The sequence below is a fragment of the Trichosurus vulpecula genome, chromosome 9 (genome assembly GCF_011100635.1).
Source record: "Trichosurus vulpecula isolate mTriVul1 chromosome 9, mTriVul1.pri, whole genome shotgun sequence".
In the NCBI taxonomy this organism is placed as follows: domain Eukaryota; kingdom Metazoa; phylum Chordata; class Mammalia; order Diprotodontia; family Phalangeridae; genus Trichosurus; species Trichosurus vulpecula.
This window is the reverse complement of record NC_050581.1, coordinates 23,183,644-23,250,180: the sequence shown is the minus strand read 5'-3', so window position 1 is coordinate 23,250,180 and position 66,537 is coordinate 23,183,644. Positions and strand designations below refer to the sequence as shown.

General features: G+C 38.1%; 2 protein-coding genes and 1 pseudogene across 2 annotated transcripts; 1 reads left to right on the top strand and 2 right to left on the bottom strand.

The window, feature by feature from the left end:
• Nucleotides 1–7,293: 7,293 nt before the first annotated feature.
• On the bottom strand, nt 7,294–9,102 carry LOC118831287 (RNA-binding protein FUS-like). The gene is given in 1 exon segment (XM_036738548.1): nt 7,294–9,102. A coding segment is annotated over 1 exon segment (1,653 nt). The 5' UTR covers nt 9,047–9,102; the 3' UTR covers nt 7,294–7,393.
• A 28,834-nt stretch (nt 9,103–37,936) lies between these two features.
• LOC118831847 (cytochrome c oxidase assembly protein COX20, mitochondrial-like) lies at nt 37,937–38,340 on the bottom strand. The gene has a single exon (XM_036739308.1). It carries the CDS (start codon nt 38,338–38,340, stop codon nt 37,978–37,980), a length of 363 nt encoding a protein of 120 aa, XP_036595203.1. The 3' UTR covers nt 37,937–37,977.
• A 7,051-nt stretch (nt 38,341–45,391) lies between these two features.
• On the top strand, nt 45,392–46,529 carry LOC118831224 (annotated as a pseudogene).
• The last annotated feature ends 20,008 nt before the right edge of the window (nt 46,530–66,537 follow it).

Here is a 66,537-nt window from a genome sequence, read left to right as displayed (position 1 = left end):
TTTTATGAACTGAAGCAAGCTGAATCAAAGACATGAAATCTGCAATGAATACTAAGGGAAGAAAATAGGATGGATATTTTCAGATACAAGTGATTTATCTGGTGTTATTACTTCACTGTATTTCTTAGTTACAAGGAAGAGTTCAACAAAAAAAAGGGGTGGGGTGAGAGAGATATTTCCAGAAATGACTGTGAGAAAAATATAATGGATAAAAAGGAAATAAAATGCATTAAGAATGAATGTTGGGAGTGTGTCTGAGTGCAGAGCCCGTGGCCACAGGAGCGGTTAGCCTGGAGGCCTCCAACCCTCAGTCTAAACGTTTGAAAGTAGCTTTCTTGAATTTCCAAGAGCCATGATGTTCAGGTAAAATGGCTTTTATCCCTCCCTTGAATAAACCAAGAGAATAATACCTCAGAAGAAATAGAGCAGCCAGAAGGAGGCTTCAATAGCAAGAGAAGTGGGGGAGAGGGCTCTTCCTGTGGTGGCAGAAGGAGACAACTGCAGGAAGAGAGGTGTCTCAGTAGCCCTCACCTCAGCAGAGAGTAACTGAGCCACAGGGGGTGGAGCTAACAAACATCAATGTCAGGACACCACATGCGACTTTTCACAGCCAGGGGAAGTGGAAGACACCAGCACAGACAAGAGCTGAGACCACCCATTCTGTACAACAGTCCTGAGGAAGAGGAGCACCCCCAGTAGCCAGGTCACCCCTCACCCATGCCTCACAAAACCAGACACCATAGAACATAAAGCCAGTGAGCAGACACACGGATTACAACACAAGAAAATTGGGAAAGAAGCCCCTGAGCCTCAGTAACAGAGATCCATGGCAAAAGCCAGGAGGAAAAAACATACCATGAAAAAACACACAAAAAAGCCAAAGATGATTGATTCTTATTAGGGAGACAGGGAAGACCAAAATGACAATTCAGAAGAGGACAGCATGAACACTACACTCACATCTGAAACCTCAATAGGGAAAGTGAATTGGTCTCCAGATCAAAAAGCCTTCCTAGAAGAACTCAAGGGGGACTTAAAAACCAAATTATGGAGGTAAAAGAAAAAATGGGAATTCAATGAGGAAAACAAAACTTTAAAAGGTAAAATCGGGGAATAGGTTAAAGAAAATTGGAATATAAATGGAGAAAATGTCCCATTGAAAAGTACTATCAACCAAATGGAAAAAAGAGACAGAGAAGATAAAGGAAGAAAACAATACATTAAAAATTAGAATTGGGCAAGTAGAAGCTAATGACTCTATGAGACATCAAGACTCAGTCAAATAAAATCTAAAGAATAAAAAAAATATAGAAGAAAACATGAAGCATCTGATTGGAAAAAACAACCGATGTGGAAAATAGATACAGGAGGGACAATCTAAGAATTATTGGTCTACCTGAAAGCTATGATGAAAAAAAGAAAGCCTGGACAGTATCTTCCATGAAATCCTTAAGGAAAATTGCCTGGAGGTCCCAGCACCAGAGGTTAAAATTATCATCAAAAGAACCCATCGATCACCCCCTGAAAAAGATTCCAAATTGAAAACTCCGAGAAATATTATAGCCAAATTCCAGAGCTAACAGGTCAAGGAGAAAATATTGCAAACTGCTAGAAAGAAACAATTCAAATATCACAGAACTACAGTCAGGATCACACAGGATCTTTAAGTTTCTACCTTAAATGATAGGAGAAATTGGCATATGATATTCTGAAAGGCAAAGGAGCTTGGACTACAACCAAGGGTCAACTACCCAGCAAAACCAAGCATAATTCTCCAGGCAAGTAGATGGACATTCAATGAAATAAGGGAATTTCAGACCTTCCTGATGAAAGTGACAGAGCTCAATGGAAAATTTGATTTCCAAATACAAAACTTAAGAGAGACACAAAAAGGTAAATTGGGGAAAAACTCCTAGTTAATAAGGCTAATTAGTTAAATCCTGATACAGGATTATTTTGTTTTATATATGTTATAATACATATAGACATATGTATGTATATATGTATATATGTATACATATACACACACATATATATACATATATATATATATACATACATACATATATATATATATATGCCTATCTTGAGAATTGTATACTTACAATGATAATTGACAATTGAAAGGCATAGTCACAGATTGTGGGTATCAGTATAAAATAACCGATATGATGATAAAAAATATAATTAAGAGATATAAAGGGATGGTTCTGGGAGAAGAGGTAAGGAGGTAGTAGAAATGAAGAGGTACAAAAACATACTGTAGTAGAGGGAAAGAACAGAGGGAAGAGGGCAGTATTTCAGCTGTACTCTCATCATATTTGGTTCAAGAAGGGAATAACACCCCCTGATGAGTATAGAAATCAAAATTTGCCCTACTGGCAGTAGGCGGGGAAAGGGGAAAAATAGGAGGGGGATGGTCAGAAGGGAAAGAAGAAGTAGCAAGGGGAAAACGGTAAGATAAGGGAGAGGAATCAAGGAGGGTATACTAATGAATGCGGTGGTCAAAAGCAAAATTCTGTTGAGGAGTGGAAACGGAAAGGGAGAAACAAAAGCATAAATGGGAGGAAATAGGATGGAGAAAAAGACACAGTAATCATAACTGTGAATGTGAATGGTATGAACTCTCCCATAAAACAGAAACAAATAGCAGAATGGATTAAAAACCATAATCCTACAATATGCTATTTACAAGAAACACATTTGAAACAGGGTGATACACAGAGGGTAAAGTTAAAAGGATGGAGTAGAATATATTGTGCTTCAACTAAAGGGAAAAAAAGCAGGAGAAGCAATCCTAATCTCAAACAAAGCAAAAGTGAAGATGGATCAAATTAAAAGAGATAAGGAAGGACACTACATCCTGTTAAAAGGCACCATAAACAATGAAGCAATATCATTATTTAACATATATGCACCCATTGGTATGGCAGGCAAATTCTCAGAGGAGAAGTTAAGGGAGTTACAGGAGGAAATAGAAAGCAAAAACATACTGGTGGGTGATGTCAAACTCCCCCTCTATGAACCTGATGAATCCAACCTCAAAATAAACAAGAAAGAAGTTAAGGAGGTGAATATAATTTTAGAAAAGGCAGATATGATAGACCTCTGGAGAAAACTGAATGGGGATAAAAAGGAATATACTATTTTCTCAGCAGTACATGGCACATACTCAAAAATTGACCATGTACTAGGGCATAAAAACCTCACAATCCAATGCAGAAAGGAAGAAGTATTCAGAGCATCCTTTTCAGATCATGATGCAATAAAAATTATCTATAACAAAGAACCATAGAAAAATAAACTAAATATTAATTGGAAACTAAATAATCTGATTCTAAAGAGTGAGTGGACCAAAGAAGAAATCAGAGAAACAATTAATAACTTCATTCAAGATAATGACAATAATGAGACAACATACCAAAATTTATGGGATGCAGCAATAGCAGTCCTTAGGGGAAGTTTTATACCTCTAAATCCTTACAGGAATAAAATAGGGAAAAAAGTAGATCAACGAATTTAGCATGCAACTGAAAAAGATAGAAAAGAACAAACTGAAAATCCCCAATTAAATACCAAATTAGAAATGCTGAAAATCAAAGGACAGATTAATAAAATTGAAATCAAGAAAACTTTTAAATTAATAAATAAAACCAAGAGATGGTTTTATGAAAAAAAAGCAATTAAATTGATAAACCTTTGGCCAATTTGATTTAAAGAAAAAGAAGAAAATCAAAATCATCAGTATCAAAAATGAAAAGGATGAATTCAACTCCAATGAAAAGGAAATTAAAACAATAATTAAGAATTAAATATTATTTTCTCAATTGTATGCCCATAAATTTGACAACCTTAAGGATACGGATGAATATCTACAAAAATATAAATTGTCCAGGCTAACAGAAGAGGAAAAAATACTTTAATAACCCCATCTCAGAAAAAGAAATTGAGCAAGCCATCAATGGACTCCCTAGGAAAAAAAACTCCATGGCCAGGTGGTTTTACATGTGAATTTTATCAAACATTTAAAGAAAAATTAATTCCTATACTTTATAGACTATTTGGGAAAATAGGTGAAGAAGGACTCCTACCAAATTCTTTTTATAACACAAATATGGTACTAATACCTAAAGCAGGAACAGTCTAAAGAGAGGAAGAAACTTATAGACTGATTTCCCTAATGAATATTGATGCAAAAATTTTAAATAAAATATTAGCAAAAAGATTGCAACAACTTATCATGAGAATAATACACTATGACCACTTAGGATTTTTTCCAGGAATGCTAGGCTCATAAAATATTAGCAAAACTATCAGCATAAATCATCATATCAACAACAAAACTAGCAGAAACCATATGATCATCTCAATAGATCCAGAAAAAGCCTGTGACAAAATACAACACCCATTCCTATTAAAAACACTAGAAGGCATAGAAATAAATGCAGCCTTCCTTAAAATTATAAATAGCATCTTCCTCAAACCATCAACAAGCATTATTTGCAACAGGGATGAGCTAGATGCATTCCCAATAAGATCAGAGATGAAACAAGGATGTGCATTATCAACCTATTACTCAATTTGATGCTAGAAATGTTACCTGTAGCAATTAGAGAAGAAAAAGAAATTGAAGGAATTAGAATAGGCAAGGAAGAAACTAAATTATCACTTTTTGCAGATGATATGATGATTTACTGAGAGAATCCTAGAGAATGAAGTAAAAAACTCCTTGAAATAATAAACAACTTTAGCAAATTTGCAGGATATAAAGTAAACCCACACAAATCCTCAGCATTCCTATACATTATTAACAAAACCCTACCAGAAGAGATAGAAAGAGAAATTCCATTCAAAGTTACTGTAGACATTATAAAATATTTGGGAGTGTATCTGCCAAAACAAACCCAGTGCCTATATGAACATAATTATGAAACAGTTTTCATGTGAATGAAGGCAGATCTAAATAAATGGAAAAATATGAATTGTTCATGGTTAGGCCGAGCTAATATAATAAAAATGACAATTTTACCTAAATTAATTTATTTATTCAGTGCCATACCCATTGAACTACCAAAAATTATTTTATAGACCTGGATAAAATAATAACAAAATTCATCTGGAAGAACAAGAGGTCTAGCATGTCTAAGGAATTAATGAAAAGAAATGCTAGGGAAGGTGGCCTAGCCATACCAGATATTAAACTGTACTATAAAACAGCAGTCATCAAAACTACCTTGGACTGTCTGAAAAACAGAGTTGTGGAATAGGTTAGATACACAATACACAGAAGTCAACAACTGTAGCAATCCGTTCTTTGATAAACCCAAAAATTCCAGCTTCTGGGCTAAGAATTCACTATTTCACAAAAAAAAAAAAACTGCTGGGAAAATTGGAAAATGGTAGGGCAGAAACTGGTCATAGACCAATATCTTACAGCATATACCAAAATAAAGTCAAAATGCGTCCATGATTTAGGAATAAAGGCTGATACTATAAGCAAGTTGGTAGAGCAAGGAATAGTTTACTTGTCAGATTTATGGGAAAGGGAAGAATTCATGACACAACAAGAGATAGAGAGCATTACAAAATGCAAAATGGATAATTTTGATTATGTTAAATTGAAAAGTTTTTTATAAAAAAGCCAATGCAACAAAGATTAGGAGGGAAGCAGAAAATTGGGAAAAAAAATCTTTACAACTAGTGTCTCTGATAAAGGCCTTATCTCTAAAATATATAGGTAACTGAGCAAAACTTATATGAATACAAGTCATTCCACAATTGAGAAATGGTCCAAGGATATGAACAGGCAGTTTTCAGAGGAAGAAATTAAAGATATCTCTAGGCACATGAAAAAATGCTCAAAATCACTACTGATTAGAGAAATGCAAATCAAAACAACTCTTAGATACCATATCTCCCCTGTCAGCTTTGCTAACAAAACAGGAAAATGATAAATGCTGGAGAGGATGCAGAAAAATTGGAACATTGTTACACTGCTGGTGGAGTTGTGAACTGATCCAGCCATTCTGGAGAGCAATTTGGAGCTATGCCCAAAGGGCTATATAAATGTGCATACCCTTTGACCTAGCAATACCAGTTCTAGAGTTGTATCCCAAAGAGATCGTTCACACAAGTGAGAAAAGGATCCATATGTACAAAAATATTTATAGTGGCTCTTTTTGTAGTAGCAAAGAATTGGAAATCAATGGGATGCCTATCAATTGGGGGATGGCTGAACAAGTTGTGGTATATGAATATGATGGAATACTACTTTGCTATAAGAAATGGGGAAGATATGGACTTCATAATAACTTGGAAAAAAATACTTGATATAATGCTGAGTGAACACAGCAGAACTAGGAGAACATTATACACAATCACAGATATATGGATTCTGTGATGACTAACCTTGATAGACTTAGCTTAGACTTAGCTCTTCTTAGCAATACAAGGTTTAAAGACAACTCCAAAGGACTCATGAGGGAGAGAGACAACTACATGCAGAAAAAGAACTATGGGGACTGAATTCAGATTGCGGCAAACTGTTTGCTCTCCTTTTTTTCTCTTTTGTTTTTTTTTTTTTCCTTCTTTTGTTTTTGTTTTTGTTTGGTTTTGTTTCTTCTTTCTCATGATTCATTCCATTGGTAATAATTCTTCTTTGCAAGTTTACTATTGTGTAAATAAGCTCAATGTGAAGTTATATGTAGAAGATATATCAGATTCCATGCCATCTTGGGGAGGGAGAGGAGTTTGTGGGCAGGGAGGGGGGGTAAGAAAATCTGCAACTTAGGATCATGCAGAACTGAGTGTTGAAACTGATAATAAAAATCTTAATAAAAGTCCCAAAAAAAGAAATGGGACGATTGAAAGAGGTGAACTTTTCAACACTTAAAAAAAGAATGAATGTTACATCTCTACATCAGAAAAAGGAATCATTGTGTATCATCAAACACCAGAGGTGAAATAAAAAGTCTGTGTTTGAATCCAGCTTATTCTTTATACTAGCTATGTTATTTTAAAAGGTTTTTACACCATTTGATATCTTTGTTTCATTATTTGATATGTAAACAAATTACCCATCACAATCTTGCTGTGAGGCAAGTGCTTGGTGAAGTGCTATATGTTATTGCTCCCAGAAGCCCTCAGCTACATAATATGGGAAATATAGCTGTTCTGACTGTTGTTATCCCTAAAAGTTAGATAGATCATAATGCAATATAGAAGAAACACATACCAAATAATTAAAATTATTCTGACCCCCTTCCTTCCTTTCTTTTCCCTTTCTTAATATTCTTTTTTTTTAACTAAAACAATGGCATTTAATGGGAGCTGGGGGCATGGTTACAGTTACAAAGTCCGACACAAAACAAGGAGAGGGAACTGGGTAGGAAGGTTACAAAATAAAGGGACCAACAGCAGGGTCTGGAAGAAAAGATGGTCCAGAGATGCCTGAGCCAGGCTGATACGGCCTCTCCCGTCTGTCTTGTCTGTGTTCACCCCTTGAGTCCATCTTGCCAGGTCCAAAGCCACCTCTGTCCCCTCCACCCCGGCCCCCTCGGAATCCCCCACGGTCCCCGCCTCTGCCTCGGTACCCTCCACGGTCATAACCACCTCTGCCACCTCTCCAATCATCTCCGAAATTACCCCCCATATGAGAACCTCCAGGGCCCCCTCCAGGTCCATCAGGTTTAGGTGCCTTACACTGGTTACACTCGTTCCTCCAAGGAAAGTTCATATTCTCACATATGGGATTAGGGCACTTCCAGTCACCAGCTCGCTGCTGGCCTCCACCACCACCCCCTCCACTAGGGAATCCTCCTCGGCTACCACCACCACTGCCACCACCTCCAAAGCCTCCACGGCCCATAGGTCCTCCACGCCCACGGCCACCACGGCCATTGCCGCCGCCTCTGTTAAAGTCTGCTCTTCGTGTAGCAAAGGAGACTTTAATGGGGTTTCCAGAAAAATCTTTGCCATCAAACCAATCAATGGCTGCCTTGGCAGAAGGGGGGTCATCAAATGATACTGTAGCCTCTCCTTTCAGCTTTCCTGTCTCTCTGTCTGTATACAAGTTGATCATAGCCTGCCCAGTCTTCTTATTAGTCTTAATAATGCCAATTTGCTTGAAGTAATCTGCCACCGACTCAATGGTAACATTCTCACCCAAGCCTTGGACGAAGATGGTGTTATTATCAGAATTATCCTGTTCAGAGTCATGGCGTGATCCTTGGTCCCTGGGCTCACCAAATTTATTGAAGCCACCACGGTCACTTCCGCCCATGCCACCTCTGCCTCCACGGCCACCTCCACGACCTCTGGGCTCATAGCCACCACTGCTACGGTTGTAGCCACCGCCGCCGCCGCCACTGCTGCTGCTGCCGCCGCCGCCACTGCCGCCACCCCGTCCTCTTCCCCCTCGGTCCTGCTGGCCACCCCCATAGCTGCTGCTGCTACCACCTCCACTCTGGTCCTGACTGCCATAGCCACCACTTCCACTCATAGATGACTGATCTTGGCCATAGCTACCTCCACCACCCCCTCCGCTACCCCCACTGCTGCTGTTATACTGGTTCTGGCCTTATCCCTGAGGGGGATTGTAGGAGCTTTGTTGCTGTCCATAGGAGCTTTGTTGTCCACCCTAGCCAGACTGCTGACCATAGCCCCCACTCTGGGGCTGCCCATAGCCACTGCTCTGGGAGCTGCTACCATAGCTCCCTGAAGTGCTACTAGGGGCTGGCTGCTGGCTGTAGCCAGGATAGGATGATTGCTGACCATAAGAAGGCTGGGAACCCTGGCCGCTGCCATAGCCACTGGTTGAACCATATCCTTGAGGAGCTGACGGAGTACCGTAGCTGTTCTGGGTTTGTCCATAGGAGGAGCCATAGCTGCTCTGACCATAGCCTGAGGTATCAGCTGATTGGCCATAACCACCGTAGCTCTTTTGGCCATAGGGCTGACTGCTCTGTTGGGAATAGCCTTGTCCAGGCTGGGTAGGGTAAGCCCCATAGCTTTGTGTAGCCTGCTGAGTGTACTCGGTGGAGGCCATGTCCGCGCACGCGCACAACGGCTGCGGAGCAACAGAAAATAGAAGGCAGCCGACCGCCGACGCCTCGAGGACTCCCTTTTCTTAATATTCTATTTCATTTTCTTCCTTTCTCTTCCCTTCTGTTGTTTTCCCTGCCTTTCCCAGACATTCCTTTCTCTTCCCTTTTCTAAAAGAAGACATTTGGCTGGCTTCTTGGGAGGTGTGTATCAATCACACATTTCACTTTGCCTTAATATATTCACCCATGTTAGGTAGGCCTAGTTCCAGACATATAAAGGCAGGTTTTTGACTTGTTTATTTTCTATAACTATCAAATTATTCATTTTTTGCTGAAAGTAAAACTGGAGTAGTAATGCATTCCATTGTGCCTCAGAGGCGGTGCTCAATGATCATTCAGTTTCAGATAGCTAAATGGGTCATTAATACACACAAAAACAGTTCCCGTTCTTCACTGCCATGAATTCTATAACAAATGCAATTGTAGTTATTTGATTTTTATATATTTGTACATTTTCCATTTTAAACTTCTCCCATATAGTTGCTCTAGTTTCCTTTACATTTTTTTTAATTTAGAGTGATTACATGCTATGTGTTATATTTTTTGCAGTAATATTAAAATGAAAAATATTCTTGCTTTACAAAAATATCATAATTATATATATATATATATATATATATATATATATAATTATTATTAAAATCTGAAAGTTCCCCCACACCCCAGCTTTTCTGGGCATCTTTTAGATTAAATGAAAGTTATTCATTTTGGAATCTTCTTAGATATTTAAAAGCTTGAGACCTTTCCATCAAGTTAGATAACTTAGTTTTACAATAACAATACCCCTAAATAGTAAATAAGCTAATGTGTCTTGCAAAAACATCTGTAGGGCTACTAAAAAAATAAAAATTTCACATAAAACACAAAAAGAAAATCAATTTAAAACATTTTCATTCACTTCACAAGTGAAGGTGCATGTTAGAAGGTTTGAATTTCAATTTATTTAATGATATATTTGGTGAGAAAACTAGTTTACTACTTATCCTGCTGACTTTCTAGGCTAATAAATATAGATGCTAGATATTGAGGGAAGAATAATGATAAAATACATGCTGGTAATACTTTGTAAGACAGAGAGAGAGAGAGAGAGAGAGAGAGAGAGAGAGAGAGAGAGAGAGAGAGAGAGAGAGAGAGAGAGAGAGAACAAAATCCTGCTACAGGTTTTCTTCTCCCTCTTATCTGGATGAGAATACAGAATATCACTGGGATTAGATTTCCAGAAAAGAAAGTCAGTGGGAGATCAGAACAAGTAAGATACTACATTCTTCTAAGAACTATGATTCAGGTCTTGGCAGGTGCTACAGACCTTAGGGCTACAAATGCACCTTTATAGAGATAAATTGTTGTGACAAAAATCAGATTAATTAAGCATAATTCCTCTTAAAACTATGAGGAAAATGCTACCAAGAGGGAGGAAAACATGGAAAAAAGTAAGATACTAATGGCAGCTTACTTCACTTATAAAAGTTACTGGGTACAAGAGAAGAGGTGTCATAGAAATTGAAATATTGATTGAAAAGACTGGTCCCCTGAATAAAGATAGATACAAAAACATTCTATTTGCAGCCTGAAAAACCCCATTAAATCACAGGAATCACATGCTACAGAACAGGTGTTTTAAATCACAAACTTTGGATGTAAAGTGAAGTTATAGGAGCATGTTGATAATTTCCCATTGGCTGAGTGTGACTACAGTTTCCATGGCAATTCCACATGCATCTTGGTTCCTAAATACTCATCTCACTCTCAAAATTAAGTGGCAGTTACTGTTTGCACAAGAAACCAGAAAAAATGGATCATATTAACATCATCTGTTTAGCTGGGAATAGTAATAGGCACAATGGCAACTATGTGCTGACTTTGCTTACAACTTGATCCTGTTTGATGTAATCTACATTTATATATTATCTATGCCCTCCACAGAAATTCTACTCTATTCTATTCTATTCTATTCTACTCTATTTTATTCTACAATTCAGTAGAAAAATACCCATAGTGCAACGCTTTCTCATAATAGTGAGCTAGTGAGAGGAAAATAGTTCTATAACAGATAACTCTAATTACCGATTGGCTTTATTGTTGTGATTCATATTTTAAAATATTTGTAATAATATCAAATATCTTAAATTAGGTATATACCTGGTACTTTGTTATTACATCATTTCTTTTAAGGCCTGCCCTCAGATATCACAATTCATAATGCAGAATAGGAGGAGAAAATACAAAGTATTAATGAAATTAACAACCACACTCACAAGAAAAAGATAATATTATATCATCAAATTCATGTGTCTGTGTCTGTGTGTGTGTGTGTTTGTGTGTGTGTGTGTGTGTGTGTGTGTGTAGACAGCAGGCACATGGTGAGTTGAAAATGGAAGGATAATATCTTTAAAAAATAAATTAAATTAAAAACCTTGATCTCATGAGATTTGGCTTAAGGAGGGAATAATGTACACACTCATTTGGGTATCCAACCCTATGGCACAGTAGGGGGAAGGTGATAAGGAGGGGGTGAAGGAAAGTAGGGCAGATTGAGGGAGGACATAGTCAAAAGTAAACGTTTTTGAAAAGGACAGGGTCAAAGGAGACACCTGAATAAAGGTGGACAGGATAGGATGGAGGGAAATATAGTTAGTCTTTCACAACATGACGATTTTGGAAATATTTTACAGAATGATACATGCATAACCTATATTTAATTGGTTGCCTTCTGAAGGAGGGTGGGTGGGGAGGGAAAAGGGAGAGAATTTGGAACTTGGAATTCGTTTTTGAAACGAATGTTAAAATTGCTTTTTACATGCAAATGGGAAATAAGATATACAGGCACTGGGGTATAGAAATCTATCTTGCAATACAAGAAAGCAACAGGAAAGGGGAGAACGGGGGAAATGGAGTGATAGAAGGCAGGACAGACCAGGGAAAGGGGCAATCAGAATAAGTGCCATCTTGGGGTGGGGGGAAGGGTTGAGATGAGGAGAAAATTTGTAACTCAAATCTTGTGGAAATGAAAGTTGAAAACAAAAAATTATTTTATTAAAAAAAGAGTACACACATTTTTGTAGCCCTTTAGGCATAGCTCCAAACTGCTCTCCAGAATGGCTGGATCAGTTCACAACTCCACCAGCAATGTAACAATGTTCCAATTTTCCCACATCTTCTCCTGCATTTATCATTTTTCTGTTTTGTCGTGTTAGCCAATCTGACAGGAGAGGTGTGGTACCTAAGAATAGTTTTGATTTGCATTTGTCTAATCAATAGTGATTTAGAGCATTTTTTTTCATGTGATTATATATATCTTTAATTTCTTCCTCTGAAAACTGCTTATTCATATATTTTTACCATTTATCAATCGAGGAATGACCTATATTCCTATAAATTTGGTTCAGTTCCCTGTATATTTTAGAAATGAGCACTTTATCAGAGATACTGGTTGGAAATTTTTTTCCCCAATTTTCTGCTTCCCTCGTAATCTTGGTTGCATTGGCTTTGTTTTTACAAAAAAAAAAATCAATTTAATGTAATCAAAAATATCCATGTAGTATTTTTTAATGCTCTCTGTCTCTCATTTGCTCATAAATTATTTTCTTCTCCATAAATCTGACAGGTATGCTATTACTTGCTCTTCCAAATTGCTTATAGTATCATCCTTTTTATCTAAATCGTGAACCCAATTTGACTTTGTTTTGGTGTACAATGTAAATTATTGGTCTGTGCCTAGTTTCTGCTATTCTATTTTCCAGTTTTCCCAGCAGTTCTTGTGATATAGTGAGTTCCTATCCCAGAAATTGGAATCTTAGAGTTTATCAAGCAGTAGTTTACTATAATCATTGACTACAGTGTCTTGTGTACCTAATCTATTCCAGTGAACCATTACTCTATCTCTTAACCAGTAGCAAGTAGTTTTGATGATTACTGCTTTATAATACAGTTTAAGATCTGGTATGGCTAGGCCACCTTCCTTAGCATTTCTTTTTATTAATTCCCTTGATTTTCTGGACTTTTTGTTCTTCCAGATGAATTTTGTTATTATTTTTTTCTAGCTCTATAAAGCAATTCTTTGGTAGTTTGATTTATTTAATTTAATTTAGGTAAAATTTTCATTTTATTATATTACCTAAGCCTAACCACAAGGAACTGATGTTATTTTCATTTATTTACATACATTTATTTGTGTGAAGTGTTTTGTAATTGTGTTCATTTAGGTCCTGGATTTGTTTTGGCAGGTAGTCTCAAATATTTTATATTCTCTACAGTAAATTCAAATGGAATTTCTCTTTATATGTAATAGTGTGTGTGTATGTGTGTGTGTGTGTGTGTGTGTGTGTGTGTGTATGCGTATATGTAGATAGGTAGAGAGAGAGAAAGAGAGAGAGAGAGAGAGAGAGAGAGAGAGAGAGAGAGAGACATATTACCTTCAACTACCCTAATATTTGGAAAGGTCTCATGAGTGACAAATATCAACTTTCCATTTTGGAATGTAAACGAAACAGTTCCATTTTAGTAAGTACCTTATGACTTCTCTTTCTTTCCTATTTACCTTTTCATGATTGTCTTCATTCTTGTATTTCAAAGTCAAATTAGCTACTCATCTCTGTTTTTTTTTTCAAGAATGCTTGAAATTCTTCTATTTTATTGAAAACCCATATGGGGGGTGGGCAGAGCCAAGATGGTGGCTGGAAAGCAGGGACTTGCTTGAGCTCCCTGCCAAGTCCCTCCAAAAACCTATAAAAAATGGCTCAGAACAAATTCTAGAACATCAGAACCCACATAATAGCAGAGTGAAGCAGGGCTCCAGCCCAGGACAGCCTGGATGGTCCCTGGGTGAGGTCTATCATGCATAGAGCTGGGAGTGGAGGGGAGGGGATCCCAGCATGGGCTGCATGGACCAACCAGACCAGGGGCTGGGCAGAACAGGCCCTAGCACCCTGAATCCATGAGTTGTGGCAGTTACCAGACTTTTCAACCCACAAACACCAAAGATAACAGAGAAGAACTGCAGAAGCCACAAAGTAGTGGAGGAAAGCAGGGCTCCAGCCCAAGACAGCCTGGATGGTTGCTGGGTAAGGTCATTCGCACACAGACCTGGGAGCAGTGGGGAGTGGAGCACAGCTTGGGTGGTGGCAGGACCAAACAGACCAGGAGCTGGGCAGAACAGGCCCCAGCACCCTGAATCAGTGAGCTGTGCCAGTTACCAGACTTCTCAACCCACAAACACCAAAGACAACAGAGAAAGTTAGTGGTAAAAGCTGCAGGGAGTAAAAGGAGTTCACCATTCAGCCACCGCCCCAGGAGCAGCAGAGGTTGTACAGCTACAGAACTACAAAAGCAGTTGCTTCTGGCCCCAGGCCCACCTGGTGGGAGAAATTAAGTGGCAGATAGGAGCAGGAGTGCAGAGCCTGCTTAGGATCTGAGTCAGGTCCAGTTTGGTGGTTCTTAGAGAAGGAGGAGTGCTGGTGTGGCAGAGCTGGCTGTATAGGCATAGCTCTGAAAACAACAGTGCATCCCTTCAAGCTTGGAACAAAGTACTCTTTACTCTACAAGCAGTCATAACCTGATAAAAAACTCAAGGGTCAAGTAAGTTGGCTGGGAACATGGCCAGGCAGCAAAAACAGACTCAGATGCAGTCTCAGACATTAGAATCTTTCTTTGGTGACAAAGAAGACCAAAGCATACAGAAAGATGAAGTCAACAAAGTCAAAGAGCCTCCATCAAAAGCCTGCAAGAAAAAAAAGAACTGGTCTCAGGCCATTGAAGAGCTCAAAAAGGATTTGGAAAAGCAAGTTAGAGAAGTAGAAGAAAAAATGGGAAGAGAAATGAGAAGGATGTGAGAAAACCACAACAAAACAAGTCAATGACTTGCTAAAGGATACCCCAAAAATACAGAAAAAAAATACTGAAGAAAACAACACCTTACAAAATAGACTAACTCAAATGGCAAAAAGAGCTCCAAAAAGTCAATGAGGAGAAGAATGCCTTGAAAGGCAGAATTAGCCAAATGGAAAAGGAGGTCCAAAAGACCACTGAAGAAAATACTACCTTAAAAATGAAATTGGAGCAACTGGAAGCTAGTGACTTTATGAGAAATCAAGATATTATAAAACAGAACCAAAGGAATGAAAAAGTGGAAGACAATGTGAAATACCTCATTGGGAAAATCACTGACTTGGAAAATAGATCCAGGAAAGATAATATAAAATTTATTGGACTACCTGAAATCCATGATCAAAAAAAGAGCCTAGATATCAACTTTCAGGAAATTATCAAGGAGAAATGCCCTGATATTCTAGAGCCAGAAGGTAAAATAGAAATTGAAAGAATCTACCAATTGCCTCCTGAAAAAGATCCCAAAAAGACAGTCCTAGGAATATTTTGACCAAATTTCAGTTTTTCCAGGTCAAGGAGAAAACAATGCAAGCAGCCAGAAAGAAGCAATTTGAATATTGTGGAAACACAATCAGAATAACACAACACCTAGCAGCTTCTACATTAAAGTATTGAAGGGATTGGGATATGATACTCTAGAGGTCAATGACGCTAGGATTAAAACCAAGAATCCCCTAACCAGCAAAACTGAGTATCATGCTCCAAGGCAAAATATGGATTTTCAAGACAATAGAGGACTTTTAAGCTTTCTCAGTGGAAAGACCAGAGCTGAATAGAAAATTTCGCTTTCAAACACAAGAATCAAGAGAAGCATGAAAAGGTAAACAAGAAACAGAAATCACAAGGGACTTACTAAAGTTGAACTGTTTTGTTTACATTCCTACATGGAAAGATGATGTGTATGATTCATGAGACCTCAGTATTAGGGTAGCTGAAGGGAATATGCATATACATACATACATACATACATATACATATATATATGTATGTATACACACATACACACACACACACACATACACACACATATATATCAAGCCCTTCAATCACTCAGTGTGGAAGCTGCACGATCTAGTATTATCCTGATTGTGTTTCCGCAATACTCAAATGGTTTCTTTTTGCCCCCTTGCAGTATTTTCTCCTTGACCTGGAAACTCTGTAATTTGGTGACAATAATCCTAGGAGTTTTCTTTTGGGGATCTTTTTAAAGAGGTGATCGTTGATTCTTTCAATTTCTATTTTACCCTCTGGTTACAGAATATCCGGAGAGTTTTTCTTGACAATTTCTTGAAAGATGATGTCTAGGCTCTTTTTTTGATCATGGCTTTCACATAGTCCAGTAATTTTAAAATTCTCTCTCCTGGATCTATTTTCCAGGTCAGTAGTTTTTCACTGAGTTATGTCCCTTTGTCTTCCATTTTTTTTCATTCTTTTGGTTCTGTTTCATAATTTCTTGATTTCTCACAGATTTCTCACAGGCTTCCACTTGTTCCAATCTAAGGTTAAGGTGATATTTTCTTCATTGGTCTTTTGAACCTCCTTTTCCATGGCTAATTCTGCCTTATAAGGCATTGTTCTTCTCATTTTCTTTTTGGAGCTATTTGCCATTTGAGTTAGTCTGTTTTTAAGGTGTTTTTCTTCAGTATTTTTCGGTCCCCTTTAGCAAGCTGTTCACTTTTTTTTCATGATTTTCTTTTATCACTCATATTTCTCTTCCCAAGTTTTCCTCCTACTTGATTTTTCTAATCGTTTGTGCACTCTTCCATGGCCTGGGACCAATTCTTATTTTTCTTGGAGGCTTTTGATGTATGATCTTTGACTTTGTTGACTTCTTCTGGCTGTGTGTTTGAATCTTCTTTGTCACCAAGAAAGATTCCATACTCTGACTCCTTTTATGCTGCTTGCTCATTTTCCTAGTGAATTACTTGATTTTTGAGTTCTTCTCTGGGTATGATTGCTTCTAGAGTAGAGAGTGCTTTGCCCCAAGCTTCAGGGCTATTGAGCTGCTCTTTTCAGAGCTCCTTCTATTCTGAGGTCTGTGCTCTGCTCTGTGAGTGCAAGAACTCCTTTCTGCCATTTAACTACACAGAGGACTTCTTCTCCACAGCCACCATAGGCTCTGCCATACCACCAGTCCTCCTCTCTCAAGGACTGCCACCCACGAATGTGATTCAAATCTAATCAGGGCAAAGAAAGAGAACACTGCTTCAGTGCCTAAAAAAGATACCTGCACCCCTGTTCTCATGAGGTGTCTTATTCCTCTCACTATCTGTGGGTCTGATGATTCAGAAGCAGCCACCACTGCAGCTGCACCCATCTCCTCCTTTTTGGAGCTGGGGCCGGACCGCACACTCCTCTCACCTAGGTCCAATAGTTTTACTACCGACCTGCCAAGTTGTCTTTGGCATTTGTATGTTGAGGAGTCTGGAAACTGCCACAGATGCCAGTGATTCAGGCCTTCTGTATCAACAATCCAGCTAACAGCTTCTGTGGGGGTGTAAGATCCACCAACAACCAGCACCCAGAAAGTTGGCAGCACAGGTCCTTTTGATCTTCTTTACTTAAGGAAAGCAATGTTAAGGGGTTAACAATCTTACTTTAATCCAGCATGCAGATAACATCCATCCAGTTCAGGGGAAAAAAACCAGCACCCTGAATTACAGACCAAATACAATTCATCGTTATCAACAGCTGGGTGTACAGTTGGGAGCTCATTAGAATCCCAGAGTCACACACCACTCCTCACGTGGCTCAGAGCTCCAAGTGAGAACACTACCCTTTACTCTTATATATCTTGTTCAGGACCTGGAGGGCCCTGACCTCACCCAGGCTGGGCATGGAGAAGTTCTTCACCCCCAATATCACATCACATACAAATCAGTGGCTCCCAACTGTCTTGGTGCTGAGAAATACAAAAACATCCCACTTTATCTGCCCCATCCAACAAAGGCCAGAATTATTAAAGGTCAACAGCAAAAAGTCCCACCTTAATTACTATTACACCTGGCCTCTTTTGGCATGGCCCAGACTGGGATGTGCTCTGCTCCCAGCTCAGTGCTATAGACCCTTCCCAGAGACCATTCAGGCCATCTTGGGCAGGAGACTTGTTTCCCTATGTTATTTCATGGGTTCTATTGCTCTAGAATTTGTTTACAGTCATTTTTACAGGGATTTGGAGGGATTTGGGTGAGAGCTCAAGCAAGCCCTTGTTTTCATGCTGCCATCTTGACTCCACCCCCAAGGTGTGTACCCTTTGATCCTGCAATACTATATAAAGGGCTGTATCCCAAAGAGATCATACAAGTGGGAAAAGGACCAGTATGTCCCAAAATGTTTTAGCACCTTTTTGTGACAGCAAAGAATTGGAAATCAAGAGGATGCTCATCAATTGGGGAATGGCTGAACAAGTTGTGGTACATGAATGTAATGGAATACTCTTGTGCTATAAGAAATGAGGAGAAGATGGACTTCAGAATAACCTAGAAAGACTTATATAACCTGATGTTGAGTGAAGGGAGCAGAACCAGGAGAACATTGTACACTACTTGCCCATAGATAGTAAGTTTCAGAGACAGGATCTGAATCCAAGCACTTATGACTTCAACATTCCTTTTTTAAGTGAGCAACATAGGACTAAAAAAATTGGTGATTCACTCTTGATTTCTTGAAATCAGATTTGCTTTGGGGTATACAATTACCTTTACTTGATTAACCCAACAAGATGTTTGCTTTGCTGGTAACACTGATAATTAAATCAATTTTGGTAATTCCACTAAATAAATTAGGAAATTTCTTTCAAGCCATCTGAACCTTTCACTACTTCATTCAAATTTCCTGCATTTGTTTTGGGAGATTTCTGAAATGGTAAAGTTATATTAAGGTTTGGTATGTTATATTAAGTGTGAACTTTGTCAAAATATTCAATCAGAAGTATGTATAACAGCAAAAAAAAATGTAGTGCTTAGAACATAGTATGCATTGCACAAATGCTTGTTGATTATGCCAATAGCAACACGCATTTAAAGAACACATTGTTTTGTTTTTTCATCCAATGTAATTTAAATTCCATATTTCTTAAATTTCTCCAGTGTCTAATGGACTGAGAAAGATTCCATGGATAGTAAAAAAAATTACAGTATCTGTCCTCAAGGAGCTTATAAAGTCTGGGAGCATATACCAATCCACATACATAGATACTGAAAATTTCCAAAGTGTATACCAAAGAGATGGCAAAGGACAGGGGGAATGCTAGCATTTGTATTGGGAGAGCCCTCACATAGTCAAAGCATTTGTGTTGAATTTTGAAATGAGCGAGGTATACTCCTGACTACCACTAATATGACTCTGTCCCTGTGAATTCCAAATACTATTCAGATGTTCATAGAGCCATGGTTCTAGAGCATAGAGTTCATATAATTCAATCTCACAATTTCACAGATGAGCAAATTGAGGCACATTTTGAATTTATATTGTATTCATAATCTAATTTTAATTTTCTATTAAATGAGTTGTCCAATGTCAGATAAGTGAGTAAGGTGTAGAACTGGAACCACATACTACACTATCATTTCACATTCTTTGGTTATACTAAGAGCTTCTCAGAAGTTTCATTATTTGTAAGGAAATACATTTTTATTTTCTTTTTGGTCATTTCATATACTATTATAAAATTAGTTTGCATATTGAAAGTTAGCTTTCTTTAGATTTGTTACCTTGCCTTAAGGAGTTGGTATCTTCTTTTGTTAAGAATTTCCAAACAAACGAACTCCAGACACCATCAATCTTGGTTTTTCTTGTGTCCCAGATAAGGTCTTGGATACAAAGTTAATAAATGAGATGATTAAGGCATTTAAAACAAAGCAATACACTTTAGCTTTATGATGAGCTTGGAGTCCCTTAGGGATATTCAAAAATGTGACACACAGAGAAAATTTCCAATTTCAGCAGTTTTTCATGTGTAAAAAGACCACAGTTAGCACACTTGGCAAAATGAGCAGAGGCACTTTCACTACTGACTGATGAAGACAATCACAGCATGTGTTGTCTTCCAGTGAACCTTATATGTATCCCATATGGAAGCAGGTATGAAAAGCACCTTCATCCTTAAGCAATTATGCCCTTCCTCTTTATTCCAGTAATTCAGTAGAATCCCAGGGATTCTTAAAAAGCAAAATGAGATTTCTTTTTAAATCAGCATCAGTTATCGTGCAATCTGCCTTATTTTTCTGTATCCATCTTCTCTTTTTGGAAACTTCTTAATTGATGAATGAGGACTTTATCAAGCTTGGCAGGAGTCGTTATGTCTGTGATTTTCCTTGAAATGTATCTGTCATGCAGTTCAAAATTGAATAGCCAGTTTTGGGCCTAACCAGAGACATGGGACTGACTTAAGGCACTCTGAAGGGAATGAATGATTAATGCAGTTTATAGACAGAATAGTGCTTCCTCTGTCTCATGTGCTTTTTGTATGTAATCTCCAGTGGTTCAAGTTTGGATGGATCTAATGAAAAAAGACTGGATGTTTTCCACCTTCTCTTCAGAGCATGCTGTACGATTTATCCACTGACAAAATGTGCTAATGAAATGTCACCTTGGACAGCTTGCTTGAGGATTGATGGGCTGAAAGTTTTTCACTTTATTTAACTTTTTCGGGAAAAATGAATAAGTCCTCCAAACTCTGTATGATACAGAGATCCATTATGGTTTCCAACACAGGAAAATGTAGCTGTGCTGGTGATGGAATAAGAAGCAATTGCAACAAACTGAGGATGAGAATGAGATAAACAAATAAATGTAAAGCTAAAAGTATATGACTTTATGAAGGCCCCAATCTCCAAATTATCATCTTGTTCCAAAACTTTTAAGGCTTTTCCAAATTAAAAAACGTGTGATGATTCTGTATGAAATAATGTCAGCCAGAGAAAAAAACAAAATAAAAGCAAGAGCACAGAGCAGTCAACCACAATGCTGTTTATCTGTTCTCTTTGCCAGCATTTCTTGAATCCAAACAGTGGATCTTGTCTCTTCATTCCAGAATAGTTTAAAGTTTCTTGTTAAGTCCTAGCTCACACAAATCCTCCTAATGTAAAATCAATGGTTCATAGACAGAGCCAAGGAAAAATGAAAATCAAGACAGAGGATCAGGATGTGGGAGGGATGGAAACAATGTGCTTATTCAAGAAGTCTGTTGACAGAAGTAAAAATACGAAGAAACTAACTGGACCAGTGCTCATAACATTCAGAAATGAATCCCAAATGTGAAGACAAAATTAGACTCTTAAGAAAAGGAGTAATGATTGTGCATTCCAGGAAGGAATAGGAAGAATGAGCTTGTTCAAAATAACACCTCTCTATCTGTCTCTCTCTGTCTGTCTCTCTCTGTGTCTCTGTTTCTGTGTCTGTCTAGCTCTCTCTTGGTTACTCTCTCTGTCTCCCTGTCTCTGTCTTTGTCTGTCTCTGTCTCCGTCTCTGTCTTTCTCTGTCTCTGTCTGTGTTTGTGTGTGTGCGTGAGTATGTGTGTGTCTCTCTTTTTCTCTCCACTGTAATTATTAGAAATTTGTCTTTAAGAATATGACAATTTGGTGATTAAATAATAAAGAAAAATTAGCTTTGAGAGACAGAGACGTAGGAGAGACAAAGATAGCTCTTCTAATGATTTTGCAGTCTGAAATGTTAGTCTGGGGGAAATAATCAGTAATTATTAAAGTAGTTAGCCATAGCTCTAATTATTAGTAAAATGTCAAGAAGAGATGTAATGCCTCATCCTACAGTGATGGTTTGTGGATGGGGAAAGGGAGAAGTAGTAAAAAGAACAGTGAAGAAAGGGCAAGTGATATTGTGAAGGTCCTGAAACTATGACTTCATTCTCATAGTGACTTTCAGTTTATTGATATTTCCTTATAATCCTGGTCCCATTAGCCATGTTCAGCCTCTACTTTTCTTGTTACATAATGTGAGCAGGATTTGTCAGCAATTATATGCTCATCTTTCTCTATCCATCATTTGGTTCTCACTCTTCCTAAACCTTAGGTCATCTCATCATCTGTTTTCTTTGATTCAGGTATAGTACCAGAGAGTAGTACCATTATTTTGAGAACTCCTTGTGTGGAAATTCACTTCACCAATGTAGATTAGTAGTAGTAGTAGCAATAGTAGTAGTTACAGTAGTTGGAGGGTAGTGGAGGTGATGGTGATGGTAGTAGTAGTAAACCACGTTTATATAGCACTTTAGGGTTTTACAAAGAAATTTATTAAACCTCTGAAAGGAGGTCCTGAAATACCCACAAGAAATTTGCTCAGGAAGGCTGATACTGTAAACAAATGGAGGACTTCATGACCAAACAAGAGACAGAGAACATTACGAAATGTAAAATGAATAATTTTGGTTACATTAAATTGAAAAGATTTTGGAAAAGCAAAGTTAATGCAACCAAGATTAGGAAGGAAGCAGAAAACAGGGAAAGAATTTTTACAACTAGTATCTCTGGTGGAGCAGAAACAAGATGATGGGTGGAAAGCAGGGACTTGCTTAAGCTCTCCCCCAAATTCCTCTAAACACCTGTAAAAAATGCCTCTGAACAAATTCTAGAGCCACAAAACCCACGAAATAGCAGAGGGAAGCAGGGCTCCAGACCAGGAAAGCCTGGATGGTTGTGGTGAAGGGTCATGGAGCTGGGAGTGGAGCAGAGCACAGCCCAGCATGGGCTATGCCAGGACCAACCAGACTGGGAGCCAGGCAGAACAGCCAGTAGGGCCCTGAGTCATTGAGCTGCGGCAGTTACCTGACTTCTCAACACACAAAAAACAAACATAACAGAAAAGGTTAGTGGAAAAACTGCTAGAGTGAAAGGAGTGTGTGGTTGGCCCTACCCCAGGGGTGTGGAAGTGGTGCAGCTATGGAGCTGCTTCCAGAGCTCCAGGTGTGGTTGCTTTCAGCCCGAGGCCCATCCTGTGGGAGGAATTAAGCTATGGATAAGAGTAGGAGTGCAGAGCCTGTTTGGATCTGGGTAAAGGTATGGGTTGGTGGTTCTTGTGGGTGAAGGAGTGCTAGTGCGGCAGAGTTTGCTGTGCAGAAGTATCTCTGAAAACAGCAGCACAGACCCTTAACCTTGGGAGAAAGTACTCTCTACTCTACAAGATTCATAGGCTGACAAAAAACTCAAGGGTCAAGTAGTTGGCTGGGAACAGGAAGAGGCAGTGAAAACAGATTCAGATTCAAACACAGACTTGGGAATCTTTCTTTGGTGTCAAAGAAGATCAAAAAGTACAGCCAAAAGAAGTCAACAAAGTCAAAGAGCCTACAACAAAATCCTCAAAAAAATATGAATTGCTCTCAGGCCATGGAAGATCTCAAAAAGGGTTTGGAAAAGCAAGTAAGAGAAGTAGAGGAAAATGGGGAAGAGAAATGAGAGTGATGCAAGAAAATCATGAAAAACAAGTCAATGACTTGCTAAAGGAGACCCAAATAATACTGAAGAAAATAACACCTTAAAAAATAGATTAATTCAAATGGCAAAGGAGCTCCAAAAAGCCAATGAGGAGAAGTATACCTTGAAAGGCAGAATTAGTCAAATGGAAAAGGAGGTCCAAGAGACCACTGAAGAACATACTACCTTGAAAATTAGATTGGAACAAGTGGAAGCTAGTGGCTTCATGAGAAATCAAGATATTATAAAACAGAACCAAAGGAATGAAAAAGTGGAAGACAATGTGAACTATCTCTTTGGAAAAAACACTGACCTGGAGAATGGATCCAGGAGAGATAATTTAAAAATTATTGGACTACCTGAAAGCCATGATCCAAAAAAGAGCCTAGATATCATCTTTCAAGAAATTATCAAGGAAAATTGTCCTGATATTCTAGAGCCAGAGGGTAAAGTAGAAATTGAAAGAATCCACCGATTGCCTCCTGAAAAAGATCCCAAAAAGAAATCTCCTAGGAATATTGTTGCCAAATTCCAGAGCTCCCAGATCAAGGAGAAAATACTGCAAGCAGCCAGACAGAAACAATTTGAGTATTGGGGAAATACAATCAGGATAACACAAGATCTAGCAGCTTTCCCATTGAGGGATCAAAGGCCTTGGAATATAATATTCTGGACGTCAGAGGAGCTAGGATTAAAACCAAGAATCACCTAACCAGAAAAACTGAGTACAATGATCCAAGGAAAAATATGGACTTTCAATAAAATAGAAGACTTTCAAGCTTTCTCAGTGAAAAGACCAGAGCTGAATAGGAAATTTGACTTTCAAATACAATAATCAAGAGAAGCATGAAAAGGTAAACAAGAAAGAGAAATCAAAAGGGACTTACTAAAATGGAGCTGTTTTGCTTACATTCCTACATGGAAAGATGATGTGTGGAATTCATGAGACCTTTCTCAGTATTAGGTTAGTTGAAGGGAATATATATATATGTGTGTGTGTGTGTGTGTGTGTGTGTGTGTGTGTGTATGTATGTGTGTGTAGACAGAGGGCACAGACGGAGTTAAATATGAAGGGACGATTTCTGAAAAACAAAATAAAATAAAATGATGAGAGAGGAATATATTGAGAGAGGGAGAAAGGGAAAGATAGAATGTGGTAAATTATCTCACATAAAAGTGGCAAGAAAAAACAGTTCATTGGAAGGGAAGAGGGGCCAGGTGAGGGGGAATGAGTGAATCTAGCTCTCATCAGATTTCGCATGAGGAGGGAATAACATACACACACAATTGGGTATCTTGCCCCACATGAAAGTAGGGAGAAGGGGATAAGAGAGGGGGGGGATGATAGCAGGGAGGGCAGATAGGGGAAAGAAGTAATCAAAAGCAAACACTTTTGCAAAGGCACAGGGTCAAGGGAGAAAACTGAATAAAGGGGGGCAGGATAGGATGGAGGGAAATATAGCTAGTCTTTCACAACATGGCTATTTATGGGAGTGTGTTGCATAATGATACATGTGTGGTCTATGTTGAATTGTTTGCCTTCTTAGGGAGAGTGAGTGGAGAGGGAAGAGGGGAGAGAATTTTGAATTCAAAGTTTTAAAAGAAGATGTTCAATAAAAAAGTTGTTTTTGCATGCAACTGGGAAATAAGATATGCAGGCAATGGGTTACAGAAATCTGTCTTGCACTACAAGGAAGTAAAGAGAAAGAGGATAAGGGGGGAAGTGGGGGTGATAGAAGAGAGGGCAGACTGGGGAAAGGGGCAAACAGAATACATGTCATCTTGGGTGGGAAGAGGGTAGAGATGGGCATAAAATTTGTAACTCAAAATATTGTAGAAATGAAGGTTGAAAACTAAAAACAAATTTAAAAAAGAAAACTGAAAATAAATAAATTTAATATTAAAAACATAAAATTGCTCAGGAAGGGGAAAACAGATCATCCAGCACAAGAAATCAGAAGCTTTATGTGTTGCCCCATTACTTTTGCACTGTCTAGAGCATGGAATCTTATTGCTGTGAAAGTGGTCATGGTCAGGGTAAATCATTAGTAAATTAAAGTTAAATTAATTAATTAAAGAAATCTTTCCTTGGTTCTGTGCTGTTTTAAGATTATTTTCAGTGACCAAGATGAAGGCATAGGTCAGCATATACACATGCTGGATGACAGAATCAGTAAACAGAAAGATCTTCCGAAGCTAAAACTATGACCTAAATCTAATGAGATGGCTTTTTCTCCCAGGGGACGGTTTTTGAACTGGGATTTGACCGACTCTTACTTTGATGCAGATAAGCAGCTATGCTTTACCTTTCTGCCTTAGAAAGTTCCCTGAGGCATTGAGACATTGTGACTTGACTGAGATCACATAGTTAATATGGGTCAGAGACTCATCTTGAACCCAGGTTTTCCTAACTCCAAGCCATGCTACTTGTCAAAATAGAATTCAGTAAAGTTAACTTTTAAGCCCAATACTTGGGTTTTGTTGTAGAATTCTCTCAACTAAAAGGAATGAAAGCTCTTTTTAGAGGTGTACCCGAAATAATTGTCAAAATGGATTGGTCAAAGTGCTCAAAGTGATCTTCCTAAAGATCAGTTAGGAAGTAATCGCCCTAAAGATCAATTAGGAAATGATTGCTAGCTGACTGATGAGGAGTGATTCTTCACACTTCTTCTTATGTATTTCAAGTAAGCAAAGTTTCCTGAAACCCTAAAACCATCAGAAAGTCTGAACAAATCATGCTCCTACTCAGTGAACACCAAAGGCTCCCTAGTATGTCCAGAAACCAGAAATAAAATAATATGGTTCATATTCCAAGCCCTTTATAATCTGCTCTCCCCTACCATTTCTTGTCTTCTTACCTGTTTTAACTCCTTTTTCCATCTCACACACATACACTTGTTATTCTTCCAACAAGATAGTCCATTTCCAGACTCTGGACATCTTCACAGACAGCCTCCAACCCCACCCCACCCCTTACCTTGAATGCTTTAACTCCTCTTCTCCACTTCCCAACTTCTTTTTCTTCTGTCAATTCCCAACTAAAATTCCATCTTCTACAGGAAGCTTTTCACTGTCCCTCTTAATGCTAGTACCTTCTCTCTAGTGACTATTTCCCAGTTATCTTGCGTATAGCTTGGTAGTACATACTTCTTTGCACGGGAGCAAGTACTGTCATTTACTTTTATGTGTATCCCTACCATTTACCACAATGCCTGATGTATAATAGGTATGTAATAAACTTTTACCCCCCGACTGGTTGACTGGTAAAGAGTAATTCTTCCCATCTATTTTCAATGTATTTCAAGTAAGCAAAGCTTCCTGAAACTGTAAGATTATCAAAAGCCTACAGTGAATCTGTCCATTTATTCTGCATTATTTGATAAGTAATGAAAAGGGATCATGGTGTTTCCTATCCAAAGTCTAGGACAACAGTGTGCTACCTTAAAGGGAGACAATAATAAAAGTTGTTTCAATGCCTGAGTTTGATTCCTGGGTTTCCCATACTGGGAGAGCTGGTACTGCTTCTTGCTAAAACACTACTTTTTATTTACTTGGTATAAAATTTTAACACATATGAGTACATGCTAAATTCAATAAAGCATACTCTTCTTGATGGAAGGAACTTTTTTATTTTTGTTTTTGTATCTTTAACACTTAGCACAGCACCTGGCACATGGTAGGCACCACGTTTCTTAATAGACACTTGCTCAGTTCTACTCAGTCTGATTTGATTCTCATACTGACCTTCAGCCTCTTAATGATTCCTTATTTTCCCAGTTCATTATCCATATTTTGGGTTCACTTTCATCACTGCAAGAGCAAAGTAAGCTTTTGGACAATATACACATCTAAGTGTTTCTAGTCTTTTTAACCTTTTATAACTTGGTCCTCATTATTATGAAACCTTGCAGCATCTCATCTGCCTTCTTTGGTTCACATTCAGTACAGGAGAACCAAACATATGTTCTAGAAAGTCACAATATCATATCTGTTGTATCTACTAATGTCTAGTTATTTCTGTTCAATATTAGTTCCCAAAGTTCACAAAGGATTATTCATGATGACTTTTGCCAAAGATGGCACAAAAAAGGTTGCAACCAAACACAGATTTCCTGAAAATTTTCCCAGCAAAGATAAAAAAAAATTCTCCAGATAAATCACAGGTTCAATAAAAACAAAGATAAAATGCCAATAAATTCTTTCATTAAGTCTAGGGCTACACAATCAACAATGCAAAGTCTATGGAAATTCTGGTAAAGAATATGCCAGGAGTGTTTGGAGACAACACAATTTCCTATTATTGAGGTGTGAAGCCAGTGGGATCTCAGCTGTGGATTTTCAGAACCACAGAAAAAGACAAAGATAACTCCTTGTAGGTGACTTCTACAAGAGAGAGAGGGGCCAAATGGCCGCTTGCCAAGGAACCTCAAGAAGGCCTGAATCACATGTAATCTCTGGTCTGTGGGATCAAGCCAGCAAATATTAGAGAGCAAGGCAGAAATACCCCCAGGCATCCTTGATGCAGTGAGTGTTCCTCTAGAAAGCCTCAAGACAACTTGATCCTTAATTAGGATCTATGGGGTTGCATCAGGAGACAAAGCTAGCAAGCATGTAGATGCAGAAATATCCATGGCAACCTATGCCTCAAGGATGCCTGTAGCCAATGTAATTTATCTGTCAAAGGCATGCAGCAGGAGAGAGTCAATTCCTAAATATCAATACTTTGTGCCAGAAACAAAGCACTATAGGCTAGCTGACGCATTAGACCACCAAGGCAGAAGGTGGGCCTGATAAAAGTTCTGGTCCAACTCATTATTACATATAAGGATTGTAGAAAAAATAGGAAAGGAAAACCAGGTCCCTGACACCCAATTCTGAACTGATGCAGGGTAGCAAAGGTAATGGCTTAGCCATCAAGACTATAAAAAGAACCAACTTTGGCCCAACCACGCCATCTAAAAGAGTGGCATAAATATTGCTTCTATCATTCTTTGAAATTCCTTTACAAACTGTGAATGGGTCAGTTTCATACCCTTTAGAATCTGCAAATAGGTCACCAAAGGAATGAGCCACGCAAGGTTTCACACCCTTTACAAGCTGTGAATGCAACTATTAATATCTCTGTTACTCAATTGATAAGAACCTCATCCCATCCACAACAACACCTAATTTCACAAGATTGTTTAAAGGCAGATTAGATAATGAAATAATACCAATATTCTTGTATATGCATATATACATGCATATACATATGTGAGTATATACATAGGTAAGCATGTGTGTATAATATATATATATATATATATATATAATATATGTATACACATGCACACACACATATATACGTTTGTGTATATACATATAGATGTGAGTGTATAGGGAGGGGTGTGTGTGTGTGTGTGTGTGTGTGTCTCTGTGTGTGTGTTCTGAACGGCATAGTGTACTGGCATAGGGAAAGCTAATCAACCTCAGGGAGAAACAGAAAGCAACACTTTAATAGTTGGAGACTCCATTGTGTCCCTTTCAGATATATACAAATCTTTTAAAAATGAAAAAAAAAACCACAATAATTTAAGGACATTAATCAAATTTTATAAATGCTAATCATGATAGGCATTTAATTATAATGGAATAAGAATTGAAAGACATAAATTTCTTGGATTTGCATGATAACTGTTCTAGGGCACGTTCATAAACATGTAAAATTTAATGTACACTTAAAAAATAAGTGTAGCAAATATTCACAATTTCATTTAAAACTTCTGTTCTTTATACATAAAAATGTTCATTAAAAAATTAAAGACACTTGTGGGTCTTCAGTACAAAACAATGAAGGTCATTTACAAAGAGAGGTGAAACACATAAGCATTAATGCAGTCATTAAATGAAAACAGGCTATTAAAAGCCAGTGGAAGGTATAAGATCTTTAACACTGAGATTTAATTTTGGGGCGGTTGAAGTGAAACAGGTAGGCAAAGTGAGATTTTTTTTTCAGTCATCAAGTAATTATATTTTTCTCCTCACATATCATTACCATCAAAACCCAGTTGGAATAAAGTGAAAAATTCAATTTAAAATAATTTTAAAATGGAAAAAATAAGTTGTTTACCTACCAAAATGCATCGAGGAACTATATGAATATAATTGCAATATACCACTTATGGGATAAGGTCAGACAAATAATGGTAGATAAATTAATTGTAAAAGGATAGGTTGAATTGGCATAATATAAAGATATTATGTTTTCTTAATATATTTACTTAGTGCCATGGCAATCAATCTACCAAGATATTATATTATATAGCTAAAAATTAAATAGGAAAATTGTTCTGGAAGAATAGGATTCTTTTTTGTGGATGTTTTGGTTTGTTTTTGGGGGGAGGCAGTTAGAGTTAATTGACTTGCCCAGGGTCAATGCAACTACTAGGTGTCTGCAACCAAATTTGAACTCAGGTCCCACTGACTCCATGGTCAGTGCTGTTACCACTGTGCCACCTACTTGTCCCAAAGAATAACATTCTTAAGGGAAATATTGGGAAGAAAAATTGGTCTAGCATTAATAGAACTGCAACTATACTGAAAATTAACATTTTCCAAACAAATGAGATTTTAAGATGACATTTCAAGGTCAGATTCAATAAATAGTATATCATTGTGGGGGGAGGGTAGAAATGGGGAAAAAATTTGTAATTCATTCTCTTGTGAAAATCAATGCTGAAAACTAAAAATATTTTTAGAAATGTAATAAAAAATTTAAAAAACCAAACAACAAAAAAGTTACTGTAGACACCATAAAATATTTGGGAGTCTACCCGCCAAGACAAATCCAGGACCTATATAAATGGAATTACAAAACATTTTTTCACACAAATAAAGTCAGATCTAAATAAGTGAAAAAAAGATCAGTTGATTGTGGTTAGGTCAACCTAGTATAATAAAAATAATAATTTTACCTAAATTAATTTACAAATTCAGTTCCATACCAATTAAACTACCAAAAAATTATTTTACAAAGCTGGATAAAATAATAACAAAATTCACCTGGAAGAACAAGAGGTCCAGAATATCTAGGGAATTAATGAAAAGAAATGCTAGGGAAGATGGCCTAGCCATACCAGATATTAAACTGTACTGTAAAGTAGTAGTCATTAAAACTACTTGGGACTGGCAAAGAAACTCTGCCATCGTGTCTCTGCCCCTTGAATAGGTTATTCTTGGTTTTAATCCTAGCTCCTTTGATCTCTGGAACATCATATTCCAAGCCCTGTGATCCCTTAATGTAGAAGCTGTTAGATCTTGTATTATTCTGATTGTGTTTCCATAATACTCAAATTGCTTCTTTCTGGCTATGTGCAATATTTTCTCCTTGACCTGGAAACTCTGGAATTTGGTTATAATATTCCTAGGAGTTTTCATTTTGGAATCTCTTTCAGAAGGAGATCAGTGGTCTGTGATTTACCTCAAGCCCTCTTATCTGCCTTGGAACTGTGACAAGGATTCTCTCTCCACAGCCACCACAAGCTCTGCCACTTCAGGGCTCCTCCTCACCCCAAGATCGCCACCCAGGCTGTGACCCAAATCCGAGCAGGGCAAAGCAAGTGAATCTTACCTCAGGGCCAGCAAAGAGATCCCTGCAATTCCGCTCTGATCATATACTTGATCCCCCCACCATCTGTGAGCCTGGAGCTCTGGAAGTAGCCACTGCCACCACTGCTGCTGCCACTATCACCACCATTGCTGCTGCCACCACCTCCACCACCCTAGGGCTGGGGCCCAACCATGCTTTTTTCTCACCCAGGTCCACCAGATTTTTGACATAGTCCTTCCATGTTGTCTTTGATATTTGTGGGTTGAGAAGTCTAGAAATCACCACAGTCACTAGTGATTCAGTCACCTGAGGCCTCCTGCAGCCCATCCAATCAGTGGATTCTTTCAATAACTATTTTACCCTCTGGTTCTAGGATATCAGGGCAGTTTCCCTTGATAATTTCTTGAAAGATGCTGTTTAGGTTTTTTTTTTAATCATGGCTTTCAGGTAGTCAAACAGTTCTTAAATCATCTCTCCTGGGGCTATTTTCCAAGGCAGTATTTTTTTTTAATGAGGTATTTCACATTTTCTTCTTTTTTCATTCTTTTGATTTTGTTTGTTTGATTCTGATGTTTCATAGTATCATTACCTTCCACTTGCCCCAATCTAATTTTTAAGGAATAATTTTCTTCAGTTAGTTTTTATATCTCCTTTTCCTTCATGGCAATTTTCATTTTAATTTGTTTTCTCCAGTGGGTCTTTTTTTCTTTTCCATTTGGCCAATTGCATTTTTTCAGGAATTGTTCTCTTCAATCAATTTTCCCCTTCCTTTTCTGAGCTATTGACTCTCTCCTGCACAACTCTCATTTTCTTTCCCAATTTTTTCTGCTAGCTCTCTTTTTTTGACTTCTAGAATACTTCTTGAGCTCTTCCAAGTAGGTTTTTTGGGATTGAGACAAATTTATATTCTTTTGATGTTTCAGGTGTCAATATATTGACAATGTTGTCCTCTTTTGAGTTTTTGTTTTGATCTTCCTTGTCACCAAAGTAAATTTCTATGATCAATGTTCTTTTTTGCTTCTTACTCATGTTGTTTTCCTATTACATGGCTTTCAAAGTTGAACTCTGCTTCTGGGGCTCATGGGGCACTATCTCAAACCTCTTGTTCTGGAGCTAGGGGTCTGGTCAGCAGCTTTGTGTGCTTGGGCCTCAGGTTCTGGCAGCTGGAAGTTGTAGGAGCCTGGTGCTGAGTAGGGTCCTAGTGATGGTGTCTGACATGTGCTGACACCAGGTAGGGCTTTCTCTATTTCCCTGAGGCTACACTGAAACACATGAAGGTTTGGTTCCTGGAAGATGTTTTTATTCCCTAGGTGGCACTGAAGCACCAAGAGGTCAGGTTATTGGAGGACACCTGACTGGCTGGGGCTGTGCAGAAGCAGATGGAAGTCCAGCAGCTGAAGAATGGTCATACACCCTGGGCTGTGCTGAGGCACATGGTGATTCTCCAAGCTGGAGTCTGTGAGTTCCCTTTCACTATGCTAAGGCACATGAGCTGTACTGGTTTGGTATTTGTCTTCTCCACCACACTGGGCCTCAAGATCTCCTGCTGGTTTGCTGAGGTGGGGCTTGCTTCTGGCTTGCTGGAGCACTTCACTGTCCTGGGATGTACACCCCTTTTACCAGAGCAAGATGGACCTTTTTTGTTGGTCCTACAAGTTTACCAAGCTACAAGACTACTCTACCCCATCTTTCTGCTGCCTATGCTTTTCCAGGATTTATTTTGGGACACTATTTTATGTTTTTTCAGAGGTGAATATGGGAGAGCAGCTGTGATTTCCTGCTTACTCTGCCATCTTGGCTCCTGGAAGTGCAACATTACTTGTTTTCTTGATATTCAGTAGATAATTTTACCTTCCATTTTCCTGGAAAAAACCTATAAGTTCTCTAAATTTTCACAGAAATACAAAATTTCAAAGTTCTAATTGACTACTGATGTCATCAAGTTCAACTAAGGACAATCCCTTACATTTTACAAGTGATCATTCACCCATTGCTTGAAGATCTACAGTGAAGTTGAATCTACTTCTTCCTTGCCAGTCAGCTCTACTTTTTATAGAAAGCCTTTTTTTGTCTACCTTTGATCAACATTAAATATCCTTTCTGCTCTTTCCACCTGTTGTTGCAGTTTTGTATGCTCTGCAGTGACAAGCCAAACATACGTAATCACTTTCAACAGTCTGTCAGAAGCTAGAAAATGACTAGTTTTACCACATCTTCATTTTCTTTTCCAGTCTAAACAGTATTCTGTGTTCCTTAAAATAGTTTCCATAATACATGTCCCTGAGATGATGTCTAAATGGTCTTCTGTCTAACAAAGCCCTTTCCAAAATGTGATGCCCAGAACTGAACACTATGCTCCAGATGTGATCTGAAATAATAGAACAAAATAGGATTGATATCTCTCTATTTCTGGACATTATGTAGCATGGTGCAGTGGACAGAGTACTATTCTACTTACGTGCAGGAAGACATGGTTTCAAACCTCTAATATGAACTAACTATATGACCTAGAGCATGTTACTTAATCTCTATATACCTCAGACCATAATGTAAAGCTTATCTACAAAGTCATTAGGGTTATGATCCGGTAAGAAAAGAAATTTATTCCCATAGCACTAGGGATATTTTTTATAAATGAATGAAAAGGAGAGAGTAGTATTACAGGCTTTCTCTTTTCTGTACAGATTGGGTTAATAATGGGACAATTCACTAAAGTGGCATAGTATAGAAAGTTTCAAGATTGCTTCTCAAATTTTAACTTTTTAATGCTATATTTTATTTTTGCCAATTATATTTTTTAAAATAAACAATTTTAACGTTTTTGTGTTAATAAAATTTTTGAGTTCCAAATTATCTCTCTCCCTCCTATCACCCATCCTTAAGAAGACAAGCACTTTGATAGAGATTATTGATGTGGAGCAAACCCATAAACAAACTAAAAAATATATATAGGAAAAAAGGAAGTAACAACAAATATGCTTTGAGCTACATTCACACTCCATCAGTTTTTTCTCTGGAGGTGGGTAGTATTGTTCATCGGAGGATACATTAGTCGTTCACAATTGATCATTTTATGATATTGCTGTTACTTTGCACAATGATCTCCTGGCTCTGGTCATTTCACTTTGTATCATTGCATATAAGTCTTCTCAGATATTTCCTGAAATCATCCTGCTTCCCATTTCTTATTGACCAATAGTATCCCATCACAGTCACATACTACAAATTGGTTAGCCCTTCCCCAATTGAATGCCATCCCCTTAATTTCAAATTCTTTGCTTCCACCAAAAGAGCTGTTATCAATATTTTTCTACCTATAGGTCCTTTTCCTTTTCCTGTCATCTCCTTGTTATACAGACCTCATAATGGTATTTCAGAGTCAAAGTGTAAGCAAAATTGCATAGCACTTTGGGCATAATTCCAAATTGTTTTCTAAAATGTTTGTGTTTACATTTTGCTTTTGAGCCTCCATTATCAATTGGTTGATTTCACCTCTCAGGGTGTCATTTTCTCTCTTTAGATTCTGTATCTCCGTAGCCATTTCGCCAATCTTATTCTTTAGGGACTTTTCCATTTTTTCCATGTTTTCTTTTACCTCCCTAATTTGGTTTTTAAAATCCTCCTTTAGCTCTTCCAGCAGTGCTTTTTGGGCTGGAGACCAGTTCATATTAGCTTTTGAGGTATCTGATGTATCTACCGTGTCAATGCCATCCTCCATATCGATATTTTGATCCTGCCTGTCTCCATAAAAAGAATCTATTGTCCTCGGTTTTTTTGTATTCTTCTTCATGTTTGTTGTTTTCCCTTTTCCTGGCATTACAACGAATTTCTATCTTTGGGCTCTCTGTCCCAGCTTTCTTATTCTGGGGATTGTGAGTCTAGAATTATAACCTTCAGTTTCCTGAGGTGTTGGGGAGGGGTCTGGCTCCCTGGCGTCTCACTCCCTGTGGGTGCTCTCCAGCACTTGCTTTTCAGCAATGGTCTCAGCTGTTTGTTGTTTGAGCTGATGTCTGGCACTTCCCCTGGGGGAGCAAGGTTACTTCTGGGCTCCTGGCGTTGACCCCTGCTTCTAGTATTTGTCCTGTGAGGCCCCACTACTCTCTCCTCTGTTTCAGTTCTCTTTTTTTTTTTCCCGAGGAATTCTCTGGGTGGGGAGGGGAGGGATTAGAGCCATTTACCTGGCCATTGAGTCTTCCGGAAGTTCAAGAAGCCGAGTTCTTGGGTTTTGCAAGCGTCAGGAGTGGGTGTTTTCACGGCTGGTGGAGTTGCGCTGCCTCTCGTCGCTCCCACAGACTGCCGTCCTGTGTTGGGAGGCCTGGGGATCTCTGCCGGTTTCGGGCGCCCAGCTTTCTCCCAGCCCGTCTCCCACGTGGATTTCCCGGCTGGCCGCTTCCGCCTTGGTCTGGAGCAGCTCCGCACCGAGCACTCTCCGAGCCTGCAGGTTCGTTCCTCCGGCCTTTCAGACTCTCCCGGCTCGGAAATTTGCCCCACGCAGACTGCTTGCGGTTTCTGACTCTCTCAAATCTGCTCAAATTCACTTTTTTATAGGAATCTGACAGACCTTGTGAGAGAGCTCCGGTAAGATGCTGCCTTCATGCGGCCATCTTGGCTCCGCCCCCTGTTTTCTAAAATGTTTGGTTAAGTTCACAACCCCCCTAAAAGTTTCCCTATTTTTCACAACCTTTCTATACTTGTTTCTTTTTTTCTGTCACAGTAGCCTAATTCATAGTTATGAGGTAGTATATAAAAATTGTTATGTTTTGCATTTTTCTAATCAATAGTGAACTAAAGCATTTTATATGACTGTAGATAACTTTGATGTCTTCTTCTGAAAGCTGCCTGTTCATATACTTTTGCCATTTAAAAATTGGATAATGACTTATAAATTTACTCCATTTCCTATATATTTGAGAAATGACAACTTTTATCAGAGAAATTTCTATATTTTTTCCACTTTCCTACTTTCTTCCTAGTTTTGGTTGCACTGTTTTTTGTGTAATTTTTAAAATTTAATATATTCAAATTGTCCTTTTCACATCCCATAATGCTCTCTAAACTTTTGCTTGATCATAAATTCTTTCTTTATTCACAGATTTATAGGTAAAGTATTTCTGAGTCCACTATTTTGTTTATGATATCATATTTTATTTCCAAATCATTACCCATTTTGACTTATCTTGGGATGCAGTGTGAGATACTGCTCTATACCCACATTCCACCAAACTGCCTTCCAGTTTCCCCAGAAATTTTTGTCAAATAGTGAAATGTTACAAATAAATAATTTTAAATAAAAGTAATATCAAGACAGTATGTACTTAGTCTATCTTTTTTGCCTACATTTCTTTCATTCCTTTGTCAGTGTTTTTGAATTATTGTTTTAAAAGGGAGGAAACTGGACAAAACGGTGACTTTGTGTGACTAGGGATTAATGATCTGACACTGACACTGATTTCCTTTTTCCTTTCTACCCCTATCCTTAAGACAAATCTTCAAACTTATGTCCCATCCCAAGTCCTATACTGACTGCCTTTCATATTACATGCTTCTTCCAATGGATGGATGGATAGATAGATAGATAGATGGATAGATAGATAGATAGATAGATAGATAGATAGATAGATAGATAGAAGCATTGGAATTGTTTTTAGGGTTCAAAAAGAAAAGGAAAACTATCAAAAACCTAATCTCTCTCTGACATGACTGGTCATAACAATAAACTATCCCATCTGACCTGTATGGCAAATTTGTGTACTGTCATTACAGTTTTCACAATATGTTGTGGGTCTGCAAAATAAATGAAATATTATTTTTGGCACATGAAGGCCAGCAGTTGACAAAAAAATTAGAAACTTAGAAATACATAAAATATATTTAGAGTATTGTATAATATCAACATATTTTATCCTTTAGTACCGTAATAATTCAAACTTCTTTTCTGGTATGAAGTGAGGGTCAAAAATTTTACACTGATTTTCCATATGTTGGGGATGCTTCATCTCTAACCGTTGTGATGTGGAAGGGGTAACTGTATCTATAATACTATGGACTTTGCCTTGATATCTCCGGTCATGATTGTATAGCTCTGTATTGTTTATAAAAATCTTCTTGTCATGCAACCCTGTGAAGTAAGTAGTGAAATTTTCTTTTTTTGATAACCATAACCATCTTCATTTTTTCAAACTTTTGGGTGGATGACAAAGGTTAATAAATAATAGACATAACAATGTCTTTCATTTTTTTTTCTTCCTTTAAATGTTCTTACACATTTATATTAAAAGTGCACCTTTGTGTCTTTATTTAGTGAATGCTAGAGAGATGGACTGTTACAATGCATATGAAGACTGAGTGAAAATCTAAGGGTAAGTAACTTTAAACTCCCCACAATTTCTAAGGGCTCTAACAACTTTGACTACAGTCCAAGTTTTCTCAAAGTATAAGGTGGAATAGAGGACATCTAACTCATAACCTTATAGTCAATAATATGTATTACTATACTTCAAATGGAAACTGTAAATCTCATTTTGAACTGGGAAGATTAGAAAAATCAAATCTAGATTTTTTTTTTAAGATTCAGAATAATCCAAATGAGAAGCAAGGTTTTGAGTCCTAGAAACACTATCATTAACTTGCTATGGTATTCCAAAAGATAAAAGCAAATGAAACTTCTGCTGCTATAGTAAAACAATTATTAGAAGCTATATTTAGAAACTTTTTCCAAGTACCAAAGACTTAATTTTTTCATTTATTTCACCATCACAATATTAATAAATTATAGATTGTGTTGCACTATCAGGTTTGAAATTTACAATACAGACAATAAAATGTTAACCACTTTTATATGCTGCAGATATTTTTAAAATAAAATTTCCATTTTCTTCAAGTGTCCCTGTCAGATGTTTCTACAGCTGATCAACTTTGCTCATAGTCCATGATTTCAAGGAAGGCTTTAAGTTGTTCCTTAGCTTTCTGGCCTAGATTAAGAATTGCTGCTTTTGGTGCCGATCTGTTTTCTTTCAGGATCAAGGTGGGTGCTTTCAAACAAAATCTTGTTTTGTATTCCTTCTTGGACAATTTTTTGCTGGATTCTTTGCTTTGCATAATTATATCTACAAGGAAACCAGCATCCTAAAGTTCCCAAAATAAATACTCCTACTGCAACATCACAAGATCTTCTAAGTCTACTAGTAAATAAAAAATGTCCAAAGCCAGCTATGACAGATCCTAATGAGCCATAGAGGAGAGAGTCTCGTGCACATGGTACATTTTGGACATCTAAAATCCCTAGAAGCTTAAAGGGCTTCCCCTTCCCGGGTTCCCCAGCCTCGGTCTCAGTTGCCATGATGACAAGCCGGTTCCGCACGCCCTTCACCCACTACCACCGAGACGAATGATGTGAAATTTTATTATCCCCATTTTACATGTGGGAAACTATTCATACCCACTATCATATGCAGGTAAATGGTGGAACAAGACTTAAGTGTGGATCTCTGAGACCAATGCTCATTTCCTGTATTTCTCTTCCAAGAAAAATAATAAAAAAAAAAAACTTTCTGTAAACTTTAAGCAGCTGGCTACCATCTTTCCACTGTCAATTGTAATGTGACTAGTACATTGAGCTTTTATCTGTTTCCTTCATTACTCAGAATAAGAACTTATGAGCCATCATAGAGGAAAATAACCACTGGCCAGAAAAATGAGCATACACTTTACTCTACCTGCTATATAACCTATATCACATAACCTAGGAAAAGGTAACTTCTCTCTGTCTCAGTATCTTCGTTCGTAAATTGAGAGAATTATAATAGATGACCCCTGAAAACCTTCCACCTCTAAACTATGATCTTGGGACCTTATAATTGAGAACAAATAACCTAAGACTTGCCAAACTGTGGGTATCATAACAGTAGTTACAGAAGAGGATCGGGTCCAGACTCAATGGCCTTGACTATTTAAAAGCAATTACGTTAATCATGGAAATATGTCACTGATTTAATAGTTTTCCATATTTGTCTCAGCACAGTGTCCTGCATCTCAGCATCATTCTTTCATTTTTTTATTGTGTACATACTTAGATGTCAGCCATGGCACCAAATCAATTCAGGAGTATATTAAATATTTATGCATGTTTCATTTTTTAAACCTTAAAGATAATCTGTTTTAAATATGTTTATGTCATATCACAGTCACTAACTATTTTAAAACATATTAAACTGCAAATCAAATAAATATTCCCAAATTGGTTGCTTAAATTCAAAGACCAGAATCAAAATCTTCCTTATTTTTATTCTGTTATGTTCAGTTATCTATTTTGTGAGCCACAGTATTCCTTAGGGTATATCCAATGGGGTAATAGCCCCAGGTCCTATCCTTGGAGTGGGGATGAGGGAATTGTGAGGGAGGCAGCAAAGTTCTGAAAAATAATTAACATCAGCTATTGAGATACAATTAGCATGCAGATGTTGCCAATTGGTCTTGAGCCCCATGAGGTTAATTAGATCCAAGAGTTTCAGAAATTAAAAGTCCTAAAATAGATCAGCAAAAGAGAGCTTATTTCCAGGATCCACTATCTCAGTCAAGATGCCTGAGGTAGGACATATCTACACTGTAGCAGTTCTAATGTGAAGAAAATGGACTCCTTTTCTGAGAAGAAGCTAAACACAATTTTTCCAGTTTTAAATTACATGACATTAAGTTAAATTTGAAGTTAAAACCCTCATTTTCAACTTAATATCTGTCTAACTTTGAAGAAGAAACCATTGCTGAGTTACTACTAGACCTGGGAGTGCTGTGTCATCATTCTGTTCTGTACTCATCTATGTAGCTGGACCATGTCCAGTACTGAGGAGCCTGGCATCTGACAAGAGTGAGGTTCCCTTTTCCAACATTCATTGACTCATCAAGTCTCCCATCTTTGAGAAGAGCAGTTTTTATTATGGGTGGCACTGAATCCCTCCTCAAAAAGGAGGAGTATGAAGAGTGATCAAGAAATACTATGAGTTAGGTATGGGTCAGGTAATTTATTCCTACACACAAAAGTAATGTTAAAAACAGGATACTTACAAAGAGTTTTTTTTTTACCAAAACAAATACATTATAGAAACCATTACATTTATCTAAAATCATTACTATACTGAGAGGATTATATTTAAACTTCATCAGGTCATAATGTATTTTTCAAGATTAATAAACTCCAAACCTTAACTTCCTCTGATCGTCTTGTTTACCTGTTTTTCAATCAACTGCTTGCAGATCTGATATAACCAACTCATTTTTCACATAAGTCCTCTAGACCTTTCAAACTTTCAAGGTAACCTCCAAGCCAGGGTGGGCACTGAACTTACTCATTTGTTTTTTAATCAGGAAAGAACAAAACCAGAAAAGCAGCCCATGCCAAGACTGAGACACAGGGTTTGGCTGACATATGTTTTGGACCATATGGATGAAAGAGCAGAGGAATGAACCAGGCAGCTCTTGCCCACTCTCAAATCTCAGGACGTAGTTCAAAACAGTCCCTCATGATTCTCAGACTAAAATGGAAAGATTCAACGCATGAGGTCAAAGAGTACCCTTTATCATATTGACTGAATCATTAGTTCTACCAACTTTGTAGGCATTAAATGATTTTGTTTCATTTCCCAATGCAATCCCACAATGATGAGCCACACATGTCTGGGAAAAGGTCCATAAAGACTTCTATCTACACTGTCTGTTAGAAGCTGAAATGGTAATTCTGAGTGTGGTGTCCAATTAGGAGGAAGGAGAAAAAGTGGTGCCCTCTTATATCTATGTTACCAAATAATTTATTGCTGTTGTTGTTGTACTATCATGACACCTCATCTCTTTACTTTAACCAAACATACCTGATTTGTTGCCATATCTTCAATTTCTACAACACAACATATAACCCTTTCTTTGTACTTAAAAAAGCCTCTATTTTAGTTCAGATTCTGATTAATTCTCATTTTCATTATTGCATCAGGCTCCTAAATAGCCTTTCTGCCGCAAGTCTCTCCCTGCTCTAACTTAACCTCAAAACATATGCCAAAGTGATTTTCATTAAATACAGATCTAGTCATGATGTCGGGGGTGGAGCCAAGATGGCGGCTGGTAAGCAGGGACTAGAGTGAGCTCCATGCCCGAGTCCCTCCAAAAACCTATAAAAAATGGCTCTGAACCAATTCTAGAATGGCAGAATCCACAGAAGAGCAGAAGGAAGCAGGGCTCCAGCCCAGGACAGCCTGGATGGTCTCTGGGTGAGGTCTATTTCACACGGAGCTTGGAGCTGGGAGCTGGGAACGGAGTGGAGCAGAGCCCAGCCTGAGCTGCATGGACCATCCAGACCAGAAACCGAGCGGAGGGGGCCCTAGTGCCCTGAATATGTGAGCTGCGGCAGTTACCAGACCCCTCAACCCACAAACACCAAAGACTGCGGAGAAGGTTAGTGGGAAAAGCTGCGGGAGTGGAAGGAGTTCAGGGTTCGGCTTCCAGCCCCGGGGGCAGCGGAGGTGGGGCAGCTACAGCTGTTGTTACTTGCGGCTCCAGGCCCACCTGGTGGGAGGAATTAAGTGGCGGATCAGAGCAGGAGTGCAACAGCCTGCTGAAGATCTAAGCCCAGTCTGGACTGGGGTTTCTTGGGGAACTGCGGGTCTGACAGAGCTGGCACCTCCCCCCCAAACGTGGAACATAGAACTCGTTAGTCTACAAGCAGTCATACGCCACTGAAAAACTCAAGGGTCAAGTTAGTTGGTAGGGAATATGGCCAGGCAGCGAAAACACATCCAGATTCAGTCTCAGACTTTGGATTCTTTCTTTGCGGACAAAGAATACCAAAACATACAGCCTAAAGAAGACAACAAAGTCATAGAGCCTACAACAAAAGCCTCCAAGAAAAACATGAACTGGCCCCAGGCCATAGAAGAACTCAAAAAGGATTTGGAAAAGCAAGTTAGAAAAGTAGAGGAAAAATTGGGAAGAGAAATGAGAAGGATGCGAGAAAACCATGAAAAACAAGTCAATGACTTGCTAAAGGAGACCCAAAAAAATACTGAAAAATACACTGAAAGAAACAACACCTTAAAAAACAGACTAACTCAAATGGCAAAAGAGCTCCAAAAAGCCAATGAGGAGAAGAATGCCTTGAAAGGCAGAATTAGCCAAATGGAAAAGGAGGTCCAAAAGACCACTGAAGAAAATACTACTTTAAAAATTAGATTGGAGCAAGTGGAAGCTAGTGATTTTATGAGAAATCAGGATATTATGAAACAGAACCAAAGGAATGAAAAAATGGAAGACAATGTGAAATATCTCCTTGGAAAAACCACTGACCTGGAAAATAGATCCAGGAGAGATAATTTAAAAATTATTGGACTACCTGAAAGCCATGATCAAAAAAAGAGCCTAGATACCATCTTTCAAGAAATTATGAAGGAGAACTGCCCTGATATTCTAGAGCCACAGGGCAAAATAGAAATTGAAAGAATCCATCGATCGCCTCCTCAAATAGATCCCAAAAAGAAATCTCCAAGGAATATTGTTGCCAAATTCCAGAGCTCCCAGATCAAGGAGAAAATACTGCAAGCAGCCAGAAAGAAACAATTTGAGTATTGTGGAAACACAATCAGAATAATTCAAGATCTGGCAGCTTCTACATTAAGAGATCGAAGGGCTTGGAATGCGATATTCCAGAGGTCAATGGAGCTAGGATTAAAACCTAGAATCACCTACCCAGCAAAATTGAGTATCATATTCCAAGGCAAAATATGGATTTTCAGTAAAATAGAGGACTTTCAAGCTTTCTCAGTGAAAAGACCAGAACTGAATAGAAAATTTGACTTTCAAACACAAGAATCAAGAGAAGCATGAAAAGGTAATCAAGAAATGGAAATTGCAAGGGACTTACTAAAGTTGAACTGTTTTGTGTACATTCCTACATGGAAAGATGATATGTATGATTCATGAGACCTCAGTATTAGGGTAGTTGAAGGGAATATGCATATATATATATATATATATATATATGTTTATGTATATATATAAGTGAATGTGTATGTATGTATATATCTATGTGTATATGTATGTATGTGTATGTATGTGTATATATATAATGTTTTTATATATATGTACATATATATATATATACATATATATATACGTAAATGAGAGAGAGCAGACACAGGGTGAGTTGAAGATGAAGGGAAGATATCTAAAAGAAATAAAATGAAATTAAGGGATGAGAGAGCAACATACTGAGAGAGGGAGATAGGGAGAGATAGAATGGGGTGGATTATCTTGCATAAAGGTGGCAAGAGGAAGCAGTTTTGTGGGAGGAGGGGAGAGGGCAGGTGAGGGGGGAATGAGTGAACCTTGCTCTCCTCAGATTTGGCCTGAGGGGGAATACCATACATAGTCAGTTGGGTATCTTACCCCACAGAAAAGAAGAGGGAAGAAGATAAAAAAAATAAAATGGGGGGGATGATGGAGGGGAGGGCAGATGGGGGTGGAGGTAATCAAAACAAACACTTTGGAAAGGGGACAGGGTCAAGGGAGAAAATTCAATAAAGCAGGATGGGTTGGGAAGGAGCAAAATGTAGTTAGCCTTTCACAACATGAGTATTGTGGAAGGGTTATACATAATGATACATGTGTGGCCTAGGTTGAATTGCTCGACTTCTTAGGGAGGGTGGGTGGGAAGGGAAGAGGGGAGAGAATTTGGAACTCAAAGTTTTAAAATCAGATTTTCAAAAACAAAAAAAGTTTTTGCATGCAACTAAAAAATAAGATACACAGGCAATGGGGTGTAGAAATTTATCTTGCCCTACAAGAAAGGAAGGGGAAAGGGGATGAGAGGGGAGGGGGGTGATAGAGGGGAGGGCTGACCGGGGAACTGGGTAACCAAAATATCAGCCATCTTGGAGTGGGGGCGAGGGTAGAAATGGGGCAAAAATTTGTAATTCAAACTGTTGTGAAAATCAATGCTGAAAACCAAATATGTTAAATAAATAAATTTAAATTAAAAAATACAGATCTAGTCATATAATTTCCATTTTTAAAAGTTCCACTGTTTCTCAGTTGTCTCTAAGGTAAAATGGATATCTCCCTGTCTATCTTTATTTAAAATAAATTTTATTTATAACTTTGGTTTTTGCATTCTCTAAATGTCTCTATCCTTTCCCCTCTTCCTCTGAAAGAGCCATCTTAAAATAAAGAAGAATGAAATTTATTTTTTTAAATTGATTTTCTTAACTTTAATGCCCTTTGCATTAATTAATAGTCCCCAACTTATCTTTCCAGCCTCACTGTATATTTTTCTATCTCCCATTCTTTGTGTTCCAGTTGAAGTGACCTTCTACCTGACATTATCCTTGCACTTACATGGAACTTCATCTCCCATACCTGTGTCTTTGAATTGGCTATCCTCCATACCTGGAAATATCCTCCCTCCTCAACTCTGTCTCACAGAATCTCTTTCTTCAATATACAGCTCAAGCATCATCTTCCATAAGAAGTGCTTTTAGATCTTCCTGACTTCTAGTATCCTTTCTCTCTAAGTGATAATAAACTACCATGTATTTATTCAGTATATAATTATATATGCATCTATTTCCCTATTAAAGCACTTTAAATTCTTTACATTGTTATTCTTAATAGCTAGCACAATGCCTCATAATAAACACATTCATTTATTGCTGTGATTTTGAGGAAGTCACTTAAATATCCTGAGCCTCAGTTTCTTAATTTGAAAAATGAGAAATAGATTAGATGATTTCTAAGATTCATTCCAGTTCCAGACTTATTACTGTTCTAACCCCTATCAACTTTTCATAAAGAAGGTCGGATCCTAGCAATCCATAATCCCAGTTTCAGTTGGTTAAACAAAATCCAAAAATGATGGAAAATCTCATCATTAAAATAGTCCTTTGAAGGATGCTGGTTAATCTATTCAGACTTTAAAAGAAAGATGTTAGCAGGTTTTTACCTGAGTCTTTTGGTTTATGCATGTAACATATTACCCTAACTGGACAGAATAAAAACATCTAGGGATATTCCGAAAATCAATTAAAAGCAATGATTATCAATTGAAAACTTCTTTTCAATTCCATTAAATTTAATTCTTTTGAATTTCAATTTTTAATTGAAATGGTGAAATATTTATTAAGTACATTATGTATTATGTGAAAGCCACTGTGCTAAACATGAGGACCAGGGGCACAAAAAAAACATGAAGCCTTCTCTGACCTTAAAATGGTTATATTTCATTGTTTTGGTCTAAAACAAATACAGATAGCTGTGAGCTCTTTCAACCGGCATGCACTTGCCTCCCCTCTGCCTCCAGGTGCAGCACCACCTCTTCTCTCTCTTAAGGGTTTAAACTTTCCCCTTCAAAGTTCCTCATGGATGATGATATTGCTTGCTCTAGTTGTTGACAATAGCTCTGGAATATGTAAAGCTGGCTTTATAGGAGGTGATGCCTCTCAGGCTGTCTTCCCTTTAATTGCTGGGTGCCCCAGACATCAGGGTGTGATGGTAGGTATGGGCCAGAAAGACATCTATGTAGGGGATGAGTCCCAGAGCAAGAGAGATATTCTGACCCTGAAGTGCCCCACTGAATATGGTATAGTCATCAACTGGGATGACATGGAGAAGATCTGGCATCCTACTTTCTACAATGAGCTCTGTGTGACCCTTGAAGTGCACCCTGTGCTGCTCGCAGAAGCCCCCCTGAACCCCAAAGCCAAGCCAACAGAGAAAATATGACTCAGATTATGTTTGAGACCTTCAATACCCCAGCCACGTACATTGCCATCCAGGCTGTGCTGTTCCTGTATGTCTCTGGTCTTACCACTGGTATTGTGATGGACTCTGCTGATGCTGTCACCCACATGGTGCCCATATATGAAGATTATACCCTTCCCCAAGCCATCCTCCATATGGATCTGGCTTGCCATGATCTGGTGGGCTTCCTCATGAAGATCCAGAGCAAGAGAGGGTATAGTTCCACTACCACAGCTGGGAAGGAAATTGTGAATAACATCAAGGAGAAGCTGTGTTATGTCACCCTACCTAGACTTTGAGCAAAAGATGGCCACTGCTGCATCTAGCTCCTCTCTGAAAAAGAACTATGAGCTCCCTGATGGTCAGGTTGTCATCATTGGCAACAAGAGTTTCCAATGCCCAGAAGCTCCTTCCAACCATTTTCTTAGGTATGGAATCCTGTGGAATCCACAAAACTACCTACAACTCAATCATGAAGTGTGATGTTGATATCTGTAAGGATTTGTATGCCATTACCATATTGTCTGGTGGTACCACCATGTACCTAGCTAGGATGCAGAAGGAGACTGATTACAGCCCTAGTTCCCAGCACAATGAAAATCAAGATCATTGCCCCCCCCTCCTCCAAGCGCAGATACTCTGTTTGGACTGGACATTCCATACTAGTGTCTCTTTCCACCTTCTAGCAGATGTGGATCAGCAAGCAGGAATATGATGAATCTGGCCCCTCCACTGCCCCCCCACAAGTGCTTTTAAATGGACCATTTGTGTTTTTTTATCTTTTTGTCAAAGGGTGTGACATGATAATTGCCCAAAAAAAGGAGAAATGAGATTAGCATGGCTTTCTTTATTATTATTATTTTTTTATTTTTTTGGTGCTTGACACAGGATTTAAAAACTGGAATGGAGAAGGTGATGAGCAGTCTAAGTATGTTGGAGGCAAACATCCTAAAGTTCTACAATGCGTCTTCAGGATTCTGATTGTACATTTTTTTGTATTTTTATACTCATTCCAAATATTTTATAATGCATTGTTAAAGAGTTACAAGCCTATGTGAAGGCTGTCCTCTGCTAAAGAAAAGGAGCTACTTAACAAAAATCCAGATGGGGAGGCAGGGAGAGGGAAAGGTACTAGTATTCCTTTACCTGTAAATTATGTAATCCTTAAAAAAACTTTTTGTATCTTCCACTTTAATACTTGTTCCTGTTTTTAAAAATTGTCAGCCATAGTGAATGGCCCCCTAAATTCCCTCGCTGCCCAGAACATAGATGTGAATGAAGACTTTACAATTTTACTGTGAGTTTTATGAGGTTGGTGCCAGTACTTGGGGGAGGGGAGGAACTTTACCTGTACTTAAGACCAGTTCAAATAAAATGTATATGTGAAAGAAAAAAAATAAAAGAAAAGAAATACAGAGAATTGTGAGAAAAAGTAAGGACAGAGTGGGACAAAGGAATTAACAGAGATAGAACTCTAGTAATATTTTGGAGATAGAACACCAATAGTTAGAGAAGGCTTCTTTGAGGGGGTAATACCTGAGCTGAGTGTTAAAGGAAAACCATTTTTGAAAAAGTTTTCTTCTAAAATCACCCTCCATGGAAATTCTCATTCCTCTGGTGTTACGATATCTCACCATACAGATCTTTTTTTCCATAATGACTCAGATTGGTGGTCCAGACTTAACATTTTCAGTTCGATTGAGCAAAACAGTTCTCAATATTGGTTTTAACTTGGTCTCACCTTTCAAAAGTGAATTAACTTCTTTACCTCTGCATCATTCTTCTCTGATACTATTATATAAGCACAGTTCAATAATTTAATAGAAGTTGCTTCATCAAGACTACTCCTTCTACTGAATGAGATGACTGTCATCAATATTTTAATGTTAAGTTTCATGAGTTCCTGTGTCAAAAAGACATTCAATGACAATACTCTCAGCAATTAGTTATACTCACCTGTAGAAGATAAACATTGAGTCTTGTCACAGGTCTCCATACCCATATTCAAAAACTTTACCTAAGCAGAATGTAGCTTCTAAAATAAGAAAGAAGTTTAGAGATCATGTATTCCAACTTCTTCATTTTACATTGAAATTGAAGTTCCAGTTGTAAGGTGACTTTCCAAAGGTAGCTGACAGTAAAATAGAAGCCTTGAAATTCAAATCCAGGTCATCAGACTCAAAATCTTACCACATTCTATCGCTTGTCAGAACTTATAGTTGACCCGTGTAGCATCCAGTGTCACCTCATCCACAATGAAGCATGAAAACATGATATTAATGGAGAGAAGAAATTCAATTCTATCCAGGAATCATTTTCTTAAGTGTCTACTATATTCAAGGCCCTATTTTAGCCTTTAAGAAAGCAGAAACAAAAAAAAAAATTAAACAATTATTGGCCTCTTGGGGCTTAGTGTGTATTACAGGTATTTTCAACCTTTTTTTATGTTTCATGGATCCTTTTGTCAGTTAGGTAAAACCTATGAACCCTATCACATAATAATCGCAAATATCAAAATGATTTATTGAAATATGTAAAAAGCCATGGATTCCAAACATACATTTTATTAGAATAATACAACTTGTAAAAATAAATATACAGTAATTTCATGTATAGTAAAATGTGATAATAATTGGGTTGGGAGGAGGAGCAATAAAGGATTTATGTAGGAGCTGGCACATAAGCTGTACTTTAAAAGACATCAGGGATTCTTTTTTTTTCCTCTATCAGGAAGTTATTAGTGGATTTTTTCTATTTCTATTTTACTCTCTGGTTTTAGTATATCAGGGAAGTTTTCCTGTATAATTTATTGAAATATGATATTTAGGCTGTTTTTTGATGATGACTTTCAAGTAGTCCAATAGTTTTTCATTTATCTTTCTTCAATCTATTTTCCAGGTCAATTATTTTTTCCAAAGAGGTATTTCATATTTTCTTTTATTTTTTTCATTCTTTTGACTTCGTTTTTTCATCATTTTTCTTGTTCAGTTGTTTATCAGTTGTGCACATTTGGAGTTTTCTGATGTGGTTTGCCATTTCCCTCTCCAGCTCATTTTACAGATGAGGAAACTGAGGCAAACAGAATTAAGTGCCTTGGCCAGCCTTACATGGCTTGTATCTAAGGACAGATTTGAACTGGGAAAGATGAGTTTTCCTGATTCCAAGTACAGCATTGTATCCTCTGTACTTCCGAGCAACCCATTGACTTTGTTTTATTGTTTCTTAATGTCTCATGGAATCATTAGCTTCCATTTGCCCATTATAAATTTTAATGAAGTATTTTCTTCAGTGAATTTTTATACCCCTTTTCCCATTTACCCAGTTCTGGTTTTTATTGAGCTCTTTTCTTCAGTGGGTTTTTGTGCCTCTTTTACCATTTGACCACTACTGTTTTTTTAAGCATTTTTATTTCTCTTTTAACAAGAAATTCTTTTTTTCACAATTTGCTTATGTCACTCTCATTTCTTTTGCCATTTTTTTCTTTACCTCTCACTGTATTTTTAAAATCCTTTTTGGGCCCTTCTAGGAATTTTTGTTGGGCTTATGTCCAATTCACTTTTTTTTTTCATTTGAGACTTTGCTTGTAACTGTTGCGACATCATTATCACCTGAGTTTGTGCCTTGATCTTCTTTTCACTACTGGGTTTTTTGTGGTCAGGTTCTTTTTGTTGTTTGCTCATTTTACTAAATATTCCTTCACTTTCATCTTTATATTAAAGTTCTGCTCCGCTTCTGAGATATGTTGGGGGAGCACTGTTCCAAACTTTGAGTTTTTTGTGCTGCTGTTTTCAGAACTAGTTCTAGGGGTCTGTAATTTATCAGTCCTTCCAAGATAGTGTGATTCAAGGAGAAATATGATCATTTCCCTCCTGTTCTCTGCTCTAGTCTTCACCAAGAAGGCCCCTGTTCCACTGCAGCCACAAATGTTAGTGCTCCTCTTGACCCAAGGACTATGATTAGGTTCCCTGCTCACCTGTGGTTGCCAGTACTTGTGTGCTTCTCTGTCTTGGAATTTAGACCTGGTCCCCTGCTCCCTACTGAGAGGCCACAAGCAGTCTTCTCAATCCTGAAACTAAGAATAGAACCTCTTGTCCCTTGTGAACACCTATAAATTCTTTTCTCTATCCTAGAACAGTGATCAGGGTCTCTGACCTCCTGAAGTCATGAGGGCTAGGGTTTCTCTTCACCCCTTCACTTCTCTGATGTTCAGGGGGTTGCCTTTTCCCCTGAACTAGTGGATATAATTAAAAGTAGGATTGTTAACCCCTTTTTGAGCAGTATTTCCTAGAAAAGCATATTACATAACCTGTTCTAGCAGGCCATCTCAGATATGCTAGGGTGCTTGCTGCTACAACAGTACAAGCAAAAGGTCTTTATAACCCCTTTCTGACCACTTTCTGACTCTTTACTGTCTGGGCTGAGAGCTCCTGAACCTGTTGCTTTTGCTATCATAGGCCCCTTCAAGGTTGACTGCTGGTGCTGATGCTGCATGTGTTCTAAGTCAACTCTTCCTTTAATAAGACCACTCCTGCTGACCTCTCATGCTGTCTCAGGTTGAAAAAATGTGTCACTCCACTCCAAAATTTGACTTAAGGCATTATTTTAAAGATATTTGGAAGGGAATATTCTTGTCGCAATTCTGGCTCTATCTCCCCAATCAGACCTCCAAAGGAGGATTCCAGGTAAATTTCCAACTTTTCAATGTATTTTTGTCACTGTCTCTTGGATAAATTTTATTATTTTATCAGAATATATTACTCTTTTAATGAGGAAAAGACTCAAGCCCAATGAAAGTTTAAGATTTTATATACATACCTACATTATATGTGTATGTCTATATATAGACACATACATACCATATATAGTGTTTGTATATAAACAGAGAGAAACAGACAGAAATAGAGACAGACAGAGACAAATAGATACAGATAAAGAGAGAGACTTATTTCCACAGGGCAAAGCCAAGATGATGGAGTAGAGAAAGTACTACAGTTAAACTTTCTCAACATTTTCCTCCCAACAACTTTACAATAATGAAACCATTTTGACTTTCTGTTGGTATATGGTGTGAGATGTTGGTCTATACCTAGTGTGCATCCTATTGTTTTCCAATTTTCTTAGCAGTTTTTGCCAAATAGCAAGTTCTCAACCCAAAAGCTGGGATCTTTGGGTTTACAAACACTAGATTACTATGGTAATTGACTACAGTGTCTTGTGTACCTTATCTATTGCACTGATCCACCACTCTATTTCTTAGGCAATATTATATATTTTTGACAATTACTAATTTATAATATTGTTTGATAGCTGGTATTGCGAGGCAACCTTCCTTTGTATTTTTTTTCATTAATTCCATTGATCTTCTTGACCTTTTGTTCTTCCAGATGAATTTTGTTGTTATTTTTTCTAGCTCTATAAAATATTTTTTGATAATTTGATTGATGCAGCCCTGAATAGGTAAATTAGTTTATGTATAACTATAATTTTTATTATATTGGCACAGCATAGTCATGAGAAATTGATATTTTTCCAGTTTTTTTAGATAAGACTTTATTTCTTTGAAAAGTGTTTTGTAATTATGTTCACATTTTTCCTGGGTTTGTTCTGGCAGGCAGAATCCTTAATATTTTATATCATTTACAAGTAATTTTAAAAGTAATTTCTCTTTCTATCTCTTCTTAATGGACTTTATTGGTCACATAAAGAAATTCTGATGATTTATGTGGATTTATTTTATATTCTGGAACTTTACTAAAGTTGTCAATTATTTCAAGTAATTGTTAGTGCTGGGTTCTCTAACTATATGATCATGTCATCTTCAAGGACTGACAGTTTTACTTCCTCATTTTCTCTTCTACTTCATCTAATTGTTTTTTCTTCTCTTATTACTATAGCTAACATTTTTAGCATTATATTGAATAATAGTGATGATAATGAGCACACTTGTTTGACCCTTGATCTTACTGGGAAGGCTTCTACTGTATCCCTTTGACATATAATGTTTGCTGATGGTTTTAGATAGATACAGCTTATCATTTTAAGGAATGCTACCTTTATTCCTGTGTTGTTTATATTTTTAACACAAATGGGTGCTGTATTTTGTTAAAAACTTTTTCAGTATCTATTTAGATAGTCATTTGGTTTCTCTTGGTTTTGTTATTGATACAGACAATTCATTACATTCATAGTTTAGAAAATATTCAACCAACCCTACATTGCTAGCATAAATCCCAACTGGTCATAGTGTGTAATCCTTATGATAAATTGCTGTTATTGTCTTCCTAGTATTGTGTTCAAAATTTTTGCATCAATATTCATTAGGGAAATTGGTCTGTAACTTTCTTTTTCTGTTTTGACTCTTCCTGGTTGATATTTATGTTATCAAAGGAGTTTGGTAGGATTCTTCTTTGTCTATTTTTCCAACTACTTTATGTTTAATTGTAAGTAATTTTTCTTTAAATGTTTGGTAGAATTCACATCTGAATCCATCTGGCTCAGGGAATGTTTTCCCAGGAAGTTGATTAATGGCTTGTTCAATTTCTTTTTCTAAGATGAGGTTATTTAAGCATTCTATGTATTGATATGTTAATCCAGTTAGTTTTTATTTTTATAAATATTAATCTATTTTTCAGATTTATTGGTGAATATTGGGCAAAAAATTTCCTTATGATTGCTTTCATTTTTTCTCCACTGGTGATGGTTTCGCCCGTTATTTGCTTTTATTCTTTTTTAAATCAAATTAACCAATGAGTTATCTATCATTGTTTTTTTTTTTTTTTCACAAAACTAGCTCTAAGATTTACTTATTATTTTTATAGTTGTTTTTATTTTATTTTGAATCTCTTCTTTGATATTCAGGTTTTGCAATTTAGTAAGCTAGAGTTCCATACTCAGTTGATTGTGCTGTTCCCTCTATGAAATAATACTGAAAATAGTAAGATTTAAGTGATGCTCATCACCCACTCTCCCATCTTCCCCCACTCTGTAATAGATCTTTAGCACCTCTTCATGTGAAATAGTTTACCACATTCTGCCTCTTTCTTCCTTCTGCATCGTGTGTTCTCCTTTTTCTCATACCTTAGGTATTTTTTATGTCATTCCCCTCAAATCCACCTTACATCCTTATCTTCTGTGTGTATTCCTTCTAACTGTACCATTAGTGATCCAGTGTTTAAGAATTACAAGTTTCATCTTCCCTTGCAGGGATGACAATAGTTTAGCTTCATAGAATCCCTTATGTTTTCTTTTCCCTTTTTTCTCTTTTTAGGCTTCTCTTCAGTCTTGATATTAGAGGTCAAATTTTTGGTTTACTTCTGGTCTTCTCCTTACAAAAGCTTGAAATCCCTCTATTTTGTTGAATGACCATTTTGCCCTCAATGTATCATGCTTAATTTTGCTGGGCAAGTGATTCTTGGTTGTAGTCATAGCCTGTTGCCCTCTGGAATATCATGTTCCATGACCTCTCAAACCTTTAATATTACAACTGCCAAGTCCTCTGTAATCCTGATTGTGACTCCTTCATATTTGAATTGTTTCTTTCTGGTCACTTGTAGTATTTTTTTTCCTTGACCTGATTGATAGTTCTTAAATTTGGTTATAAGGTTCTTAGAGTTTTTATTTTGGGATCTCTTTCTAAGGTGATTGGCAGATTCTTTCAATGCCCATTTTGCAGTTTTCCTTGATAATTTCTTGAAAGATGCTGTCTAGATCCTCCTTTTGATTATGGTTTTTAGGTAGTTCGCTGATTCTGAGAATCTCTCTCCAGGATTTCCAGGTTGTTTTTCCCATGTCATATTTTGCACTTTCTTCTATTTTTTTTCATTCCTTTGACTTTGATTGATTCTTGATATTTCATAAACCTATTAGCTTCCACTTGCCCAATTCTAAATTTTAATGTTTTTCTCAATTAACTTTTGGACTTTCTTTTTAATTAGACCAATTGTAGACTTTAAGGAGGATTTTTTCTTCTTTAGGGGATTTTTGTATCTTGTTTTCTATTTGTCCATTTCTACTTTTTAAGCTATTTTCTAAGATGTTGACTCTTTTTTCAAAATTCTCTTGCCTCATTCTAGTTTTCCCCAATTTTTCTTCTACTTCTCTAATGTGATTTTTAAACTCCTTTTTCAGTTCTTCCATGAGTTCTTTCTGGGCTTGAGACCAGTGCCCATTTTTTCCTTGGGGTTTTTCCCAAAGGTGTGTTATCATTGTGTCCTCTTCTTTGCTTCTTGGTCTTCCCTGTCACCATAGTAACTTTATATGATCAGATTCTTTTTTCGTTGTTTTTTGTTCATCTTTTTGGGGCTTTTTCCCCTTTCTTTTAATTCTTCTAAATTCGATTTCTACTCCCACAGTGAAAGGGACTCTGTCTCAGGTTTCTTGTGCCAGTGGCTGCAGTCCCTGCCTGTTTACCTGGTGCTGTGCTGATGCGGCTCTGAGGTCCACAGGAGACTCTCTTGTCTAGTGCTGTGTTGAGGGGATAGGCTGGAGGATGTCTGGCACTCCTGGAGGCTATAGGGATCTGGCAGTTTATTGTTGCTGAGCTGGGGTTCTGGATGTGGTGTCTGGTATGTGCTGAGATCTGTTTTTTCTGTGTTTTCCCAGGGCTACATTGAAGCCCATGAAGGTCTGGCCTACTTTTTTTGGCATGCTGATGGATGCCTGTTTGTCAGAAACTGTGCAGAAGCACGCGAAGGTCTGACTGCTAAAGGATGCCTGCCCACCCAGAGCTGAGTTAAAGCAAGCAGAGGTCCAGCCCACATATGATTACCTCCTGCCTGCCTGGGGCAAAACTGAAGCATGCAGAGGTCCAGTCACAGAAGGTCACCTCCCTGCCCACAACCATGCTTAAGCACTTGCCGGTCAAGCTGTCTGAGGATGCCTATTGGACCAGGGGCTATATTGAAGCACATTCTTGGAGCTGAAGCTGCTGGTTCCCCAGCTACGCTGAGGCATGTGGGTAGGTTCCTGGTATTGGCTTTTGACTGTTCCACCATGCTGGGACTCAGGCTCTCCTACTGGTTTGCTGAGGTTGGGCTTCCGCTGGCCTGCTGGGATATTTCCTGTTCTGGACATGTGCTCCCCTTTTACCCAAATAAGATGGACTTTTCTTGCAATCTTCCAAGTCTCCTGGGCTAAAAGACTGATCTGTCCCATCTTTCTGCTTGCTCTGCTACTCAGGATTGGTTCCAGGGCACTATTTTGTGGTTAGTTTGAAGTGAATATGGGAGAGCAACAGTGATTTACTGCTTACCCTTCCCTCTCGGCTCCCAGAAGTCCACCCTTCATCACTTTAGACAACTGCATCTTAATATTTAAAAAAAAGATACATAGTTGTATATGGAACAAATTATGGATTTGGTGTCAGAAAATATGCCTGGGCTAAATCTTTGTTCTACATATTGCTAATTATTTGCTTAGGTTATTTCTCTTGTCAGGGACAATCTCTAAATTTGATACCAACTCTCCATCTTAGTTTATTTCACCAGTATATTCAAGTCCTCTTCCAACAATGGACAGAAATCTTTCTATGCTTCATTAAATATTTTCATAATTTTCTATTTCTAAAATATTTGTTATCTTGTAAATTCCTATCCTTTCAGTAAGGATCTCTCTAAATTTAGTGACCTAGATTATCCAATAATACACACAGAGACTTTCTGGTTCATAAGCAAAGCTTTTCCACCATAGTAGAACTTGTGTTCTGCTGGCCAAATCTTCAATTTCCCATGATTAGTTCCATACCAAAATGAGATATCAGAACGAGACTCTAGAAAAGTTATGTTTCTATAAATACATTACAAGGGTATAACCGTTTATCCCTGTCAAAAGAAAATGCCCTATGTAATAATAGAATTGGTTTGGTACCTTTTTATTTCCATTTTATTAGATGATACATAGATATCATCTGAATTGCAAATATCAGTTCTAATGTGGATACTCCATTCTCACAAGGCCATAAGGAGTAAAAGGAAAATGTAATGACATTAGATTATATCAACCTTTAAGACAAATGCATTTATCAGGAGATTCAACTTGATTCTGACCTTTTGAGAGTTAAGTTTCAACCTGTGTGTCCTTGGGTGAGCAGCCTCACTCTGGTCACATCTGTTCTAGTGCCATACTTTCCAAAGTTATACTTGAAGGTTTTGCATTATAGTACAAATGACATTATGGGGTAAAATTCATTTGCATCTGCAAAATGAAGTGACTACATTAGAAGCAGGAAAAAGGCATTGTAGAACAGTAGAATGGAGATCAGGCTAAGAGGCAAGTTTTAACCCCTGCTCTCTCATTAACCAGTCATTTAAGGAAGGTCATTTAACCTATCTGGGTCATGCTTTCTCTGGCTATATGAAAGGGGTAATTTAAATAGATAATTTCTAAAATGTCTAGCAAATCTAAACTGGCATGATACCAAACTTTCCTGTTTGATTATTTTGGCTATAAACCACATGTAGGATTATTCAATATAAATTTCCACATGATACTTGAAATATTGAAGGCTTTATCTACTATCAAGGAAACCAAAATTAATAGGTATTTAATTCTACCACAGCTTTCATTCACCTCAGTCTGTTTGTAATTAATATCTTCAACCTCATATTTTTGAGACCTTTTACTATTTTGGTCTATTAGTTTGAAATATGACCTCAGGTCTTATGGTACTAAAGATTTCTTTATTTAATTTAATTTATTTTATATATTTAGTTTTCAGCATTGATTTTCACAAGAGTTTGAATCACAAATTTTCTCCCCATTTCTATTCCCCCCCCCACTCTAAGATGGTGTATATTCTCGTTGCCCTGTTCCCCAGACAGACCTCCTTTCTGTAACCCTGCTCCCCTCCCATCCCCTTTTCCCTTCCTTTCTTGTAGGACAAGATAAATTTATACACCCCATTGCCTGTGTATCTTATTTTCTAGTTGCATGCAAAAACTCTTTTTTTTTTTGTTTTTGAACGTCTGTTTTTAAAACTTTGAGTTCCAAATTCTCTCCCCTCTTCCCTTCCCACCCACCCTCCCTAAGAAGTCAGGAAATTCAACATAGGCCCCATGCTTATCATTATGTAAAACCCTTCCACAATACTCATGTTGTGAAAGACTAACTATATTTTGCTCCTTCCCAACCTATCCCCCTTTATCCAATTTTCTCTCTTGACCCTATCCCTTTTTGAAAATGTTTGTTTTTGATTACCTCCTCCCCTATCTGCCCTCCTGTCTATACCCACTTTTTTATCTTCTTCCTCCTTTCCTGTGGGGTAAGATACCCGATTGTGTGTGTATGGTATTCCCTCCTCAGGTCAAATCTGATGAGAGCAAGATTCACTCATTCCCCCTCACCTGCCTTCTCTTCTCTTCCTACAGAACTGCTTTTTCGTGCCACTTTTATGGGAGATAATTTAACCCATTCTCTCTCTCCTTTTCTCCCTCTCTCAATATATTCCTTTCTCATCCCTTAATTTGATTTTATTTCTTTTAGATATCATCCCTTCATCTTCAACTCACCTTGTGCCCTCTCTCTCTACATATATATGTACACATACATATATACTTACATACACACACATAAACAGATATATACATACACATACACACACACACACACACACACACACACACACACATATATGCATATTCCCTTCAGGTCCCCTAATACTGAGGCCCTTGAATGAAAAACATCATCTTTCCATTTAGGAATGTAAACAAAACAGTTCAACTTTAGTAAGTCCCTTATGATTTCTCTTTCTTGTTTACCTTTTCATGCTTTTCTTGATTCTTGTGTCTGAAAGTCAAATTTTCTTTTTTTTTAATTTATTTATTTAATATATTTAGTTTTCAGCATTGATTTTCACAAGAGTTTGAATTACAAATTTTCTCCCCATTTCTACCCTCCCCCGCACACCAAGATGGCGTATATTCTGGTCGCCCTGTTCCCCAATCAGCCCTCCCTTCTGTTACCCCACTCTCCTCCCATCCCCTTTTCCCTTCCTTTCTTGTAGGGCAAGATAAATTTCTACGACCCATTGCCTGTGTATCTTTTTTTCTAGTTGCATGAAAAACCTTTTTTTTTGCTTTCGAACATCTGTTTTTAAAACTTTGAGTTCCAAATTCTCTCCCCTCTTCCCTTCCTACCCACCCTCCTTAAGAAGTCAAGCAATTCAACATAGGCCACATGTGTATCATTATGCATAACCCTTCCACAATACTCATGTTGTGAAAGACTCACTATATTTTGCTACTTCCTAACCTATCCCCCTTTATCCAGTTTTCTCCCTTGACCCTGTCAAGAGTGGGGGGGGGGGGAGAGAAGAAGGGAGAGAATTTGCAACTCAAAGCTTTAAAGTCAGATGTTCAAAAACAAAAAAAAAAAAACGTTTTGCATACAACTAGAAAATGAGATACATGGGCAATGGGGCAGAGAAATTTATCTTGCCCTACAAGAATGGAAGGGAAAAGGGGATCGGAGGGCAGTGGGGTGACAGAAGGGAGGGCTGACTGGGGAATAGGGCAACCAGAATATATGCCATCTTGGAGTGGGGGGGAGGGTAGAAATGGAGAGAAAATTTGTAATTCAAACTCTTGTGAAAATCAATGCTGAAAACTAAATATGTTAAATAAATAAATTTAAAATAAAAAAGGACTAAGTATATTTTGCTCCTTTCTAACCCATTCCCCTTTATTGAATTTTCTCCCTTGACCCTGTCCGCTTTCAAAAGTGTTTCTTTTTGATTACCTCCACCCCCCATCTGTCCTCTCCTCCATCATCACCCCCTCTTTTCTTTATCTTCTTCCCTCTTCTTTCCTGTGGGGTAAGATACCCAATTGAGTATGTATGGTATTCCCTCCTCAGGCCAAATCTGAGGAGAGCAAGATTCACTCATTCCCCCCTCACCTGAACTCTCCCCTCCTCCCACAGAACTGCTTCCACTTGCCACCTTTATGTGAGATAATCCACCCCATTCTATCTCTCCCTATCTCCTTCTCTCAATATATTCTTCTCTCATCCTTTAATTTGATTTTATTTCTTTTAGATATCTTCCCTTCATCTTCAATTCACCCTGTGTCCACTCTCTCACTCTCTTTCTATATATATATACACATTATACACATACATATATACATACATACAATTCGCTTATATATATATACATACATACATACATATATATATATATACATACATACATATATATATATGCATATTCCCTTCAGCTGCCTTAATACTGAGGTCTCATGAATTATACACATCATCTTTCCATGTAGGAATGTAAACAAAACAGTTCATCTTTAGTAAGTCCCTTGCAATTTCTTTTTCTTGCTCTTTTTCTTGACTGCCTTTTCATGCTTCTCTTGATTGTTGTGTTTGAAAGTCAAATTTTCTATTCAGCTCTGGTCTTTTCACCGAGAAAGCTTGAAAGTCCTCTATTTTCTTGAAAATCCATATTTTGCCTTGGAACATGATACTCAGTTTTGCTGGGTAGGTGATTCTAGGTTTTAATCCTAGCTCCATTGGCCTCCAGAATATCGTATTCCAAGCCCTTCAATCTCTTAATGTAGAAGGTGCCAGATCTTGGATTATTCTGATTGTGTTTCCACAATACTCAAATTGTTTCTTTCTGGCTGCTTACAATATTTTCTCCTTGTTCTGGGAGCTCTGGAATTTGGTGACAATATTCCTTGGAGATTTCTTTTTGGGATCTATTTGAGGAGGCGATCAATGGATTCTTTCAATTTCTCTTTTGCCCTGTGGCTCTAGAATATCAGGGCAGTTCTCCTTGATAATTTCTTGAAAGATGATATCTAGGCTCTTTTTTTGATCATGGGTTTCAGGTAGTCGAATCATTTTTAAATTATCTCTCCTGGATCTATTTCCCTGGTCAGTGGTTTTTCCAATGAGATATTTCACATTGTCTTCCATTTTTTCGTTCCTTTAGTTCTCTTTTATAATATCTTGATTTCTCATAAAGTCACTAGCTTCCACTTGCTCCAATCTCATTTTTAAGGTTGTATTTTCTTCAGTGGTCTTTCGGACCTCCGTTTCCATTTGCGTAATTTTGCCTTTCAAGGCATTCTTCTCATTGTTTTTTTGGAGCTCTTTTGCCATTTGAATTAGTCTATTTTTAAGGTGTTGTTTTCTTCGGTATATTTTTCAGTATTTTTTGGGTCTCCTTTAGCAAGTCATTGACGTGTTTTTCAGTTTTCTTGCATCCTTCTCATTTCTCTTACCAATTTTTCCTGTACATCTCTAACTTGCTTTTTCAAATCCTTTTTGAGCTCTTCCATGGCCTGAGACCAGTTCATGTTTTTCTTGGAGGTTTTTGTTTTAAGCTCTTTGACTTTGTTAACTTCTTCTGTCTGTATATTTTGGTCTTCTTTGTCACCAAAGAAAGATTCCAAAGTATGAGACTGAATCTGGGTGTGTTTTCGCTGCCTGGCCATATTCCCAGCCAACTACCTTGACCCTTGAGTTTTTCAAAGGGGTATGACTGCTTGTGGAGTTAAGAGAACTATGTTCCACCCTTGGGGGGATGTGCCAGCTCTGCCACGCCAGCACTCCTCCTTCCCCAAGAACCCCCAACCCGGACTGGACTTAGATCTTCAGCAGGCTCTTCACTCCTGCTCTGATCAGTCACTTAATTCCTCCCTGCAGGTGGGCCTGGGGCTGGAAGCAACTGTAGCTGTACTTCTGTAGCTGCCTCACCTCCGCTGCCCATGGGGCAGTAGCCGAACCGCGAACTCCTTCCACTCCACTCCTTCCACTCCCGCCGCTTTCCCCACAAACCTTCTCTGTTATCTTTGGTGTCTGAGGGTTGAGAAGTCTGGTAACTGCTGTAGCTCACTGATTCATGGCGCTAGGGCACACTCCGCCCAGCTTCTGATCTGGTTGGTCCACACCGCTCACGCTGGGCTCTGCTCTGCTCAACTTCGCTGAGTTCCCAGCTCCATGTGGGATAGACCTCACCCAGAGACCATCCAGGCTGTCCTGGGCTGGAGCCCTGCTTCCCTCTGCTGTTTTGTGGGTTCTGCAGTTCTAGAATTGGTTCAGAGCCATTTTTTATAGTTTTTTGGAGGGACTCGGCGGGAAGCTCACTCTAGTCCCTGCTTTCCAGCTGCTGTCTTGGCTCTGCCCCCCAGTACTAAAGATTTCTTAAGAATAGAGGTCTATGGAGCCAGTGCCAAGTTGGCAGAGGACTTTCTTGTGCTCTCCCCCAAGCCCTTCAAAATACCTGCAAAAATCACTGTAAACAAATTTTGAGGTACAGACCCCACAAAATGACAGAGTGAAACAAATCTCTAGCCCAAGACAATGTAGAAGGTTGATATGAAATTTCTACAACACCAGGCTGGGAGCAGAGTGTAATCCAGTGTGCACCCTCCCAGCACAAACAGGGCTGGAGTAGACCTCAGGGGACTGAATCCCTGGCAGCTGTCATGGTTTCCAGTCTTCTCAACCCAGAAACACCAAATATGAAGCAGAAGGTCAGAAGGAAAACTCTGTGGGACCTGGGTGTGAGAGGAGTTTGGTTGGGCCCCATCCCAGGGGAGGCACAGGAGGCAGCAGCAGGAGCAGCAGAAGTGGTAGTGGCTGCTTCTAGAGCTGCAGGCCCACAGACAGTGTGGGGATCAAGCAGCTGATCAGAGTAGAATTGTAGGGACCTCTTTGTTGGTGCTGAAGCAGCATTCTCCTGCTTTGCCCTGCTTGGATCTGGGCAGTGTTGGATCTGAGTAGTGTTATTGGGGTGAGGAGGAGCACTGGCATGGTAGAGCTTGTGGCAGCAGTGGAGAGGGAATCCACCTCACTGTTCCAAGGCAGAAAAGAATTCCTGAAATCACTCACAGACCAGAGCACAGGCCAGGAGAGGATTAAACACCGCTCCTTTGATCATATGACATTAGAAGAACTGAAAATTGAGTGGCAGAGCTAAGATAGTGGCTGGAAAGCAGGGGCTTGCTTAAGTTATCCTCCAAACACCTGTAAAAGTGGCCCTGAACAAATTCTAGACCTGTGGAACCCACAAAATAGAGAGGGAAATGGGTCTCCAGCCTAGGAGAGCCTGGATGGTCACTGGGAAAGGTCTATCACATGGTGCTTGGAGCAGAGCACAAACCAGCATGGGCTGCACCAGAACAGACTAGACCAGGAGTCAGGTAGCTGGAACAGGCATTAGGGCCATGAATCATTGAGCTTTGGCAGTTACCAGACTTCACAACCCACAAATGTTAAAGAGCAGGTTAGTGGGAAACTGTGGAATTGAGGTAAGAGTGGTCTGGCCCCTTACCTGGGGGTGGCAGAAGTGGTGCAGCAGTGGCAGTGGCAGCAGCAGGAATCTCCTGAGGCTGCTTCTAGGGCTCCAGCGTCAGCTGCTTCCCGAGTCCCTGGCTCACACAGTGGGAGGAATCTAGCAGTGGATCAGAGCAGGAGTGCAAGGAGTGCTTTGTGGGCACAGTGGCAGGCTCTCTTGCTGTGCTCTGCTTCGATCTGTATTGCAGGCCTGGTTGGAGGTTCTTGTGGGAGGAGGATCATTGCTATGACATAGCATGCAGTGATGGTGGAGGAGAAGTAACTCTGAAAACAACAGCACTTGGACTCTAAAGTTTGGGACAAAGTACTCTCTATACTAAAAGCAAACCTAACAAAAAGCTAAAGGTAGTTGAAGTAGTCAAGTAGTTGGTTGAGAACATGAACAGCAGTGAAAAAAGAACTTGGACTCAGATTCATACTCAGACTCTAGAATCTTTTTTTGGTGACAAAAAAGAACAAATCATATGGCCAGAAGTCAACAAAGTCAAATAGCCTACATCAAAAGCCTCCAAGAAAAATATGAATTGGTATCAGGCCATGGAAGAGCTCAAAAAGCATTTGGAAAAGCAAGTAAGAGAAGTAGAGGAAAATACGGGACGAGCAATGAGAGTGATGCAAGAAAATCATGAAAAACAAGTCAATGACTGGCTAAAGGAGACCCCAAAAAATACTGAAAAAAATAAAACCTTAAAAAATAGACTAACCCAAATGTCAAAAGAGCTCCAAAAATCCAATGAGAAGAAGAATGCCTTATAAGGCAGAATTAGCCAAATGGAAAAGGAAGTCCAGAAGACCGTTGAAGAAAACATGACCTTAAAAATTAGATTGGACCAAGTGGAAGCTAGTGTCTTTATGAGAAATAGAGATATTATAAAACAGAAACAAAGTAATGAAAAAATGAAGACAATGTGAAATATCTTATTGGAAAAACCACTGACCTGGAGAAAAGATGCAGGAGAGATAATTTAAAAATTATTGGACTACTTGAAAGCCATGATCAAAAAAAAGAGCCTAGACATCATCTTTCAAGAAATTATCAAGGAAAACTTCCCTGACATTCTAGAAACAGAGGGTAAAATAAAAATTGAAAGAGTCCACGAATTGCCTCTTGAAAAAGATCCCCCCAAAAAAACTCCTAGGAATATTGTTGCCAAATTCCAGAGCTCCCAGATCAAGGAGAAAATACTGCAAGCAGCCAGAAAGAAACAATTTGAATATTGTGGAAACACAATCAGGATAATACAAGATCTAGCAGTTTCTACATTAAGGGATCAGGGGACTTCAAATATCATATTCTGGAGATCAAAGGAGCTATTAAAACGAAGAATAATATACCCAGCAAAACTTTGTATAATCCAATGAAAAAATGGATGTTCAATGCAATAGAGGACTTTCAAGCATTCTTGATGAAAAGATCAGAGCTGAATAGAAATTTGACTTTCAAATACAAGAATCAAGAGAAGAATGAAAAGGTAAACAGGAAAGAGAAATCATAAGAGACGTATTAAAGTTTAACTGTTTACATTCCTACATGGAAACATGATATTTGTAACTCATGAGACCTTTCTCAGTTCTAGGGTAGTTGAAGGGAACGTATACTAAGAGGGAATAATACACACATGCTCAACTGCATATTTTACCCTACAGGAAAGTAGGGGGGAAGGGGATAAGTGGGGAAAGGATGATAGAAAGGAGGGAAGATTGGGAGAGGACGTAGTCAAAACCAAACACTTTTGAAAAGGGACAGGGTCAAAGGAGAAAGTTGAACAAATGGGGGACAGGATAGGATGGAGGGAAATATAGTTAGTCTTTCACAACATGACTATTATGGAAGTATTTTGCATAATGATGCATGTATAACCTATCTTGAATTGCTTACCTTCTCAAGGAGGATGGTTGGGGAGGGAAGAAGGGAGAGAATTTGGAACTCAAAGTTCTAAAACAAATGTTAAAAAAATTGTATTTACATGCAACTGGAAAATAAGATATACATGCTGCAGTGTATAGAAATCTATCTTGCCTTGCAAGAAAGTATAGGGAAAGTGGATGGGGGAGAAGGGAGTGACAGAAAGGAGGGCAGACTGGGGAAAGAGTCAATCAGAATACATGTGTAACAACAGTGTTGCTAGCAGCTGTTTTGGAGGTGAAAGACCAACAACAAGAGCACACAGAATACTGCCAGCATGGGTTCTTTGACCTGCTTTTCCATGGAAAGAAACTTTAAGGTTTAAACAATCTCAGTTAATTAAAGATACATATATCATTCACTTAGTTCTGGGGGAAAAGATCAGCCCCCTGAACTTCAGGGCAAATACAAACAGAAATTACAATCATACTTTATAAACAGAGCAAATAACACAACCCAGTCTAACCTTAGAAATACATAGTTAACAGAGAACCACCAACATCTGGGTTATCAAAGGTGGGGAGCTATTTCAATGGCTTGCCCAGAGTCTTGTCACCCTTTCAATGAGTGTACCCCCAAAGGCGAAACACTAACCTTCCGACACATATACTCTGCTCAGGGCCCTGAGGCCTGGGACCAACAATTTAGGGTGTGACAAATCACTTACACCAGGGTGTGGGAAAACTCTCCAATTACTAGTACCATATCATTGTTTCCAATCTATAACTCCCCATTGCCGTAGTGCTGAGAAACACTGGAAGACAAAAAGATCTCACTTTACCTGCCCCGTTGAAACAAAGGCCAGATTCACTAAAGGCACTTGATAGCCTTAGCATCCCAAAATAGATCAGCAAAAATTCCTGCCTTAGTTACTGTTACAACATGACATCTTGAGGTGGGGCGGGGTTGATGGGGAGAAAATTTATAACTCAAAATCTAGTGGAAATGAATGTTGAAAAATAAAAATAAATTTTAAAAGAATTTAAAAAAAAAGAATTTTGATGCTATGGTACTTGATGCATATATGTTTAGTATTGACATTACTTCATTCTATAGTACCTTTTAGCAAAATGTAGTTGCCTTCCTTACCTCTTTTAATTTGATGCCTTTTTTTACCCTATTCTACCTCTCCCTTCCTTCTGCAACCGGTATATTCCTCTTTCTCATTCCTCAGTTATATTTTATGTCATTCCCTCAAATTCACCTTACACCCATACCCTCTGTCTGTGTTTATTCCTTTTGGTTATGCTATTAGTGGTACAATTTCTAAGAATTATGAATAACATCCTTCCCTGTAAGGATATAAACTTTTCAACTCTATTAAATCCCTTGTGTTTTCTTTACCCTTCTTAGGCTTCTCTTCTGTGTTGATATTGTAGGTCATTCGTTGTTGTTGTTGTTGTTGTTGTTGTTGTTGTTCAGTTCAGGTGTTCTAATGAAAGGTTGAAACCCTACTATTTCATTGAATCACCAAAAAATGTTTCGTTTTGCCTGGTAGGTGATTCTTGTTGAAGTCCTAGTTCCTTTACCTTCTGCAAAATCATGTTCTATTATCTCTGTTCCTTTTATTTTACAACTGCTAATTCCTATGCAATGTTTATTGTCACTCTCCAATGTTTTATTTTTTTCTTTCTAGCCATTTGCTGTATTTTTTCCTTGAACTCATAATTTTGAAATTTGGTTATAGTGTTCCTCGGAGTTTTCATTTAGGGATTCCTTCGATGAGGTGATCAGTGGATTCTTTCAATTACTATTATCCACTCTGGTACCAGGATATCTGATCAGTTTCCCTTGATAATTTCTTAAATGATGCTGTCCGGGTCCTCCTCTGGATTATTGCTTTCAAGTAGTCCAATGATTCCAACATTATCTCTCTTGGGTCTATTTTCCAGGTCAGTTGTTTCTCCACTGAGGTATTTTACATCTTCTTCTATTTTATTAATTCTGTTGAATTTGTTTAACTGATACTTGTCTCTTGTCCCATAGATTCATTAGCTTCCACTTTTCCAATTCTAACTTTTAAGGAATTGTTCTCCTCAATTACCTTTTGTACTTCCTTTTCTTTTCTTTTCTTTTACATTTAGTATTTTCCTAAGTTATATGTAAAAACTTTAACATTTATTTATAAAACATTGAGTTCCATATTCTTTCCCTTCTTTCCTTCCCATCCTACCCCCTCATTGAGAAAGCAAGCAATTCAGTGTAGGTTATATATGTATAGTCATGCAAAACATTTCCATAGTAGTCATGGTATGAAAGAAAACATAGGGAAAAAAAAAACTCTAGAAAAATAAAGTTAAAAAAAGTATGCTTGATTCTGTTTTCAGACAACATTAATTCTTTGTCTGGGGATCTTTTGTCTTTTCATCCTAAGTTGTTCAGAGTTGTCTTAGATCATTGTATTGCTGAGAATAGCAAAGTCATTTTGGCACTAGTGTGAACAAAGATCTTCCCAGTCCCTTCAATAGGTCTCAGGTAGAGTGAGTTAAGAGAAGCTTGATTAGAAGAGGCTTACTTGTAGGCAAGCCCACATCCTTTTGCCCACAGCCATGGTGA

Excerpts from the sequence above, each read along its gene's own strand:
- LOC118831847 (XM_036739308.1), bottom strand. The coding sequence starts at position 38,340 with ATGGCAACTGAGACCGAGGCTGGGGAACCCGGGAAGGGGAAGCCCTTT.